This window comes from Bidens hawaiensis, unplaced genomic scaffold, assembly GCF_021521415.1.
Source record: "Bidens hawaiensis isolate Kalapana, Puna unplaced genomic scaffold, B.hawaiensis_p1.1 tig00014730_1, whole genome shotgun sequence".
Taxonomy (NCBI): domain Eukaryota; kingdom Viridiplantae; phylum Streptophyta; class Magnoliopsida; order Asterales; family Asteraceae; genus Bidens; species Bidens hawaiensis.
The window spans coordinates 162,806-234,894 of NW_027492295.1; the positions used below are offsets into that span (position 1 = coordinate 162,806).

Consider the following 72,089-nt stretch of genomic DNA (forward strand, 5'->3'; position numbering starts at 1 on the left):
TTTAGTTTATATCACTTCAACTGTTACGCATCATGGAAAGCTACCATACAAATCAATGACTGTTCTAGAGCCTTTTCAGCTTAATAACTTCACCCATTAGGCACACAAAAACAATTTATCTATTATTTTCCAAAGGTTGGATCAATTTTCATTTGAAAATATTTTGAAGCTTCTAAAAAGCTGTTAACTGAATAGTAATATCACTTCCCAGAAGACACAGAAGACACACATGTTAAGAACTCAGTCACCCCGGTCACTCTTCAATTTTCAGGTAAATGGCTAACCCATATGACCACTATTGGTTAACAGGACCAAAACACATATGAGAATACGTGCCCCTCCAACTTGGAATTACCGACATAATTTTAAGTGAAAGAACTCAAAACACAGAAACACATCACAAACGCCCCAAATGCTTTCAGTCTTTAGATAAATGGCTATCCTGTGAATCTACAAGTAGATCACCTGACCAAATATATACAAGTATATGTTCTTCAAACTTGAGCAACCGACAAAATTTTAAGCGAGAGTGAAGTTTGAAAGACATAGAATTTTTTTTATTAAACGCACACACACACTCTTTTTGAATTTATTTAATTTTCTCCCCCTAAATTTGTGCAAAAACTTTTATGTACAAATTTAACCTCAAAAAGACTCAATTGTCGAAACGTAATATTTAATAAAAACTTTTATGAAGTGTGATAGTCTGCCGACTGATGTACTATCATTTCTCATGCACGCTCAAGTTATTTTTATATTTTAAACTAAAACAAAATAAAAACTATACTTGAAAAACTAAACGTGAACATATTTTTGTATTTTTATAAAAAATTAAAATTTTAAAATCTATTTGACTGATCAATCTTTCATACCAAAGTGATACATTTACCTTTTATCTTCAAGACATCATCTTTCCATTTGTGAGAATCTCCCCTAGGAATAAGCTTGTTTTGAGATTCTGCATCCTTGCGAGTTGAATGTCTGGAACAAACGTTTTAATATACAATGTATTCCCTGATTTTTTCCTACACACTTAGAGAGCAGATTAAAAACGTCCTATCACCCTAAAATCCCATCCAGGCAACAAATAATCTATTTCATGGTTTAAAGATTTAAAAATAATGGATATTTGCCTTGTCATGTGCCTGGAACAACCCATTTAATAAACAATGAATTTGTGGTTGTTCCTACACGCATAGCGGGATCATTTAAACATAGGAACCCAAGTCATAAATGTCTTGGGGTTCCCTTGAGCATCAACATATGTGACCTCTTGCCAACTCATATCTTTCCCATCTTTAACAGAATCATTTGTCATTACAGGTTCTGTTTGCTGAATTTTAAGTTTCCAAATTTGTCTAGGTTTAGTGAAATTTGAAAAAACAGACTTTGGAGTGGAGAAATTCGAATTCGAACTCTTAAAACTCTCAACACTCTTTGAATTCTGAAAATTTATTTTTCTTTTAACAGTTTCTAAATCATTTGAGTGCAAACCTGTCATATTAGCTTTGAATCCTTGAGTATCTGTGACCCATTGTACAGATACTCGTGGTTTTCTAAAATAAGCATTTTGTTTAAGCACTGGATTCGGTTGAAACTTGTTACCTTTCACTTGAGGGGCTTGTCTATTAACAACACTGTAATGACACTCCTTTGCCAAATGTCGGTCGTTCCCGCAGACGAAATACGCTTTCATCCTTCTTCTAATGTCATCGTAAGCACTAACCTCATGTTGGAATTCCTTCTTATGAAAGGTTTTTCCATTCTTCTTGCCCCTTGGCACAGCCTTCTGATTTTGCTTGTAGTATGGAACATATAGACGATGAACACAATTTCTGGCTATATGTCCTGGCGTGCCACAGTGGTAACATGTTTGCCTCTTAATATAGATATCACCCACTGATTTATCAGCACATGGAGATCCGGAGGATCTATGAGGACGAGACTGTCTTTGTTGTGCTGATTTCTTATGTGACTTCCCTTTGTTGCCACAACTATGTGTATTATTATTAGTACAATTTTGTGTTATGGTGTTATTTGAGTTTGATGACACATTAGAATGAGATTCACTTTCACTAGCCTGAACTCCTTTACTATCAGAAGCAACATCATTTACTCTATCAGAAGCAACATCATTTACTGTATCTGAAGCAACATCATTTACTATATCTGCACATGAAGTAGAAGCATCAAAATTTTTCACACATTTAAAAACTGGCTTGATTTCCTCTAGGGAAACTGATCCAACAGTTTCAGATTGAGCCTGTTTACCATACTTCATGTCCTTTACCTTTTCTTCCTGTTCTTTGGTGACAGGGGTTGGAACATAATTATGGTTGTAAGGTGGGGGAACTTGACTGTATCCTATTCCCTCACCTTCATTTTCCTTCCACCACAATTGGTTTTCAATCATTGAGTTAACTAATTTACTGGAACCATCGAATTTTTTAAAATCAAGTTCAGCATTTTCAAACTTACTAGTTAGATTTAAAATCTCTAACTTGGAAGCTTCCAGTTGAGCAGTTAATACAGAAATTTCTTGTTTGGCATCAAGGTAATGACAACTTCTTTTTACTAAAATCAGATTTGAGCTTAGAAATGTCTTTCTTCTGTGCATCTATTTTGTCTAGAAAGCCCTTTTCATTTTTCTTAAGTTTAAAACTTTCTGATTTTATTCTCTCCATGTCTCTAGTTAGGTTATCGAAATGGAGCTTATACATTTCTATTTTTTCACCACAATTTAGAGAACATGGTTGAAACTTTAGCTCAGATGAATTTGCTACTTGTGAGGGAGCAGACTGATTAAGAGTAACTCCAAACATTGAGATGAGTTGAGGAGAATCTATTGAGTAGTTAAAAGGAATTGATCTGATTTTCCCGTCAAGATTTTTCGAAAAAATATGATCGCCAAAATTATCAAGAAAGATGTCCCACTCAAAAGAAGTGTCTAGGAAAAATTTCATTCAAGACAAATTTTTTCGATTTTTTCCCGCCAAAAATTCACCTAAAGTCACCCGAGAAAAATGTTTTTTTTTTTTTACTTCTTGACCGAGCACTAGGTAAACCGAAAACCCAGGTGTTGACCAAAAACCCCCTCTGGCCGAGAACAAAGAGCAGTTAGCGTTGACCGAAAACTTTCGTTGATCGAGAACACAAAATGTTGATCGAAAACTATGAAGACTGGCCGAAATCACTTGATTTTGGCCGAGAACTAGTGAAATGTAGCCGAGAACAATCAATAGTTGGTTGAAAACACTTGGTTTTGGCCAAAAACAAACAAACTGGTTGGTTGGGCCGAAAACACTGAACAGTTAACCGAAAACCCTTCTTTCTTGGCAGAGAACACCTTTTCTTGGCAGAGAACACTTGTTTGACCAGCTGATTTTGGTAACTAAATAAAATCTGAAATTTATGGGATTTGAATATAAATCCAAAATCAATCCAAATTCTTTCCAAATTATCTGATCTAAAGCCAAAAATATACTACTTCTTCTCCGATAACCTTCTCGCCGGAAAATTCACCACAAACACCAAAAATCAAGATCTTGAATATGTTAATATCACAATAACGAGCCTGAATTCGTCCAAGGCTCCGATACCAATTGTAAGTCCCAAATATGGATCACTACAATATGATATCAACCCGAACACGATGTTAGTGCGGAATCCTAACAACGTGGTGATTCAAGAACAAGATATGAAGTAATATAAATATGAAGAACACGATGTAATACTCCAAATGCACACGATTATATTATTAAACTGTCTGGTACATGAGATTACACAAAATCGGTATTTGCTCTCTTGATGGTGGCTTATGTTTCTGCTAACTGAACTAGCAACCCTAAACCTTATACATGTATTCTCTATATATAGGGAAGCTAACAATCAGGCCCAAAGTAAAGCCCAAAGCCCACCGAGATCTCTTAGTGATCTCGGTATACATACATAGCCCAACACTAAACCCAATAAACACATAACTAAGTACAAACCACCAAATATGGACCCAACACAAATAAATAAAATGAAAACGTTAATTAATAAAAATTTAAACAAATCGGTAAAAGAAACACCAACCACCAAGGAGATGGGGCCCATGGGTAAAACCGTTCCGTTTCCTCAGGCATTGGTGAATCCCGCAACATCATCACCAAAGAAGAGTGGCCCACAACAGGAGGAAATGTGGGAAGTCTTTAAACAAGTAAAAATTAATTTATCCCTCATTGATGCTATTAAACAAGTCCCTGCATATGCAAAGTATTTGAAGGACTTGTGTACTCAAAAACGAACTCACAAGATGCCCAAACAGGTTGATTTAACGGCTAATGTAAGTTCGGTTTTGACGGGAATCCTTCCACCTAAGTTGCAAGATCCGGGAACGCCAATAATACCCATTCAAGTGGGTGATTTTAAAATGAAAAGGGCGTTATTAGATCTTGGAGCAGGGGTGAGTATTCTCCCGGGAAGCTTATATGACCAATATGATTTTGGTCCTCTTCGAAAAGCCGACACCACCGTGGTGTTAGCTGATTTGACACTTAAGCTACCTAGGGGAATTGTTACTGATGTGATTTTTATGATCGAGGATTTTATTACCCGGTCGACTTCCTGGTTCTAGATTATGTTACAGTTGACCCAAAACGGCAACCGAACGTGATTCTCGGTAGGCCCTTTTTGGCAACAACTAATGCTTTAATAAACTGTTGAACCGGAGTAGTTGACATGGCTTTTAGGAAAATGTTTTTTCAAACGTGTCTAAACCTCTGGTGAGTGATGAATGCTTCTCGGCTAACATCATTGACGGGTTTAATCCTCATGAAAATGAGGAAGATGCCACAGAGGAGTGTGTTATTTGTTGCAGGACTGCATTTGAGCATTCACATCAGTTGGAGAAGGAAGATAAAGAGGTGGAAATCTATGCCGCAAGCATCTAAAAACCGCCATGGTCTCAACATGTAGAGAAATTACCGGACACTATCGACTCTAAATTGAGACCGTCACTTAAGAGTCCACCGGCAGTTGAATTGAAGGAACTCCCCAAACACCTCAAATATGTGTTTTTGGGAGACAACGATACTTTACCCGCCATCATAGCCTCAAACTTAGAAGAAACGCAAGAAAAGGCTTTGATGGAAGTATTGAAAGAGTAAGAAGCAGCAATTGGGTGGACGATTGCGGACTTGAAGGGAATTAGTCCGTCTATCGTGATGCATAAGATTATCACGAATCCCGAGGTGAAACCCGCACATGATGCACAAAGACGGTTAAATCTGAACATGCGGGAAATAGTGAAGAAAGAAGTCCTGAAGTGGTTGGATGCGGGAATCATTTTCCCTATCTCGGACAGTACTTGGGTAAGTCCAACGCAAACGGTTCCAAAGAAGGCGGGCATTCAGATAACCCGTAATGACAAAAGTGAAGAAATTGCTACTCGAACGGTGACCGGGTGGCGTATTTGTGTTGACTACCGAAAGTTAAACACCGCGACATCTAAAGACCATTTCCCTCTACCGTTCATTGACCAAATCATCGAAAGGTCAGAAATTTTATTGCTTTTTAGATGGCTACTCGGGGTACAATCAAATTGCCATCCACCTCGATGACCAACATAAGACCACTTTCACGTGTCCATACGGTACTTTGGCATTTAGGCGAATGCCTTTTGGTTTGTGTAATGCCCCGGCCACCTTTCAAAGGTGAATGATGAGTATCTTCTCAGATATGGTTGGGGAATCACTTGAAATTTTTATGGACGATTTTTCTATATTCGGCTCATCTTTTGATTCATCTTTAAACGAATTAACAAAGGTTTTAAAAAGACGTGTGGAAACGAATTTGGTCTTAAGTTGGGAAAAAAGCCATTTCATGGTTCAAGAGGGAACGGTTTTAGGACATGTCATCTCGAGTAGGGGGATTGAGGTTGACTGGGCAAAAATTAATGTCATATCTAATTTGCCAACTCCTACAAATGTTAAAGGAATCCGGTCATTTTTGGGACATGCCAGATTTTACCGACGGTTCATAAAAAATTTTAGTGTCATCACAAACCGTTGTGTAATTTGCTTTTAAAAGATGTGCCATTCGTTTTTGATGTAGATTGTTTAAATGCATTTAACGTTCTTAAAAACAAACTAGTTGAGGCCCCAATTTTGCAAACACCTGATTGGTCGCTTCCATTCTAAATTATGTGTGATGCAAGTGATTATGCGGTTGGGGCTGTTTTGGGTCAACGGGTGGATAAGAAGCCCGTTGCCATATACTATGCAAGCAAAACCCTTTCTGATGCTCAAATAAGCTATACAACTACAGAAAGGAGTTGCTCGCAGTAGTATATATGCTTTGGATAAGTTTAGATCTTATATTTGTGGGGAGCAAGGTTATTGTGTTTTCAGATCACAGTGCAGTCAAGTACCTGATGGAAAAGAAGGACGCAAAGCCGCTTTTAATTAGATAGATTTTGTTTATCCAAGAGTTTGACGTGGAGATCTGTGATAAGAAAGGAAGCGAGAATGTGGTTGCTGATCATCTATTGAGACTGACGGGTCAAGAGGAAGACAATACCAGGGCGATAAATGAATCATTCCCAGACGAACAGTTGTTTGCTATTTCTACATTAACATGGTATGCTGACATCATTAATTTTCTTGTTGTAGGTACCATCCCAGAATTCTGGCCCAAGAAAAAGAAACATCAATTCATGTCTAAGGTGAAGCAATACGTGTGTGAAGACCCAGATTTGTTCAAGATTGCGGCTGATCAAGTCTATCGAAGATGCATTCCAGATGAGGAGATTCGAAGTGTGGTGTAGCACGCACACTCACTCGCATGCGGTGGACATTTCAGCGGGCAGAAAATGGGTCATAAAATTTTAGCTTGTGGTTTTTACTGGCCTAGTTTATTTAAAGATGCAGCAGAATATGCTATGAACTGTGTGTGATGTCAACAGTTAGGTAGCATTTCCAGGAGGAACGAGATACCCATGCAACCAATCCTCATTGTGGACATCTTTGATGTTTGGGGATTGATTTTATGGGCCCATTCCCAAACTCCTTCGAGAATTACTATACTTTGGTGGCGGTTGATTATGTTTCAAAATGGGTTGAAGCAATCGCCACCAAAACAAATGACCATGCCGTTGTTTGTAAATTTGTCCAATCAAATATTTTCTCCAGATTTGGCATCCCTCGCATTATTATTAGTGACGGGGGTTCCCAATTTAAAAACTTTAATTTTGGCAAATTACTTAAACCGTATGGCGTAAACCACCGAATAGCCACACCATACCATCCTCAAACGAGTGGTTAGGTGGTGGTATCTAATAGACAAATTAAAGAAATTTTACAAAAAACGGTAAGACCCGATAGAAAATATTGGTCAACAAAACTAAACGATGCTTTATGGGCTTACCGTACTGCTTTTAAAACACCTATTGGTACCACCCCCTATCAGTTGGTTTACGGGAAAGGGTGTCATTTCCCTGTGGAACTTGCCCATCGTGCTTTATGGGCCGTGAAAAATGTTAATCTAGATTATGAGTGTGCAGGTAAAGAAAGAAAGTTGAATATATGTGAGCTAGAGGAGTTGCGGGATGAAGCGTATGAGTGCGCATCAGCAAATAAAGACCGGATGAAACAAGTGCATGATGCAAAGATTAAGAGGAAAACTTTTGAAGAAGGACAACGGGTTTGGTTATACAATTCGAGAGCAAAACTGTTCTCGGGCAAAACTGTTCCCGGCAAGTTGGGACCGTATCAGGTGAAGCGTGTCGGTCAGTTTGGCGAGGTCGAAATTGAAGATTTTGACGATCACCTAAGGAAGGTAGTGAATGGGCGTCGGTTGAAACCATATTTGGAAGATGCGGACTTGAATAAGAGCATACATGAGTCGGTGGTTAGCTTTATAGCCACTGCACATTCATATTCAGCCGAGTGATAAGGGCCAGGTAACGTCGGGCTGTAGACTTTAAATTCAGCGCTTCTCGGGAGGCAACCTGAGCATTTTTGTTTTTGTTTTTATTAATCTTTTTATTAGTTTAAAAACAAAACAAAAAATGGTTGACCGTTGATCGTAGCTTACGGTCTCCCGACCGTAGCTTACGGTCTGACCGTAAGCTACGGCTCCTCCTAACTGCTTTACGGTGACACTTGGTTCATGTAGATCGTAGCTTACGGTCGGGATTTTTCTGATTTTCGAAATAAAAAAAAAAGAATTTAATATTATTAATATTATTCTCTCTAACTTCCACCACAAGATTTACTTACCTCTTTCTCTCCTTATTCTTCTTATTCTTCATCTTCTTCTTCCTCTCTTCCACCCAAGAACACCAAAAACCCACAACCCTAACTCCTTCAATTCCTACCTAAATCTCTTGATTCCGGACTCTAAACTCATTATTTTTTCGAAAGGAACTCACCTGTGGTGTTGGTTTTCATTAATTGTTGCTCGATTTTTGCTGGATTCGTGAGGGTGTGAAGAACCCTAAAAATCAAGTTTGGGGATTTTCAAGTTTACGTGTTTTTTATTGAAATTGAAGCTTAGGACATCCACTTTCATCACTAAAAACGTATGTATTTCACTTAATTTTAATTTGATGAAGCCTAAGGTTTGTGATGAAGTTCAAGTTTTACTTTATGAATATTGATTGAGGTTAGGGATTGTTATGGTGATAATGTCCACACTTGTAAGATTAGATTTGTTAAGGGATTAGTTTATGGGTTATAATGATTTGGTTATGATGGCTTGTTGAAATTTTGAAAGATGACAATTGATAGTAAAGTGATTGATGTTTATATAATTAATGGAACATGTTGGATTAATGACATAGATCAACTTTTACAAGTTAGAGTTTGAAGTGGTTTTATAAACATTGAATCAACGAGTCTTACACCTATAACCAACAACAAGTGTGGGGACATTTGGAAGGTTTATCATGTTAATTGAGTTGCATTGTTTGCTTGATTGTGCTTGTGTAGGATGGGAAGGACCGGTGATACAAGAAAAACCCGCCAAGGAACAAAGGGAAGGCTGCCTCATCGTCAGCCGACCCACCGCCTTTGCCCAAAAGAAGACTAATTTTGCGGGATTATGAGGATGAGGATTAGCCCATGCAGGAGCCATATGAAGATGAGGGAGTGGCGCCTCCCCTTAAGCCAATATAGGGTGGGGGCCCATTATCGGGAATGGACCCGAATTGGCAAGCGGAATTATATAATGATGAGATAGCGAAACTGAAAAACAAAATAGATGTATTTATGTGTGAGAAGCGGGTTTCACAGAATTTATTGAGGCCATTTGGTATCATAACCACGTTTGAAAACTTGGGTTAGGAGGCAGCATTGAAGTGCTATGATAATGAAGATCAGAGAATTTACATGGATGTGATTCAAGAATGGGTTGCCTTATTGAGAGTTGATTGGGGAAATAATCCGTACAAAACTATGAGCTTCATTGGAATAGCAAATAACAAAGAGGTGATTATGTCGTTGGACACCTTGCGGAGGATAGCACCATTTGATTCTAAACCATCCGGAGAGTATGTGTATCCCTCGGAAGATGAATTGTATGTAAACCCGGATAAACAGCCTTTGTACGAGAGAATGAAGTTGGATCTTTTTAAATCGGGACGTGCCCATACGATGCTGCGAAACAATCTGAAGTTGCAAGCAAGATTGTTGTTGAGTGTGATGGTATTTAATGTAATGCCGAAGCGGGGTGACAAAACTCAGGTTAGAAAATGGGAAATTCCCGTGTTGCATGCATTGATGACGGGTGCACCAAAGATTTCGTACCGGTATTTGGTTAGATGAATATCTGGAGGGCAAGAGAGACGAAGTTAAAGTTAATTATCTCACACTGTCGGTTGATTACAACTTTGTTAAAGGCAAAGGGAGCGATTCGAGCGGATACACCAACGGTTGAGAAGTTTCTGCATCCTTTTGATAAAAGTTGCAGAAAGAGAGTTTGGTGTACCATGAGGAAAGTGGATACGTTTATCTCCAACACTTTGATACACAAGGGCAGCTGAGGGCATTGAAGAGTGGGCATGGTGAGGATATGGTTGAGGAACCGTATGTGTTGCTTCCGGGCAGTCGGGGTCATCAGACTCCAGAACGGGCAGTGTGAAGTGATCAGGGGGAGTTCCTCGAGGCAGCCACAACAAGCCCCGACTCAACTTCCACACGAGATGGTGCCAGATGATGCAAGAATGGTTGACTGGTTACAAGCTTCGAGGCCACCAGTATATGGTAGTTGGGGTAGTGAGTTTCAATACATATTTGACTAACAGAATCGAAATGCAGAGATGCAGCGGAGAGAGACCCGAAGATTGTACGACCGAATGGAGCTATGGAATCAAACTCACGTGTATAACCAGCAGCAAGAAATCAATGATCGCTATAAGGATGATCGCAAGAGTCGGGCACACACAGCGTGACATCGGGGTGAGCCGGTGGTTGATAATCCACCGATGATTGACTACTCCTCTTTGGGGCAGTTCGACGGGAGTACACACCATCCACCACCTCAGATTCACCATTCAAGGTGGTTGGATCCGCATGCGGATGCAGATCGGGATGCTGGTGCGGGAAGTTCGTCAGACACGTTTAACTTCTCTAGTGTCATGGACACTATGAGGTCTATCTTTGGTGACCCGTGTCACATCCTCAATTTTCGACTAACGGGGTTTTACCGTGAGGCGCGTGACATACCAGGATCTAGCCATGTGTCATAACGAACAACCAATTTATAATAGAAAATATTTTAATTTTATTGCTCATCATAAATGAGGCAAGTACATTTACAATAAAGTTTTACATTTGCGGAAGCGTATAATTTATGAAAAACACTTGAAAACCAGAGTGCGTGTCAAGATGCCCAGACATAACATTTCATTAAAGACTCCCAACATAATTCGATGCTTAGTGGGATCCATGCATCCTAGACTCATTTCAACTTCGCACGTGCACCTTAAACACCTGAGAAAGACATGCTAAAACGGGTCAACACGACGGTTGGTGAGTTCACAGGTTTGAGTTTGAAAACAAGCTTGTTAAACAAACCATTTAGTAAGTAAGCGTTGTAAGCAATAAAGCATGGATAATGTAAGCATTGGTAATACCGCTAGTTAATTACGCTAGCAATCATGTTACATTAGTGTGAGTTCCATTGTGATCGAGGCTGACTTGTTCGTTTGTTTGCCACCCACGGAGTCTAATATAAGACTAGTGCATATTGCGTTCCTAGTAAATGAAACGCCCAGCGACTCCCTCAACCGAGAGCCCCAAGGGGGTTCGTCAAACCCAGTAGTACCACCTTTCATTACCGAGCTAATGTAAAATTGTTAACGGTCCAATGTGCATGGGGACTTCAGTTTAAGTGCACTGTGTACATATGAGGTATTAAAAGTCTACAATTATCCAAAAAGTTTGTATGTTGCATGCTTCCCCCCCCCCCCCACACAAAGGAGTAAGTAAAAAGTGGGGTAGTGAAACTCACCTAGAAACGCTGTTCAAATTGAAAGTCAACTGCTTAAGTCAAGGTTGTTCTAGTGCCTAAATCACACAAGCACTATAAGTATTTGTTAAGCGATTCCTAGAACCCTTAGTATCCAAACAATTCCCTTGTTTATTTGAAGTTTGACCAAAGTTTGACTTTTTGTTCACTTTGACCAAAGTTTGACTTTTCGTTTGACTTTTGTCCAAAAAGTCCAAGTTGTTGACCGTTGACTAAAAAGTCCAAGTCTCGATGACCGAAGACTAAAAATTGAGTTTTGTTGGCCGTTGACCAAAATGTTGACCTTTGACCAACATGTTGACCGACGGTCCAAAATGTTGACCGACGGCCCGTTGATGACTTTTGACAAATATTCTAGACTTTAAATAATTACATGATGTTCCTAGTCACAATTTAATAATAATCAAGTAATGTGCACTTAGCCACTTTTCATACCATCATATTACTAAGTCTAACTTCTACCATTTTCAACACTTCATAAGTAAGACTAACCACTTAGTAAAATAGTTCTAAGTTGACCCATAAAGTCAAAACCCAATTTATCACAATCATTTTATTACAAACTACAATTATTTTTACTAACTAATATGTTACTCATCCATAACAAGTTTTCAATAATCAAAACTGATTTTTCCAACCAACCAAAACATGTTAGTAAATTACCAAATAATTCACACATATTGTTACAAGTATTAGGTGTAACATATATTTTTCTTATAATTTTCCAATTCACCAAAACATACAGAATATTCACACTCTACAACAACCTAATTTCAGTCTCTATTTTAACAAAGCAGTACACAAATATTTGCCAAAAATTCTATATTTATCCAATTGATGCAAGACCAATTGGATTAGATTCCTACTTCTTTTTGTAACATCTCAGAATTGGAATCACATCCATATATATTTTTAATATCAAGTTATGCAATTTATAACACAGCTCAGAAAATTCCCATTTCAATCAGAATTGCAACCCGATTTTGTAAATTAATAAAAACTAGTCAGACAAAGTCCAAAGATTATGATTATTAACTTTCTGTAAACCAGATTAAAATTAATTAATCATAGTATCAAAAATTAAGCAGAAAAACCACCATGTCATCAAGTTATACAATCTACAATATAAAACACAGAATCTGTCAACAAGCATATTCAAACCAAAAGTCACAAAAATCATGATTCTTAGATCCTTATGATATTTAATCATATAGGAACCATTTTCTATAATCAAATCTCATGTCTTTCATTATTTTACTGATTTATAAAATAACATTTAGTTACAAAAAGGTTTCCATATTTCTTTTATAACAAAACACAAAATTTCTTTTAACAATCAACCTTGATTATTCTTGGTTCATTTTCACAAATTCGATTATTTGGATACTAGGTTTTTATGACCCAAAATTAAAATATGAATAAGAATATGTAATAAACCATATTTACCTATTGCTTGGTCCAAGAACCCTACACCCTTGCTTCTAAAAATCACCAAGTTGTTTATGATATTTGAGAGAATTTTTAGAAAATACAAAGTGTGTGTGTGTGGGTGTGAAGTGGACGGCCAAAATAAGAAAAAGAAAAGTTTAATCCTTCATTGTTATTTACTCATCATAACACCTTCATTTTGCACCCTCATTAAGTCATCATTAATTTGATTCAACTTTAGATAACTTTATTTAATTTAATTTGTGACATGTTACATTTTATTAAAATATTTCCTAGTAACCATATGTTGTGCACTTCTATTTTGTTACTTACCATGTAATATATTATGTGCTATGTTATTTAATTGTTCAATCTCCTACAACATATAAGTATACAACAACTAATCATGTAGCATATTAAGCATGTAACATAACTACATCCATCACATATAATACATGCAACATATTATGTGTGACAAATTTATTATAACATATAGCATGTGTGACAAGTTTATTATTCTAGTTATCAATAACTATTCACCCTCACTTAGGTCACCAACGACACGACTAACTCAATCTATGCATACATGACACTACATGTATAAGAGTTCCTTAACTTAGTTAACAGAACTAACGGAGTTTACTGACGCAGTCAGCAGGATTTAACTGGGTTTAGTTAACGGAGTTAACCTAAAAATGCCGGGTGTCACATCATCCCATTGTTGAAAGAATTTTCATCCCGAAATTGATATGCTACTAAGTACACCAGTCGACTTTCGTCTATGTGTTTGGTCTTAGTTAATTCAGTAGACTTCTTGTCTATTTGTTTGTTCACTGTACAGTTAGTACGTCAGTAGACTTTTAGTCTATATGTTTGTGCCACTAATATTTGGGCAGTGTTACTCGTATTTAAGCAAAATTTTCCATTTATCACATCATCCCCTTGTTGAAAGAAATTTCGTACTCGAAATTTAATTATGATATACGGAAACTATAACCATAGTTTCTTGATAGTGAAAGCGTCTGAACGCTTGACAGTATAAGTAAATAGGAAGTGCTAAGATTAACGATTTTTAATGTTATTTGGAACCAAATAAGATTCAAGTATTCACTTGATTAGAGATATTAAGATAAAATAAACCGAGAGGTTTGTCATAAGAATATCCGATCAATGTTTGTAAAAGTCGATGCATTCAACTACGAATTTTTAAGAGTTTAGGGAAACCATTTTGATATAAACATCCATTTGTAAAGGAGTTGAGTCTCAATAGTTCAATCTCATTTCCAGATAAGCTTAGTAACAGGTACTGCTACCATTGCGAAAGCGATAAAAATGTTAAGGATTTCCAGAAAGGCTTATATAGCTCAAGGAGATGGTGGTTCATAAAGATAAATTTGTGTATAAGAGCTTCATTTACCGATCAAGTCAGGTTATCGAGCGAAGAACACTAATACCTCTCGTTTCCTATTTTGGTCCATATGGTAATTTGCGTTCATGGAACTCAATAATGAGGAAGTTTGTAATAGGTTACAACATCTCAAAGATGTTGTTCATAAGATTCGGATCACTATAATGTTGATTAGCCAAGGTTGAGTTTCCTCTATTCCACATTAGGAACCATTAAGAAAATATACTACGTGCCCAATTGAACAATGATTTAGAAGTCCTTTGACTTTTGCTTAAACTATGGCAGCTAGCGCTCTTTTAATCTGGGAGATATGGTTTATCGGATTGGATCGTTACTCAACATAGTTAAGGTAGTAAATTTTCGTGAAACGATTGTGTTCAACATAAATTTTGAGGTTCATGGCGTGGGCACGAAGGACAGGTGTCCCGAAACAAAATGTTGATGAAACTGCTCATACCAGATTTTCCATCAAAATAATTTGGTTCAAGTCAAAATTTCTCCACTTCTAAGATCACGTGATTTAGAGATACCAAAGGAGTTACTTTAATTTATTGAAGTGAAAAAAAAAAACAAATCCATGGTGAGTGTCAAATGCATTCGTTGATAATTCATGCTTTATCAAGGTTCAAAAACAGGTTGGGCTCTTCCACTCCTAAACAGTGGAATTAACCTTCCGGAAGGGATAAAATGTCATTTGAACCAAACAAGTCGGTGTTATAATTATTTTAAATGAATAAAGTCCAAAATAAGGCATCGTTTTGAATATTCAGGAAATATCAAAGACTTACCATATTTGAAATTGAAAGAAATGGTCAAAGGTTTGTTTCTTTCCTCTTTATTGTTAATACCCATGATTACAGAGGATTGTGCGTTTCCAGTCAAACGAATTATGATTACCCCAAATGGTGTTGCATCTGATAGGAGTTCGGGATAAATTAATAATGGAGATCCTGGAAAATAGCTCCCATCTTCAATGAGGTTTTCTTATTGTTTGAAACAAGTCAGACATCTTCTTATGTTTGTATTTGTCTAGCCTCAAAGGGCATGATATGGTTTTAGCCTAAGAGATTGTCGCTATCACTGAGAATGAGAGACGTTGTTCAACGTTAACGATGTTTAACCAAATGTAGAATGCATATCCAATGGGTTATTTAATTGAGACTAGCCTTACTAGTTCCAGGTATCGAAAGAAAAAACCTCATCAACTAGCTCGGTCAGCAGGCTTAGTCATTAGGTCGGATGGGCATCTAATGTATCTTATGTAGGAATAATAACCATCAGTCACATTGAAACGATTTCCCCTATCCTCCGCTCTAGCGGGCATTGTGTTTCAAGTCCAACATCGAACAAGGCATATTTAGAAAATATCTCTCCTAACGTGAGCGGATCGTTTCTTGGTCGTAAGGTAGCTCTTGTCTCCATCACTTTGGTGCAAATACCGATTCTGGTTAAAGCGAATATATGCTCAAGGTTGGAAAGTCGGTTAGTGATGTCCCCAACATCAACATACCGTTAGCGTTTATATATAGGGTGTACCGCAGCTAACTCACCACACTAATAGCACATCTTCGGTGGTTCTTATTACCAATCCTAACCAACTGTATCTTCCCAGTGTCAAGTGTAACTGTAAATTTCTGTTCTGCACTTTATGCAAGAAAAGATGAGTATATGTTTTCCATATAAGATAGACCAATATGAATCCAAATGAATACTTGGATGGATGGTTACTCGTCGTTCCTTGTGAGTTACGAATCTGAGGAGGGTTTTGATGATGAATGGTCGTTCACAAACTGACATGACTTATTCACGTTTACTATTTGGTCCTTATTCGTGCGGTATAGGGTACCCTGGAAATAGAAATGCGTTGTTTCTTAAACTTTGTTCCTATGACAAATATAAGTCATAATGAGGACACGGTTATTCAGGTTTCACTCACATTAAGGCTTGTCACGGTCGAAGTTATTATCGGAGGTTGTTCGGCTATTGGAGAGTATGTCCATCACCCTGCGCCTTGTTTACTTGAAGAAAAGTTCATCCATATGTCTCGTTAGGGTCATACTCGTTGATGTATTGAAGTTTAGGTTTGAGATTTACCACTTCATTATTTGCGTGCAAGTTGTTGGCGATAGTGGGTTCAAGCATGAACTAATGGCAAATTGTAAAATCAAATTAGGTTCCTTTATGAGGGCTTTCAATAATACTTAGGCTATTCGAGGCTTGACTCAAACTAAGGTGAGTTCGTGTTGGAGGTTTTGTAAGGCAACTGATTCGTTGTTACTATAGGCACATGAGATGAGTTACATTATCAACTTTTGCAACCGATCAAGGCGTTACTTCAGACGATTAAGAATTGTTGCTCCGAGACCAAAAATTTCTAGATAAGGGATCATAGGGAATTACTCAATCACTAGGGAGATACCATTAGATATATGGGTCCAGATGAAGATTCAACGCTTTATGAAAGGTTACATAACTAAATTACCTTTTTCCATGAGAGTTGAGGTAGGACCATACTAGTAGCTAGTTCACGGGGTCAAGATGAGGCGAGTGATTAAAATTGTTTTTGAAAATGTTAGCCAATGAGGGGTGTTAAAGAAGATATTTCTGAAAGAGTTTTGTTATAGGGTTACGGTTCCATCCGTGCATAAGTTATTCCAATTCAACGCATTCTAGTGAAGGTTCGATGGTTTAATTTATGTTTTCCAATGTACTTGAGAAAATGGGATTATCTTATGGAATGGTCTTATTATAGAGTTTGTCATGGTCGGAAAAAAAAATTCAAGCTAAAATGGGAGTTAACAATTGGTCAGGGTAAGTATATCATCAGGAACTTTTATCTTGGTCGCACAAACATGGTGTTGGTTTACAAGAAGTTCTTAAAACTTAGCATATACATTAGGTTTAGAGGTCTTGCTGCGAAAAGCTATAGAGGTTTTGAATTCTGATTATTTTCATAACAAGGTTTGGAAAAGATATCTTAAGCTATCCAAAACAACTTGCATATTGGTAACTAAAACATCAAATTTTATCAGGATCCATCTTCAATCAGCTATTCGCTTCCACCAGTTATAGAACATATTATACAATTTCTACTAGTGTTGGACGAGTTATGAGAGCTTCCATCAACGGTGGGAACTTAGGTTTGAGATTCACGGACTATGACCACACTATAGGATTCACATGCACCATAAATTATTATTAAGTGTGCACCCAAAATAATAATTCGGTTTACATGATCAGCCCAATTCCTCCCACCATGCGTCAAGTTGTCCCTTAGTTTGGATTGCCGAGTACAAAATGATACTAATAAAAAGGTGAGCAAAAAGACTTTTTAAAAATCGTACATAGATTAGTTCAAAGTTTCACCCAAAAGTTTGGTTGGGAATAGATTATCCGAGTATTCACTCGAGTCGAACATACTAAGAGTTCAGCTTTACAGATGGCAGAAGAATACATGTTCATGAAGAAAACATGCAATCGAAGTATGACTTAGACATAAGCTAGAAATAAAGTGAAGGAAGCATTTTTTTTCCTCTAAGTCAGAATAGACTTTGAGTGTACCATAAGCAAGATGTTTTCAGTTGCGCAGTTAATCTACTCTTCCAGCAGCATCGACTAATGAAATGAGCATGCGGCTCAGGAATAAAAATTATGGCATCTCAATGCCGATGAATATCTATAAAAAATGCCTTCAAGGGGTCTGCCTCAAAGAGGTGTGTCTCACCCGAGACTCATGTTTGGAGTTTGGAGTGGAGTATGGCTAGCAAGTTTAGGACACTCAGGATGGTAGATAGATAAGAGGCTCACTTCCGACATACCCAACTCTTGAAGAGGTTATACTCGTTTGGCGTTGCTCGTGCAAGGGCCTGAGAAGACTCATCATTCTAGACGATGTCGTTGCTATATTCAAGCCAGTATTTCCACGGCTCCAATGATGAGAGAATGGGTGAAGGTTCTGATGTGACAATAAGAGTGGCGTGCTCCTTATCCAAGGATAATGTTGTGGATGATGTCGACATACCCGCATGGCATTGTAGAGTTAAGTGGTTATGTACTAACATACTACGTACCACAAGTACATAATAAATATGTATGCAAATGCATGATTAATATTCTTGTCATAAATGAGTGTAGGAGCTAACTGCGAAATCAATGCGGTGCGAATACTACGCGTACACATATGCAGTGCATGCATGAATGAAATGTATGTCTGGGTTTGTAAGTATTAAGACTGACACAAAGCTTTGAAAACGGTTATAGACTGGTTTTTGAAAACAAACCTAGTTCACTATAACCAATGGCTCTGATACCAATCTGTCACACCCTTAATTTTCGACTAACGGGGTTTTACCGTGAGGCGCGTGACATACCAGGATCTAGCCATGTGTCATAACGAACAACCAATTTATAATAGAAAATATTTTAATTTTATTGCTCATCAATGAGGTAAGTACATTTACGATAAAGTTGTTACATTTGCGGAAGCGTATAATTTATGAAAAACACTTAAAAACCAGAGTGCGAGTCAAGATGCCCAGACATAACATTTCATTAAAGACTCCCAGCATAATTCAATGCTTAGTGGGATCCATGCATCCTAGACTCATTTCAACTTCGCACGTGCACCTTAAACACCTGAGAAAGACATGCTAAAACGGGTCAACACAACGGTTGGTGAGTTCACAGGTTTGAGTTTGAAAACAAGCTTGTTAAACAAACCATTTAGTAAGTAAGCATTGTAAGCAATAAAGCATGGATAATGTATGCATTAGTAATACCGCTAGTTAATTACGCTAGCAATCATGTTACATTAGTGTGAGTTCCATTGTGACCGAGGCTGACTTGTTCGTTTGTTTGCCACCCACGGAGTCTAATATAAGACTAGTGCATATTGCGTTCCTAGTAAATGATACGCCCGGCGACTCCCTCAACCGAGAGCCCCGAGGAGTTCGTTAAACCCAGTAGTACTACCTTTCATTCCCGAGCCAATGTAAAATTGTTAACGGTCCAATGTGCATGGGGGACTTTAGTTTAAGTGCACTATGTACACATGAGGTATTAAAAGTCTACAATTATCCAAAAAGCTTTTATGTTGCATGCTTTCCCCCCCAAAAGGAGTAAGTAAAAAGTGGGGTAGTGAAACTCACCTCGAATGCGGTTCAAATTGAAAGTCAATTGTTTAAGTCAAGGTTGTTCTAGTGCCTAAATCACACAAGCACTATAAGTATTTGCTAAGCGATTCCTAGAATCCTTAGTATCCAAACAATTCCCTTGTTTATTTGAAGTTTGACTTTTTGTTGACTTTGACCAAAGTTTGACTTTTGACCAAAAGGTCCAAGTTGTTGACCGTTGACTAAAAAGTCCAAGTCTCGATGACCGAAGACTAAAAATTGAGTTTTGTTGGCCGTTGACCAAAATGTTGACCTTTGACCAACATGTTGACCGGCGGTCCAAAATGTTGACCGACGGCCCGTTGACGACTTTTGACAAATATTCTAGACTTTGAATGATTACATGATGTTCCTAGTCACAATTTAACAATAATCAAATAATATGCACTTAGCCACTTTTCATACCATCCTATGACTAAGTCTAACTTCTATATTTTCAACACTTCACAAGTAAGACTAACCACTTAGTCAAATAGTTCTAAGTTGACCCATAAAGTCAAAATCCAATTTATCACAATCATTTTATTACAAACTACAATTATTTTTACTAACCAATATGTTACTCATCCTTAACAAGTTTTCAATAATCAAAACTGATTTTTCCAACCAACCAAAACATGTTATTAAATTACCAAATAATTCACACATATTCTTAGAAGTATTAGGTATAACATATATTTTTCTTATAATTTTCCAATTCACCAAAACATACAGAATATTCACACTCTACAACAACCTAATTTCAGTCTCTATTTTAACAAAGCAGTACACAAATATTTGCCAAAAATTCTATATTTATCCAATTGATGCAAGACCAATTGGATTAGATTCCTACTTCTTTTTGTAACATCTCAGAATTGGAATCACATCCATATATATTTTTAATATCAAGTTATGCAATTTATAACACAGCTCAGAAAATTCCCATTTCAATCAGAATTGCAACCCGATTTTGTAAATTAATAAAAACTAGTCAGACAAAGTCCAAAGATTATGATTATTAACTTTCTGTAAACCAGATTAAAATTAATTAATCATAGTATCAAAAATTAAGCAGAAAAACCAACATGTCATCAAGTTATACAATCTACAATATAAAACACAGAATCTGTCAACAAGCATATTCAAACCAAAAGTCACAAAAATCATGATTCTTAGATCCTTATGATATTTAATCATATAGGAACCATTTTCTATAATCAAATCTCATTTCTTTCATTATTTTACTGATTTATAAAATAACATTTAGTTACAAAAAGGTTTCCATATTTCTTTTATAACAAAACACAAAATTTCTTTTAACAATCAACCTTGATTATTCTTGGTTCATTTTCACAAATTGGATTATTTGGATACTAGGTTTTTATGACCCAAAATTAAAATATGAATAAGAATATGTAATAAACCATATTTACCTATTGCTTGGTCCAAGAACCCTACACCCTTGCTTCTAAAAATCACCAAGTTGTTTATGATATTTGAGAGAATTTTTAGAAAATACAAAGTGTGTGTGTGTGGGTGTGAAGTGGACGGCCAAAATAAGAAAAAGAAAAGTTTAATCCTTCATTGTTATTTACTCATCATAACACCTTCATTTTGCACCCTCATTAAGTCATCATTAATTTGATTCAACTTTAGATAACTTTATTTAATTTAATTTGTGACATGTTACATTTTATTAAAATATTTCCTAGTAACCATATGTTGTGCACTTCTATTTTGTTACTTACCATGTAATATATTATGTGCTATGTTATTTAATTGTTCAATCTCCTACAACATATAAGTATACAACAACTAATCATGTAGCATATTAAGCATGTAACATAACTACATCCATCACATATAATACATGCAACATATTATGTGTGACAAATTTATTATAACATATAGCATGTGTGACAAGTTTATTATTCTAGTTATCAATAACTATTCACCCTCACTTAGGTCACCAACGACACGACTAACTCAATCTATGCATACATGACACTACATGTATAAGAGTTCCTTAACTTAGTTAACAGAACTAACGGAGTTTACTGACGCAGTCAGCAGGATTTAACTGGGTTTAGTTAACGGAGTTAACCTAAAAATGCCTGGTGTCACATCATCCCCTTGTTGAAAGAATTTTCATCCCGAAAATTGATATGCTACTAAGTACACCAGTCGACTTTCGTCTATGTGTTTGGTCTTAGTTAATTCAGTAGACTTCTTGTCTATATGTTTGTTCACTGTACAGTTAGTACGTCAGTAGACTTTCAGTCTATATGTTTGTGCCACTAATATTTGGGCAGTGTTACTCGTATTTAAGCAAAATTTTCCATTTATCACATCATCCCCTTGTTGAAAGAAATTTCGTACTCGAAATTTAATTATGATATACGGAAACTATAACCATAGTTTCTTGATAGTGAAAGCGTCTGAACGCTTGACAGTATAAGTAAATAGGAAGTGCTAAGATTAACGATTTTTAATGTTATTTGGAACCAAATAAGATTCAAGTATTCACTTGATTAGAGATATTAAGATAAAATAAACCGAGAGGTTTGTCATAAGAATATCCGATCAATGTTTGTAAAAGTCGATGCATTCAACTACGAATTTTTAAGAGTTTAGGGAAACCATTTTGATATAAACATCCATTTGTAAAGGAGTTGAGTCTCAATAGTTCAATCTCATTTCCAGATAAGCTTAGTAATAGGTACTGCTACCATTGCGAAAGCGATAAAAATGTTAAGGATTTCCAGAAAGGCTTATATAGCTCAAGGAGATGATGGTTCATAAAGATGAATTTGTGTATAAGAGCTTCATTTACCGATCAAGTCAGGCTATCGAGCGAAGAACACTAATACCTCTCGTTTCCTATTTTGGTCCATATGGTAATTTGCGTTCATGGAACTCAATAATGAGGAAGTTTGTAATAGGTTACAACATCTCAAAGATGTTGTTCATAAGATTCGGATCACTATAATGTTGATTAGCCAAGGTTGAGTTTCCTCTATTCCACATTAGGAACCATTAAGAAAATATACTACGTGCCCAATTGAACAATGATTTAGAAGTCCTTTGACTTTTGCTTAAACTATGGCAGCTAGCGCTCTTTTAATCTGGGAGATATGGTTTATCGGATTGGATCGTTACTCAACATAGTTAAGGTAGTAAATTTTCGTGAAACGATTGTGTTCAACATAAATTTTGAGGTTCATGGCATGGACACGAAGGACAGGTGTCCCGAAACAAAGTGTTGATGAAACTGCTCATACCAGATTTTCCATCAAAGTAATTTTGTTCAAGTCAAAATTTCTCCACTTCTAAGATCACGTGATTTAGAGATACCAAAGGAGTTACTTTAATTTATTGAAGTGAAAAAAAAAACAAATCCATGGTGAGTGTCAAATGCATTCGTTGATAATTCATGCTTTATCAAGGTTCAAAAACAGGTTGGGCTCTTCCACTCCTAAACAGTGGAATTAACCTTCCGAAAGGGATAAAATGTCATTTGAACTAAACAAGTCGGTGTTATAATCATTTTAAATGAATAAAGTCCAAAATTAGGTATCGTTTTGAATATTCAGGAAATATCAAAGACTTACCATATTTGAAATTGAAAGAAATGGTCAAAGGTTTGTTTCTTTCCTCTTTATTGTTAATACCCATGATTACAGAGGATTGTGCGTTTCCAGACAAACGAATTATGATTACCCCAAATGGTGTTGCATCTGATAGGAGTTCGGGATAAATTAATAATGGAGATCCTGGAAAATAGCTCCCATCTTCAATGAGGTTTTCTTATTGTTTGAAACAAGTCAGACATCTTCTTATGTTTGTATTTGTCTAGCCTCAAAGGGCATAATATTGTTTTAGCCTAAGAGATTGTCGCTATCACTGAGAATGAGAGACGTTGTTCAACGTTAACGATGTTTAACCAAATGTAGAATGCATATCCAATGGGTTATTTAATTGAGACTAGCCTTACTAGTTCCAGGTATCGAAAGAAAAAACCTCATCAACTAGCTCGGTCAGCAGGCTTAGTCATTAGGTCGGATGGGCATCTAATGTATCTTATGTAGGAATAATAACCATCAGTCACATTGAAACGATTTCCCCTATCCTCCGCTCTAGCGGGCATTGTGTTTCAAGTCCAACATCGAACAAGGCATATTTAGAAAATATCTCTCCTAACGTGAGCGGATCGTTTCTTGGTCGTAAGGTAGCTCTTGTCTCCACCACTTTGGTGCAAATACCGATTCTGGTTAAAGCGAATATATGCTCAAGGTTGGAAAGTCGGTTAGTGATGTCCCCAACATCAACATACCGTTAGCGTTTATATATAGGGTGTACCGCAGCTAACTCACCACACTAATAGCACATCTTCGGTGGTTCTTATTACCAATCCTAACCAAACTGTATCTTCCCAGTGTCAAGTGTAACTGGTAAATTTCTGTTCTGCACTTTAGGCAAGAAAAGATGAGTATATGTTTTCCATATAAGATAGACCAATATGAATCCATATGAATACTTGGATGGATGGTTACTCGTCGTTCCTTGTGAGTTACTGTAACGATTCCGGCAAATTCAGGTATACCCTAGCTGGAATATACTATTTACGTGTTATTCAATACTGAATATATGAATTATAATATGTTTATACGAGTATATAAGATTCACAGTACGAATTATACTCAAATGTACAACTAGTCGTATCGGAATTACGATTAATCGATGAACGGTTATTGAAACCCGAACGAATCGGGAATTACATTATAGACGAAATATATAATGTTTAGTGATGTTTACGAAGTATTAAAGCTTCGGGATAAGTGAATTATAGCACAGAAAAAGGATTTCGATTTATTAGTACGTTGGTACGATAAACGAAACCTTTAACATCAAACCAAGCAAGAGACGATCGATCAAGCCGAAAAAGATGCACAATTACCGACAATATGATGTGTTAAGTCAATAAACGTCATGGTTTAAGTTTTTAAATCAGTTTTATATAAATTTCATTTTTAAGCCGAAAAACTACCGTTTTGGCCTCGTTTTGAGCGGAATTAAACGTTTAACCGAAAAACGAACTGAACCAGATTATCCACAACGTTATCCGGATTACGCAATCCAAATGTGTGGCCAATACTTGAGATGTGGGCCCCACCCCCACCATATCTTAGACCGATCGGTCCTTGCACACACACTAACAGCTTCATTTTTCTTTTTTCCACAATCTTTCTCCCAAAATCCTCTCAACCTCTTCATCATCCATCCAAAACCTAAGTTTCTAAGCAAGAACACAAGGTAAAAACCGAGTTATAATCGTGTTTATCTTCTTTTCTTTGTTCATTTACAAGGAAATGAGGTTTCAAATGAAAAATGGGTGAAAACTTGAGATGAAACCGATTCTTGGAGGATCAAGTGATGTATACAAGTTATACAAAGGATCTTGGTCCAAGAAAGTAGTTAAAAGAGTCAAAAACGAATTTTTACGGTCAAAATCTTTGTTTTGATGTTTTAATCGAAACCATGAAAGAAATGGCTTGATTGTGGGTATAACTTGCTTGGTGTGGTGTTGTTGTGTTTGTAAGTGTTGTATCTAGTGGCTAGCAAAGGCTAGAAACCAAGATCTTTGCGATCTAACGCTAGAAAACACAAGATAGTTCGGTTTTCGTGTGATTTAGTTATTTTGGACAGATTGTGATAGACCTAGAGTTGGGTCACGAAATTTCACAGAGATGATCTACACATGAAAATATGAGATCTGTGAATTTTTGGTAATTTTTGGATAAAGGATAAATATTTGGTGAATTTAATGCTCGGTTTTGGCCAAAAATGGTGAAAAATAGCTAAACATCATGAAAAATTCTGGAAAATTTAAGATAAGCTTTTTATAAAATATAAAAGTCACACAAAAAATTTCAGATTCATTGGAGAAGTCTAAGTAGGCTTTTCGGTAAAACGAGTTCTAGGGATTTCTAGCTCGGTTTTGGTAAAAATGGCATGTAAAGTGAGTTTTTGGTTCTGGAAAAATTACAAGGAACTATGTGGGTGACAGGGGTCACCCCAGAAAAATTTGGGATTTTTCGAAGGTCGTTTGGTATTTTCGACATATTGGTGTTCAAATGACGTTTAAAAATGGTTAAATAAATCTTAGATATAAAACTTTATTCTGGAAAAATTTTATAAAATTCCTTACTGTCAAAATATGGTTTGTACAAAATTTCAAGGTCCGAGACTAAACGGATATTTATTTGTGCTAAATGGAACTTAAAAACAAACTTTTAAAGCTTAAAACGTGTAAACCGGCAAAGTTCGCCTAAGCGAGCTGACTGGTGCATAAAAACCTTAAAAATGGACTATTTTCATGAAACCAAGTTAATCAAGTAAAAATAAATTATCCGAAAATAATTCGGATGATTTGGGTAATTTTACCCGATTTAACCGTTACCGGTGTATTAAAGACGGAAACGGGCCCCGCGGCCAAACGGGGTGTCTAACCGAGCTCTAATTTCACCATTTTAATGAAAATATCAATAATAACTATTTTCGGGTCGTGTGTGGTCAAACTTATTTTTGTAAACATAAAGACGGATAACCGTGCTAGGCACGCAAAACGAGAAAACAAACTAACGGTAGTTTTGACTAAGAACTCTAGGCGATATCACAATCTAAGTCCTGAAAAGTATTTCGGGGTTAACATTGTCCCCGGATCGTGTACGGTACTGGGTTAACAGTGTCCCCAGACGTACCGGTTAACACGAATTTAAGTTATATTGATAGAAATTGTGTAGTAACGATTTGGGGATCGTATTACAGATCTGTACCAGTAGCCGTGTGTGACACCCGGTAATTTTCCATATACTTTAATCTTTATAATTGATCAAAATTACGTGTTATTTATATAATTTATATGAGGTATAAACCATAGTATACTTGAAATGTGGACGAGAACAGTCGTTATGCCTATAGGATTGTATAAAATGCCGATGAGAACGGCTATATGATGAAGATAGCCCAGTAATAGTTTAGAGGTGACAAATATATCAAGCTAAATATATATCTATGATCCAATATAAGGGGTAATGGTAAGACCATGCCCAGTAATGTCCTAATTCCCTAATTAGGACCAAAACGCCATAAACATTTAAATAATGGAATATAGTCGCCGAACAGGCCAAATCAATGATACATTATACAGTGAGACGATCAAGATATGAAACTATGAAGGAATTAAAGGTATACTAGTCAAAATAATATGAAGTTAATAATTTAAACAATCCATGAAGGATTACAATATGGAGCACTATTTAACCGAATATAACTCTGGGCTAAATTTAAATATACATCATACCGGGAACCGAAATAAATACCGGGTTCCATACCATCTATAATACTTTATAGGTGACCAAATAAATTAAGAGAAGCTCATAATACCCAAGTCCAATATAAATTCCATAACTTGTTTACTCGATGATCAACTCGTCCTAACGACTATCCACTTAAGACCCGAACCAAGATTGAACTTAGCACTACATTTGGACAACCAATATATTTATTAAATGACCATAATACCTTCCCTTTTGCAGCCCAAAGCCGAACCCCAACCTCTTCCCATTCAGTTTTAATGTACAAGGAACAAACACCACATTAAATCTTATAAACCATTATCCATGCACCCATATGTATCATGATCATGTATCATCATCATCACCAACATCATCATAATCTTGGTTACTTGCAAGATCAACCAAAGTCCCTAAAAGCCTTCACAAAATCTGCCCACATTATAATATTACAAAGACCATACCTTTGACCATTTCACTTGACAATATCTTGAGGAGTTAGCAAGATTTCAATCCCTAAACTTAAGGGATGATGTCCCCTACACTATTATTAATATACACCATCAGATCTTCAGCTGAAATTCACCACAAACATTCAAGAACACAATCCAAATCTCCCTTGTTCCTCTCTCGGCCGAAGAACAGCAGCAGGCCACCAAACAGCCGCCTCTTTGCAACCCGTTTTCTCTATAATGCTGCTCTGAACATCTTGAACCCTATATATCGTTGGAAAGCTAGAAGAAATCCTTAAACCGTGGTAGAAAGCCTTGAACGGATCTCTGCCCGGAAGACTCGGTAAGAAGCTTTGAACCTTCAAAGGTCACTACTGGAAACTGCATTTTCCAGCAGTACCCCCCTCTCTTCTTTTGTTCATATCTCACAAACCACTTGGTATTTTTGGGTGATTCTTGTTTAGGAATCCAAGGAAACTCGCAAGGATCACGAACCACCTTTTGAACATCCATTTCCGGCTTCATTTCAGCATTAGGTAAGCCGAAAACTCGAGTTGTAACAGTTTATGGTGGCTGGAAAAACACAGATTCTGTCCAGCCACGGTCTCATCATTTTACTTGACCCTAATCCACCTATTTCATGTTATTTGAACATAATGTAGACTCTTAACATCGTGGTTAACGTCAAGGAACTTGGATCTCGTCTTAAATCGCTCAAAAACCGACATTCCCAAGGTACTAATGCCATATAATGTTTAGTAGAAAAACATGGACTAAGCCTAAGATACATATACATAATGAGGTGATTAGACATAAACATAAACTTGAAGTGTGTTGAAATGACATATAATTAAGGATAAATCATGTTAAGTAAAAGATATAAAGGATTTAAAGGGTGTTTAAGGAAGGTTAAGGTTAATAGAACACCTAGTCAAGGTAAAAATGATCTTGAGTAGTAAAACCCACTTATAAATAAACAAGATGATATAAATGTAAAGATGGAATTTTGGTTATGTTAAACTTTAAAAAGGGTATAACTAACGTATTAAAAACCGTATCGGGTTTGTCATAAAAGTAAAAATAATAATAGTAATAATAATAGTAATAATAATAATAATGATAAAATATGAGTACTAGTAATAAAGATAAAATTATAAATAAAAGTGCACATTAAACATAAGGTGCAATCCTTGCATCAAGTCTTGGAAATAAAAATAACGATGATTGTACGGGTAAAATACAAGGTACACGTATATTCCTATATACGCAAATGAAAATATAAATACCCATGTATAATGTTATAAAAACAAAGGATGTGATAACTATATGTTACGAAGACGAAAATACTAATAATACTTATCGTATACATGAGGAAATGATATATACAATTAATACACATATATTCCTATATATGTGCCATACGTATAAATATAAAATACGGGTTTTTGTGATGGACATTGCGAGTAACTGGAAGGGTGGAGGTGCCGGTAGTCGGGACGTCCTGTCTAGGCTGGTAACTGAATATATCATAGATGGGCCCGTTACCTACCTGGGGACTAACGATGAGAGCTCCAAAACCTATTAGGCTAAAGCATGTCACGAACGTCATGATTACCGACGAATAATTTGTATCGAGCATTCCCTAATGCTCGGAGGATATATATATATAAAGAGGATATAACGGAAATACATAACAAGTATAAGACGTTGTCTAACGTCAGTATCGCTAATGTATAAAAAGTATACATATATACCGTCACCTCATAAGTATGTATCGGGCTAAGTATTAATAGTTATATATTATGTACTGAAGTGCATACGTATACGATATAATACAGGAAACTCACCAAGTATAACGGAACATTATTCCTCATTTAAGGTGAGTCTCACAGCCCCTATTTTCACTATTTTCACTATGTTTTAAACTGTTTTCGGGGCGAGGGACACGTGTTTAAATATGTTTTATCATGGTGTATATCTTGATTTACAATGTGCGTGTACATGAGATATTTGGCGCGCTCATGGTACATAAAGTCCCCGGTATATATTGTAACCATAAACTATAGGCAACTATAGCCGAGGAACTCTACGGGTAGTACTACTGGTCTGACCAACCCACTCGTAAGTGGTCGCGCCACTTTATAAGACGGGTGCTTAGTTTTCCGATTTATTTATTCCCTCGTGGACTCGTGGGATGTTATGTGGGGCTTTATGGTGTATATATATAGTCAAGGAATGATTACGAACTCATGTATTCACGTTACACTGCAAGTCATGGATACTGCATTCATGACGTTATGAGAATCATATTATAAAGCATTTTATCGAGTCACAAAACTTGTGAACTCACTCAGTTTATACTTATTAAATTATTTTACGTGTCTTTCAGGTATTTAGCAACGTGGAGAGGTCACGGTGTCTCACTACGGTTTTATGTTTAACTATGGAAATTTCATATATGAGGATTTTATATTTTGGAGTTTTCACGGTTATATCTCCCTTCGGCAGGACATAACTGTGAAATCTCAATATGTTATATGTAAACCTTTTTATGGATATTTTTGTAAAACTTATATTATGAATGAAATCCTCATGTATTTTATCATATAGTTGTTGCTTAACCGCGCTCTCGAAAACCTTTCATGAGTCGCACACCGGTTGTTTCCGCCTATGGACCGGGTGTGACACCGTGCACCGTAGTACATCTTGCTCTCAAGAAGGTGAGTTTTCACGAGCCCCTTTTACTGAACTGTTTTAAATATTTTCCTGGGGCGGAAAGCATGTTTTTATCAAAGTGTTTAAGTACATGCCGATCGCATGGAAATGAATGTATTTATATAATGTTTATTGTACGGAAATCGTACGGTAATGTATTAAGATGGTAATTAACTGAGTTGCTAATATTGTAAGGCCCGAAACAGTGTTCTGGGTTAACAGTGTCCCCAGAGGTTATTAAATGTATTTCTGGGTTAACAGTGTCCCCAGAGGATATTGGAAATGTTCTGGGTTAACAGTGCCCCCAGAGGTTATTAAATATGTTTCTGGGTTAACAGTGACCCCAGAGGTTATTAGATATGTTTCTGGGTTAACAGTGTCCCCAGGGGTAATTTGATGTGTTTCGGGGTTAACAGAGTTTTCACTTGTGAACTCAGTATAATTACATCGCTTATTTATGAATTTTATAATGATTTGTCATGGTTTATTTAAATTAGTGAAACTCACCAACTATTCGTAGTTGACCCGTTTTCTTTACATGCTTTCTAGGTACACTCAAATTGGAATGAGTGATATGTGTTCGATGCTGTGTGCTATTTTGTGGAAGTCTAGAGATCTATATTTTGCATTAATTATGTTAATGTACTATCGGTAACACTTATGTGATAACGCTTAGATGGTTATGAAACTCAGAACAATGTAATACGTTTAAATTAATGTAGTGGTGTTTTCTTTATAAACAATGATGTTGATATCAGATGTGTCTGTTGCATCCCGTGTACGTTTCCGCTGCGGTTACGGGGTGTTACAGTTACGAATCTGAGGAGGGTTTTGATGATGAATGGTCGTTCACAAACTGACATGACTTATTCACATTTACTGTTTGGTCCTTATTCGTGCGGTATAGGGTACCCTGGAAATAGAAATACGTTGTTTCTTAAACTTTGTTCCTATGACAAATATAAGTCATAATGAGGACACGGTTATTCAGGTTTCACTCACATTAAGGCTTGTCACGGTCGAAGTTATTATCGGAGGTTGTTCGGCTATTGGAGAGTATGTCCATCACCCTGCGCCTTGTTTACTTGAAGAAAAGTTCATCCATATGTCTCGTTAGGGTCATACTCGTTGATGTATTGAAGTTTAGGTTTGAGATTTACCACTTCATTATTTGCGTGCAAGTTGTTGGCGATAGTGGGTTCAAGCATGAACTAATGGCAAATTGTAAAATCAAATTAGGTTCCTTTATGAGGGCTTACAATAATACTTAGGCTATTCGAGGCTTGACTCAAACTAGGGTGAGTTCGTGTTGGAGGTTTTGTAAGGCAACTGATTCGTTGTTACTATAGGCACATGAGATGAGTTAAATTATCAACTTTTGCAACCGATCAAGGCGTTACTTCAGACGATTAAGAATTGTTGCTCCGAGACCAAAAATTTCTAGATAAGGGATCATAGGGAATTACTCAATCACTAGGGAGATACCATTAGAGATATGGGTCCAGATGAAGATTCAACGCTTTATGAAAGGTTACATAACTAAATTACCTTTTTCCATGAGAGTTGAGGTAGGACCATACTAGTAGCTAGTTCATGGGGTCAAGATGAGGCGAGTGATTAAAATTGTTTTTGAAAATGTTAGCCAATGAGGGGTGTTAAAGAAGATATTTCTCAAAGAGTTTTGTTATAGGGTTACGGTTCCATCCGTGCATAAGTTATTCCAATTCAACGCATTCTAGTGAAGGTGCGATGGTTTAATTTATGTTTTCTTTACATGCTTTCTAGGTACACTCAAATTGGAATGAGTGATATGTGTTCGATGTTGTGTGCTATTTTGTGGAAGTCTAGAGATCTATATTTTGCATTAATTATGTTAATGTACTATCGGTAACACTTATGTGATAACGCTTAGATGGTTATGAAACTCATAACAATGTAATACGTTTAAATTAATGTAGTGGTGTTTTCTTTATAAACAATGTTGTTGATATCAGATGTGTCTGTTGCATCACGTGTACGTTTCCGCTGCGGTTACGGGGTGTTACAGAACTTGGTATCAGAGCCATTGGTTATAAAGAATTAGGATGTCTTTAAAAGATACCTAAAATATAACCAGTAGCTTAAGTATTATAGGATCTGAATATCAACTAATAATATATTGTGACGAGATCGGGATGAACTTGGATGGACAAGTGGGTTATTATGGTCCGGAACATAATAACAGACTTGTCTGCACGAGGGAATTCAGGGAAAGTCACGGGGGACTTTAATAGGTAAAATTGGCAACATACGTGCAAATATGTGATAATATTGTTATGTGGTCAAGTTGTATAAGTAAGTGTATATTAATTTGATTATGATTTACACTATGGAAAGAACTATATGTTTGTTAACTTGTGTGCAGGTAAAATGTCAAGAACCCCCAGTTTGTCGATTGAGGAGGACCCGGAGGAGGTCAGCTCCGGGGACTCTGGGAGCCTACTCGTAGCATCTAGCACAGAGCCTAGCGAGGCTAGCCTTAGGAGTTCCGGCCAGTCCTCCCCAGCTAGGATTGCCAGATCCCCGACCCCACCCGCACCACAGGCCGCCCCTGCACCCCCCGGATTCGGACCCCGCCTCACGGCGCGGATCAGTATCCCACATGTCCGACCTATCTCGCCCCCACCCAGACCTGCTACTCGTAGGGGCGAGTCCTCCAGCTCTCGGCCCGAGCCTGCGACTCCACCTGTGTGGGGTCTTCCGAGACAGGAACGGGGCGCGGCGGCCTGGCTCCGAGTGCTCACCGAACAGGTGAACGAGCACTCCGCCGCCCTGACAGTGGGAGTCCAGAGGAGGATGTACTTAGGTGATTGCATACTGGACCATCAGTATGCGATTGCCCAGCTAAAGAGGGAGTGCTCATACTCCCAATGGATGCTCAGTCGGATGGAGATGCGGGTCCGGGTTATGATGGCTGTGTTGGTGGTGTTGGTGGCGATATTGGTGGGGTTGGTTTACCACCGTGTTTAGTTGTGTTGGGTTGGGGATAGACAGGGACCATTTTTTTGATACTCTGTGTAAGCAGTTAGTGGTGATGCTAACATGGAGTGAATCTTGTTTAGTTATAATACAACCACTGGCCCTTAGGGTGGGTCTCTTTTGGGGCATATCAGTATAGATACTTTTGGGTATCATTCAAGCACTGACCCGTTGCGGGTTATGTCGAGATGATGCCTACATAGGCCGTATGTAGGCAAACTTATCTAATGTGATAGTGACAGGAAAGTAATATGAACGGATGTTTGTGTAATATGTATTAACGTTTATTAATGAATGGAATGTTTGTTGTGTTTTATGATTGGAACTTGTATTGATTATATATATTTTCTTGATGTTGTGTAGAATGGCACCAAAATGTTCAGCCAAATTGTCGGAAGTGGACATGAGTCGTTTGATTGCTCAACAGTTAGAGGCGGCGATACCGGATATAGTATCGCGCATCGCCGCCAGTATTAACAATTCGGCCAATCCAAACCCTCCGAGCAATCAAACGACCACCAATAATGATGGGGAACGAAATACTAATCCTCCGCAGAATGATAACACGATTCCGAGTAATGACGCACCGCCTAGGGTGGTCGTTACAGACAGTAATGGCCCTATACCTACGGTAGAGACGAACCGTACGGAACCGATTCGGGCATCCAGGGGATGTTCGATCAAGGACTTTATGTTGTGCAAACCTCTAGAGTTTAGCGGGTCTGAAGGACCAAATGGATTAGTTAAATGGATCGAGAAAATAGAATCCGTGGTGAATATCAGCAACTGCCCTGAGGATTGTGTTGTTAAGTATGCTGCCTGCACATTCACGGACCATGCCTTGGCATGGTGGAACACGATAGTGCAGACCCGGGGCCAGGCGGCGACAAACCGCATGACCTGGATGGAGCTCAAGGCTCTTGTACTGGAACATTTTTGCCCGAAAAACGAATTGCAAAAATTAGAAAATGAATTGTGGAACCTGGAGATGCATGGGGCAGACCATTTGGGTTATACGAACCGGTTTAATGAGTTGTCGCGATTGGTACCATGGTTGGTCACCCCAGAGTCGAAGAGGGTGGAGCGTTATATTTGGGGGCTAACTCCAGTTGTAAGGAGTATAGTCAATTCTGGGGGACACCAGACGTATGAGGGTGCGGTGACGCAAGCTGGTATCGTCACGTATGATTTCGTAAGGAGCGGGTCACTGAAGGTGGTAGGAGAGTCCGCTGGGGGGAAGCGGAGTTCACATGACCATAGGGCCCAGGAAATGCAGCAAGGTAAACGTGCTAGACCCACTGCCCAGAACTACGCCATGACTAGTTCGGGCGGAAGACAAGAACCGCAGAAGGGAACGTTTCCTAAGTGTGGGAAATGTGGTTACCACCATGGTGGCGTGTGCAAAGAGGTGGTGTGCCACCGGTGCGGCAGGATTGGGCACTACGCACCGAGCTGTAGGACAAACTTGAACAACTTGAACCGGCAACCGCAACCTATCCGTGCGCAGCCATTTAGGACCCAATCAGCCCGACAACAAAACCCACAAGGAAATCAAGTAATGACCACCAGTCTTGCTTGCTTTGAATGCGGTAGCACAGATCACTTCAAGAAAAACTGTCCGAAGCTGAACCAGGGAGGAAATGGGCGGCAAACCGCGGGTCAGGCATCGTCGTCCAATCCGGCGCGAGGCCGAGCATTCGTGATGGGGGCGAACGAGGAACGCCAGGACCCCAGCGTAGTGACAGGTACATTCCTCGTCTCTGATCATTACGCTTCTGTATTATTTGATACAGGCGCCGATAGAAGTTTGTCTCCGTTAGATTCCTTTCGATAGCAAACCTTCCTATTGGTGAAACCATAGAACCTTACACCGTAGAAGTCGCTAACGGTAAAACCATGATAGTTAATCAGATAGTTCGGAATTGCCCTTTTATTCTGAACGAACAATTCTTTCTGGTTGACTTGTTAACGGTAGAATTGGGTAGTTTTGACGTGATAGTGGGAATGGATTGGTTAGCACGTAACAAAGTAGAAATAAACTGTGAAAAGAAAATCGTCAAAATCCGGGTGTCGGATGACGAGGAGGTATTAGTGCAAGGAGAAAAATCCGGCACCATGATACCATTTATATCCCACCTCAAGGTGTTAAAATATATACGTCAGGGATGTGTGGCGTATCTAGCGAGCCTGACGGCCACTGATTCTGAGGAAAAACGGGTGGACGATATTCCCGTGGTACGCGAATTTCCACAAGTTTTCCAAGAGGAACTTCCTGGATTACCGCCAACCCGACAGGTCGAATTCAGAATCGATCTGTTACCTCAAGCTGGCCCTGTTGCTAAGGCACCTTACCGACTTGCACCATCTGAGATGCAAGAATTATCCAACCAATTGCAAGAATTGTTGGATAAAGGATTTATACGTCCTAGTTATTCCCCGTGGGGTGCACCGGTACTATTCGTGAAAAAGAAGGACGGGAGTCTTAGAATGTGCATTGATTACAGGGAGTTGAACAAGTTGACAATCAAAAATAGGTATCCTCTCCCCCGAATCGATGATCTGTTCGACCAACTACAAGGTGCGAGCTACTTCTCAAAAATAGATCTTAGATCGGGATACCATCAGGTTAGAATTCAGGAGGAGGATATCCCAAAAACCGCATTCCGGACTCGCTACGGCCATTACGAATTCTTAGTTATGCCTTTCGGGCTAACAAATGCGCCAGCAGTATTCATGGATCTCATTAATCGAGTCTGTAAACCCTACCTCGATAAATTCGTCATCGTGTTTATTGACGATATTTTGATATACTCAAAGAGTAAAGTAGAGCATGAGCAACACTTGAGATTAATTTTAGAGCTTCTAAATCAGGAGAAGTTGTTTGCAAAATTCTCCAAGTGTAACTTCTGGTTACAAGAAGTGCAATTCCTTGGTCACGTTATAAACCATCAAGGAATACACGTTGATCCAAGTAAGGTTGAAGCAGTTAAGAATTGGCAAGCGCCTAAATCGCCAAAGGAAATCCGCCAATTTTTAGGCTTAGCTGGATATTATTGTCGATTTATAGAGAACTTTTCCAGCATCGCCCAACCTTTAACCCTTCTGACCCAAAAAGATCGAAAGTATGAATGGGGTGAAGAGCAGGAAACGGCGTTTCAAACGCTAAAACAAAGATTGTGCCAAGCGCCGATCTTAAGTCTCCCCGACGGAGACGATGGTTTTGTCGTGTATTGTGACGCATCCCGGAAAGGGTTAGGATGCGTGTTGATGCAAAATAATAAAGTCATAGCCTATGCTTCCCGACAGTTAAAAGTACACGAGAAAAATTATACTACTCATGACTTAGAACTGGGAGCAGTTATCTTCGCACTTAAAATCTGGAGACATTATCTCTATGGAACAAAGTGCACCATCTTCACCGATCATAAAAGTTTGCAACACATATTCGATCAGAAAGAACTGAATATGAGACAACGAAGATGGGTCGAATTATTAAGCGACTATGACTGTGACATCCGTTATCACCCCGGCAAGGCTAACGTCGTAGCCGATGCCTTGAGTAGGAAGGATCGGGTTAAGCCATTGCGAGTGCGAGCGCTGGGGATGATAGTCCAGTCGAACCTTTCGGATTTGATTCGAGTCGCTCAACGCGAGGCGTTGGAAGAGGAACACTTGGAAAATGAGGGACTTTTTGGTAACGAGAAGAATTTCGAACAGCGCAAGGACGAAATTCTCTACTTCAAAAATCGGATTTGGATCCCAACCCTCCATGACCTTCGTGAATTGATCATGAACGAAGCGCATAAATAGAAATATTCCATACATCCGGGTTCGGATAAGATGTACAAGGATGTGAAGGAGTTCTACTGGTGGCCGGGTATAAAAAAGGATATAGCCACATACGTCGGCAAGTGTACGACGTGTGCGAGGGTTAAGGCGGAGCACCAGAAACCTTCGGGATGTTACAACAACCGGAAATTCCCGAATGGAAGTGGGAGCAGATCACGATGGATTTTGTGACACATCTCCCCAAGACGTCCCGAGGACATGACGCAATTTGGGTAGTCGTGGATCGATTAACCAAATCGGCACATTTTATCCCGATTAGAAATAATTATAACACCGAGAGACTTGCGCAGATTTATATAAATGAAATTGTGTCTCGTCATGGGATACCCATCTCGATCATCTCCGATCGGGATAGCCATTTCACCTCCAAACTTTGGCAAGCTGTCCAAGAAGCGCTGGGAACGCGTATTGATCTAAGCACAGCTTACCACCCTCAGACCGACGGTCAGTCTGAGATGACCATCCAAACACTGGAGGATTTGCTTCGTGCATGCGTACTGGATTTTAAAGGAAATTGGGATCAACATCTCCCACTCGTTGAATTTTCCTATAATAATAGTTACCATAGCAGTATAAAGGCAGCGCCTTACGAAGCATTGTATGGACGGAAATGCCGATCGCCACTCTGCTGGACTGAAGTGGGCGACACACAGGTTATTAGATCAGATCTGGTCCAGGAAACGACCAGCAAAATTCTTGAAATTAAGAACAATCTGAAGGCCGCGCGGGATCGGCGGAAGAGTTATGCTGATACCCGTAGGAAACCGTTGTCATTCGAGAAAGGTGATAAAGTGTATTTGAAAGTATCAACGTGGAAGGGTGTGGTTAGATTTGGAAAGGCGTGGAAGTTAGCCCCTAGATACATTGGACCATTCGACATTACTGCAAAAATCGGTCCAGTAGCATACCGATTAGAACTGCCTGATGAACTGAGTGCAGTTCACAATGTGTTTCACGTGTCGAACTTGAAAAGATGTCTGTCGAATGAGACATCGGCGTTACCCTTAGAGGGTGTCCAAATAAGTGATAAACTCAACATTGTAGAGGAACCCATAGAAATAGTGGATGGGAAAATCAAGCAACTTAGACACAATAAGATCTCGTTGGTCAAAGTTAGATGGAACTCGCAACGAGGCCCAGAATATACATGGGAACGAAAGGACGAATTTCGGAAGAAATACCCCCACCTATTTCCTCAAAAGGAAGTAGTTGACGCGCAAAAATTTCGAGGACGAAATTTTATAACGGGGGGAGAATGTAACGATTCCGGCAAATTCAGGTATACCCTAGCCGGAATATACTATTTACGTGTTATTCAATACTGAATATATGAATTATAATATGTTTATACGAGTATATAAGATTCACAGTACGAATTATACTCAAATGTACAACTAGTCGTATCGGAATTACGATTAATCGATGAACGGTTATTGAAACCCGAACGAATCGGGAATTACATTATAGACGAAATATATAATGTTTAGTGATGTTTACGAAGTATTAAAGCTTCGGGATAAGTGAATTATAGCACAGAAAAAGGATTTCGATTTATTAGTACGTCGGTACGATAAACGAAACCTTTAACATCAAACCAAGCAAGAGACGATCGATCAAGCCGAAAAAGATGCACAATTACTGACAATATGATGTGTTAAGTCAATAAACGTCATGGTTTAAGTTTTTAAAGTTTTTAAATCAGTTTTATATAAATTTCATTTTTAAGCCGAAAAACGACCGTTTTGGCCTCGTTTTGAGCGGAATTAAACGTTTAACCGAAAAAAGAACTGAACCAGATTATCCACAACGTTATCCGGATTACGCAATCCAAATGTGTGGCCAATACTTGAGATGTGGGCCCCACCCCCACCATATCTTGGACCGATCGGTCCTTGCACACACACTAACACCTTCATTTTTCTTTTTTCCACAATATTTCTCCCAAAATCCTCTCAACCTCTTCATCATCCATCCAAAACCTAAGTTTCTAAGCAAGAACACAAGGTAAAAACCGAGTTATAATCGTGTTTATCTTCTTTTCTTTGTTCATTTACAAGGAAATGAGGTTTCAAATGAAAAATGGGTGAAAACCCGAGATGAAACCGATTCTTGGAGGATCAAGTGATGTATACAAGTTATACAAAGGATCTTGGTCCAAGAAAGTAGTTAAAAGAGTCAAAAACGAATTTTTACGGTCAAAATCTTTGTTTTGATGTTTTAATCGAAACCATGAAAGAAATGGCTTGATTGTGGGTATAACTTGCTTGGTGTGGTGTTGTTGTGTTTGTAAGTGTTGTATCTAGTGGCTATCAAAGGCTAGAAACCAAGATCTTTGCGATCTAACGCTAGAAAACACAAGATAGTTCGGTTTTCGTGTGATTTAGTTATTTTGGACAGATTGTGATAGACCTAGAGTTGGGTCACGAAATTTCACAGAGATGATCTACACATGAAAATATGAGATCTGTGAATTTTTGGTAATTTTTGGATAAAGGATGAATATTTGGTGAATTTAATGCTCGGTTTTGGCCAAAAATGGTGAAAAATAGCTAAACATCATGAACAATTCTGGAAAATTTAAGATAAGGTTTTTATAACATATAAAAGTCACACACAAAATTTCAGATTCATTGGAGAAGTCTAAGTAGGCTTTTCGGTAAAACGAGTTCTAGGGATTTCTAGCTCGGTTTTGGTAAAAATGGCATGTAAAGTGAGTTTTTGGTTCTGGAAAAATTACAGGAAACTATGTGGGTGACAGGGGTCATCCCAGAAAAATTTGGGATTTTTCGAAGGTCGTTTGGTATTTTCGACATATTTGGTGTTTAAATGACGTTTAAAAATGGTTAAATAAATCTTAGATATAAAACTTTATTCTGGAAAAATTTTATAAAATTCCTTACTGTCAAAATATGGTTTGTACAAAATTTCAAGGTCCGAGACTAAACGGATATTTATTTGTGCTAAATGGAACTTAAAAACAAACTTTTAAAGCTTAAAACGTGTAAACCGGCAAAGTTCGCCTAAGCGAGCTGACTGGTGCATAAAAACCTTAAAAATGGACTATTTTCATGAAACCAAGTTAATCAAGTAAAAATAAATCATCCGAAAATAATTCGGATGATTTGGGTAATTTTACCCGATTTAACCGTTTCCGGTGTATTAAAGACGGAAACGGGCCCCGCGGCCAAATGGGGTGTCTAACCGAGCTCTAATTTCACCATTTTAATGAAAATATCAATAATAACTATTTTCGGGTCGTGTGTGGTCAAACTTATTTTTGTAAACATAAAGACGGATAACCGTGCTAGGCACGCAAAACGAGAAAACAAACTAACGGTAGTTTTGACTAAGAACTCTAGGTGATATCACAATCTAAGTCCTGAAAAGTATTTCCGGGTTAACATTGTCCCCGGATCGTGTACGGTACTGGGTTAACAGTGTCCCCAGACGTACCGGTTAACACGAATTTAAGTTATATTGATAGAAATTGTGTAGTAACGATTTGGGGATCGTATTACAGATCTGTACCAGTAGCAGTGCACCGTAGTACATCTTGCTCACAAGTAGGTGAGTTTTCACGAGCCCCTTTTACTGAACTGTTTTAAATATTTTCTCGGGGCGGAAAGCATGTTTTTATCAAAGTGTTTAAGTACATGCCGATCGCATGGAAATGAATGTATTTATATATTGTTTATTGTACGGAAATCGTACGGTAATGTATTAAGATGGTAATTAACTGAGTTGCTAATATTGTAATGCCCGAAACAGTGTTCTGGGTTAACAGTGTCCCCAGAGGTTATTAAATGTATTTCTGGGTTAACAGTGTCCCCAGAGGATATTGGAAATGTTCTGGGTTAACAGTGCCCCCAGAGGTTATTAAATATGTTTCTGGGTTAACAGTGACCCCAGAGGTTATTAGATATGTTTCTGGGTTAACAGTGTCCCCAGGGGTAATTCGATGTGTTTCGGGGTTAACAGAGTTTTCACTTGTGAACTCAGTATAATTACATCGCTTATTTATGAATTTTATAATGATTTGTCATGGTTTATTTAAATTAGTGAAACTCACCAACTATTCGTAGTTGACCCGTTTTCTTTACATGCTTTCTAGGTACACTCAAATTGGAATGAGTGATATGTGTTCGATGCTGTGTGCTATTTTGTGGAAGTCTAGAGATCTATATTTTGCATTAATTATGTTAATGTACTATCGGTAACACTTATGTGATAACGCTTAGATGGTTATGAAACTCAGAACAATGTAATACGTTTAAATTAATGTAGTGGTGTTTTCTTTATAAACAATGATGTTGATATCAGATGTGTCTGTTGCATCCCGTGTACGTTTCCGCTGCGGTTACGGGGTGTTACAGTTACGAATCTGAGGAGGGTTTTGATGATGAATGGTCGTTCACAAACTGACATGACTTATTCACATTTACTGTTTGGTCCTTATTCGTGCGGTATAGGGTACCCTGGAAATAGAAATACGTTGTTTCTTAAACTTTGTTCCTATGACAAATATAAGTCATAATGAGGACACGGTTATTCAGGTTTCACTCACATTAAGGCTTGTCACGGTCGAAGTTATTATCGGAGGTTGTTCGGCTATTGGAGAGTATGTCCATCACCCTGCGCCTTGTTTACTTGAAGAAAAGTTCATCCATATTTCTCGTTAGGGTCATACTCGTTGATGTATTGAAGTTTAGGTTTGAGATTTACCACTTCATTATTTGCGTGCAAGTTGTTGGCGATAGTGGGTTCAAGCATGAACTAATGGCAAATTGTAAAATCAAATTAGGTTCCTTTATGAGGGCTTACAATAATACTTAGGCTATTCGAGGCTTGACTCAAACTAGGGTGAGTTCGTGTTGGAGGTTTTGTAAGGCAACTGATTCGTTGTTACTATAGGCACATGAGATGAGTTACATTATCAACTTTTGCAACCGATCAAGGCGTTACTTCAGACGATTAAGAATTGTTGCTCCGAGACCAAAAATTTCTAGATAAGGGATCATAGGGAATTACTCAATCACTAGGGAGATACCATTAGAGATATGGGTCCACATGAAGATTCAACGCTTTATGAAAGGTTACATAACTAAATTACCTTTTTCCATGAGAGTTGAGGTAGGACCATACTAGTAGCTAGTTCACGGGGTCAAGATAAGGCGAGTGATTAAAATTGTTTTTGAAAATGTTAGCCAATGAGGGGTGTTAAAGAAGATATTTCTCAAAGAGTTTTGTTATAGGGTTACGGTTCCATCCGTGCATAAGTTATTCCAATTCAACGCATTCTAGTGAAGGTGCGATGGTTTAATTTATGTTTTCCAATGTACTTGAGAAAATGGGATTATCTTATGGAATGGTCTTATTATAGAGTTTGTCATGGTCGGAAAAAAAAATTCAAGCTAAAATGGGAGTTAACAATTGGTCAGGGTAAGTATATCATCAGGAACTTTTATCTTGGTCGCACAAACATGGTGTTGGTTTACAAGAAGTTCTTAAAACTTCGCATATACATTAGGTTTAGAGGTCTTGCCGCGAAAAGCTATAGAGGTTTTGAATTCTGATTATTTTCATAACAAGGTTTGGAAAAGATATCTTAAGCTATCCAAAACAACTTGCATATTGGTAACTAAAACATCAAATTTTATCAGGATCCATCTTCAATCAGCTATTCGCTTCCACCAGTTATAGAACATATTATACAATTTCTACTAGTGTTGGACGAGTTATGAGAGCTTCCATCAACGGTGGGAACTTAGGTTTGAGATTCACGGACTATGACCACACTATAGGATTCACATGCACCATAAATTATTATTAAGTGTGCACCCAAAATAATAATTCGGTTTACATGATCAGCCCAATTCCTCCCACCATGCGTCAAGTTGTCCCTTAGTTTGGATTGCCGAGTACAAAATGATAATAATAAAAAGGTGAGTAGACTTTTTAAAAATCGTACATAGATTAGTTCAAAGTTTCACCCAAAAGTTTGGTTGGGAATAGATTATCCGAGTATTCACTCGAGTCGAACATACTAAGAGTTCAGCTTTACAGATGGCAGAAGAATACATGTTCATGAAGAAAACATGCAATCGAAGTATGACTTAGACATAAGCTAGAAATAAAGTGAAGGAAGCATTTTTTTTCCTCTAAGTCAGAATAGACTTTGAGTGTACGATAAGCAAGATGTTTTCAGTTGCGCAGTCAATCTACTCTTCCAGCAACATCGACTAATGAAATGAGCATGCGGCTCAGGAATAAAAATTATGGCATCTCAATGCCGATGAATATCTATAAAAAATGCCTTCAAGGGGTCTGCCTCAAAGAGGTGTGTCTCACCCGAGACTCATGTTGGAGTTTGGAGTGGAGTATGGCTAGCAAGTTTAGGACACTCAGGATGGTAGATAGATAAGAGACTCACTTCCGACATACCCAACTCTTGAAGAGGTTATACTCGTTTGGCGTTGCTCGTGCAAGGGCCTGAGAAGACTCATCATTCTAGACGATGTCGTTGCTATATTCAAGCCAGTATTTCCACGGCTCCAATGATGAGAGAATGGGTGAAGGTTCTGATGTGACAATAAAAGTGGCGTGCTCCTTATCCGAGGATAATGTTGTGGATGATGTCGACATACCCGCATGGCATTGTAGAGTTAAGTGGTTATGTACTAACATACTACGTACCACAAGTACATAATAAATATGTATGCAAATGCATGATTAATATTCTTGTCATAAATGAGTGTAGGAGCTAACTGCGAAATCAATGCGGTGCGAATACTACGCGTACACATATGCAGTGCATGCATGAATGAAATGTATGTCTGGGTTTGTAAGTATTAAGACTGACACAAAGCTTTGAAACGGTTATAGACTGGTTTTTGAAAACAAACCTAGTTCACTATAACCAATGGCTCTGATACCAATCTGTCACACCCTCAATTTTCGACTAACGGGGTTTTACCGTGAGGCGCGTGACATACCAGGATCTAGCCATGTGTCATAACGAACAACCAATTTATAATAGAAAATATTTTAATTTTATTGCTCATCAATGAGGTAAGTACATTTACAATAAAGTTGTTACATTTGCGGAAGCGTATAATTTATGAAAAACACTTAAAAACCAGAGTGCGAGTCAAGATGCCCAGACATAACATTTCATTAAAGACTCCCAGCATAATTCAATGCTTAGTGGGATCCATGCATCCTAGACTCATTTCAACTTCGCACGTGCACCTTAAACACCTGAGAAAGACATGCTAAAACGGGTCAACACAACGGTTGGTGAGTTCACAGGTTTGAGTTTGAAAACAAGCTTGTTAAACAAACCATTTAGTAAGTAAGCATTGTAAGCAATAAAGCATGGATAATGTATGCATTAGTAATACCGCTAGTTAATTACGCTAGCAATCATGTTACATTAGTGTGAGTTCCATTGTGACCGAGGCTGACTTGTTCGTTTGTTTGCCACCCACGGAGTCTAATATAAGACTAGTGCATATTGCGTTCCTAGTAAATGATACGCCCGGCGACTCCCTCAACCGAGAGCCCCGAGGAGTTCGTCAAACCCAGTAGTACTACCTTTCATTCCCGAGCCAATGTAAAATTGTTAACGGTCCAATGTGCATGGGGGACTTTAGTTTAAGTGCACTATGTACACATGAGGTATTAAAAGTCTACAATTATCCAAAAAGCTTTTATGTTGCATGCTTTCCCCCCCAAAAGGAGTAAGTAAAAAGTGGGGTAGTGAAACTCACCTCGAATGCGGTTCAAATTGAAAGTCAATTGTTTAAGTCAAGGTTGTTCTAGTGCCTAAATCACACAAGCACTATAAGTATTTGCTAAGCGATTCCTAGAATCCTTAGTATCCAAACAATTCCCTTGTTTATTTGAAGTTTGACTTTTTGTTGACTTTGACCAAAGTTTGACTTTTGACCAAAAGGTCCAAGTTGTTGACCGTTGACTAAAAAGTCCAAGTCTCGATGACCGAAGACTAAAAATTGAGTTTTGTTGGCCGTTGACCAAAATGTTGACCTTTGACCAACATGTTGACCGGCGGTCCAAAATGTTGACCGACGGCCCGTTGACGACTTTTGACAAATATTCTAGACTTTGAATGATTACATGATGTTCCTAGTCACAATTTAACAATAATCAAGTAATATGCACTTAGCCACTTTTCATACCATCCTATGACTAAGTCTAACTTCTATATTTTCAACACTTCACAAGTAAGACTAACCACTTAGTCAAATAGTTCTAAGTTGACCCATAAAGTCAAAATCCAATTTATCACAATCATTTTATTACAAACTACAATTATTTTTACTAACCAATATGTTACTCATCCTTAACAAGTTTTCAATAATCAAAATTGATTTTTCCAACCAACCAAAACATGTTATTAAATTACCAAATAATTCACACATATTCTTAGAAGTATTAGGTATAACATATATTTTTCTTATAATTTTCCAATTCACCAAAACATACAGAATATTCTCACTCTACAACAACCTAATTTCAGTCTCTATTTTAACACAACAGTACACAAATATTTGCCAAATATTCTATATTTGTCAAATTGACGCAAGACCAATTGGGTTAGATTCCTACTTCAATTTATAACATTTCAGAATTGAAATCACACCCATATCTAATTTTAATATCAAGTTATGCAATTTATAACACAGCTCAGAAAATTCCCCTTTCAATCAGGATTGCAACCCGATTTTGTAAATTAATAAAAACTAGTCAAACAAAGTCCAAATATTATAATTCTCAACTTTCTGAAAACTAAATTCAAAGTACTTAATCATAGTATCAAACATAAATCAGAAACACCAACGTGTCATCAAGTTATACAATCTACAATATAAAACACATAATCTGTCAACAAGCAGATTCAAACCAAAAGTCACAAAAATCATGATTCTTAGATCCTTGTGATCTTTATCATAAAGGAACCATTTTCTATAATCAAATCTCATGTCTTTCATTATTTTACTGATTTATAAAATAACATTTAGTTACAAAAAGGTTTCCATCATTTCTTTTATAACAAAACACAAAATTTCTTTTAACAATCAACCTTGATTATTCTTGGTTCATTTTAACACATTCGATTATTTGGATACTAGGTTTTTATGATCCAAAATCAAAATATGAATAAGAATATGTAATAAACCATATTTACCTATTGCTTGGTCCAAGAACCCTACACCCTTGCTTCTAAAAATCACCAAGTTGTTTATGATATTTGAGAGAAGTTTTAGAAAATACAAAGTGTGTGTGTGTGGGTGTGAAGTGGACGGACAAAAGAAGAAAAAGAAAAGTTTAATCCTTCATTGTTATTTACTCATCATTACACCTTCATTTACACCCTCATTAAGTCATCATTAATTTGATTAAACTTTACATAACTTTATTTAATTTAATTTGTGACATGTTACATTTTATTAAAATATTTCCTAGTAACCATATGTTGTGCACTTCTATTTTGTTACTTACCATGTAATATATTATGTGCTATGTTATTTAATTGTTCAATCTCTTACAACATATAAGTATACAACAACTAATCATGTAGCATATTAAGCATGTAACATAACTACATCCATCACATATAATACATGCAACATATTATGTGTGACAAATTTATTATAACATATAGCATGTGTGACAAGTTTATTATTCTAGTTATCAATAACTAGTCACCCTCACTTAGGTCACCAACGACACGACTAACTCAATGTATGCATACATGACACTACATGTGTAAGAGTTACTTAACTTAGTTAACAGAACTAACGGAGTTTACTGACACAGTCAGCAGGATTTAACTGGGTTTAATTAATGGAGTTAACCTAAAAATGCTGGGTGTCACAACCCGCAACCACAGTATTATTGAGCACTCGCTGATCCGCTGATCAGGTCCATGTGTCTCCCCTTATCTTTTATTTTTTGTTGAATACTTAATAATTGTGTTTATGGGTAGTTGGGTGGCGTGATGAACTTTTTTTGGTCGTGTGGGTGGTGTTTATGTTTATGTTTGCTTAAAACTTTATGTGCTTATTTTATGGTATGCAACTTTATTTAAATCCAGAGATAGGTAATTGGTTGTCCCTTGAATTGAAATTGGTATAATATCCCGTGTTCGCATATGTGCTTGAAAATCTGAGTTACATTGAGGGCAATGTAAATCTCAAGTGTGGGGATGGAGAAATTAAAATTTTTAGCCTTAAGAGTAGCTTGATTGTGCGCAAAAGCCGGAATTTTAAATTGTTAAATGTTAGTATTAATGCCAAGTAGAGGTCTTTGGTCATGGTCAATTTTTAAGCTTCTCGAAAGTCTTCCCATGCAAATGTTTTTCAAAAATAGAAAATTAAAATGAACCGTTTAGATGGGGATAACGAGTCATGGGGACATATACACATGTTTATATCGTCAACCCTATTCCTCCGGTACGTGTGTGAGTTGACCCTAATATATATAATACACAAATAATATATAGTACACACATGTCATTTGAGTGCTTTCATTGATGTTCATGGATTACGGGATCGTAATTGGCAAAATGCAAAAGTGATAGAGGCAATTAGGTTAAGCCTCGTCTGGATGAGCCAGAGTGTGGGTACTGGAGGGTTGGGGCCTCATAAATTATACATATGAGGATGGTTAATGTGAGGGGCGGGGGTTTGGGTCCCTTTGAAACCCTTTCTTGGACTTATTTTTCATTTGGTTAACCCCGACATTATGTTACGAGACGATCCGGCTTACTAGGTTTATTTGTAATTGTATTTGTTTTTGATTTTGTATTTGTATTTTTTCCAGTTTAAGCATTACGTTATTATGCTTTAAAAAAATGAGGAAAAAGCCAAAAATATGTCTGCGTATATTCAGTTATGTATTCAGTAGTTCGTTTATGTAAAAAAAAAAAGAAGTCAAAGAAAACCTCAAAAAGACTCAATGTTCTAGTCAGTATTGGTTGTAAATGAAAGTCAGTGAGTTTTTTTAGTTGTTTTGTCGTTGGAAAAAAAAATTAAGTCGTTGTTTATTTAGTTGTTTTGTAATAAGCCGGATCGGATCGTCTGAGCTACTTCAAAAATTCTTTTCCATACCCTTACACTTGGCCCCGTTACGACCCTTTTAAGACCTCTTGATTTGCATTTGTGTCAAAGCAGCTTTATGGATGAATATTTGCTTATGAGTGATACTGAGAGCAGAGTGATACTAGCACATCTGTTGCTATTCCAGATATTAAACTGAGAGGAGAGATATTATATTATGAGGGGTATGACCATGTGTGCCTTAACCGGAAACAAAGTACACTCGTTTGGGCGGTTTCAAAAGTTTTAAAATGTATCATTAAATTATTTGGTGGGTTATCAACCTTGACAGTGTCAGTTCATGGGAATCGGGTATGACCTTATACCTCACTAGTATTAATACTGATAATTGATGAACCGTCGATCGAGGTGTATGTGTTGCATGAGAGTTTGCTTGAGGGCAAGCAAATGATAAGTGTGGGGATGTGATGTGTGGGTAGAAATATGTGTATTAAGTGTGTAAAGTCGTGTGTTCTGATTAGTTATTTGTTGTGAACACGATTACTTTGAGTGTGTTTGTAGTTACAGGTGTGCGGAGCTTAACGGAGCTTAAAGAAGCTAATTTGGAGCATTCATGATGGATTGGAAATGAAGGTGATGATCTATTAGATGATAGAGAATTGAAATACGAAGACGTGGCCGCAAACGGGGAGGAAAACGGAGTTGAAACGAAGATTTTATGAAGAAAACAGTTTTGGCTCAGCAGGATTGTAAAGCAGAGCTGTTTGACCGTAAGCTACGGTCTGACCGTAAGCTACGATGGTCAGACCGTAGCTTACGGTCTGGTCTGACGAAAAAAGTGATTTTGGGTTATTTTCTTCCATATTTAAGGCCCAAAAACCCTAATATCGAAGATCATTCAATATTATTCAGTTTTGGAACTTCTTGGAGGCCATCATACACCATCCTAACACCTACCAATCACCACAATCATCCATGTTATCATTATCTCAATCAAGAATCAAGATCTTCAAGATGCATATGCTAGGCTAAAGCTTTTGTGACCATCTCCGGGCTTAGGGTTGTGTTTGCGGATAGACTCTTTGGTATTTTGAACCTTAATATTGGATTTGGATTTGGTTAATCATTCGGTTAGTTGAATCTTTACATTTGTTCATGCATTTAACAGATTTTCGTAATTGAATGTTTTGTGTTTTTATCAGTGTATTGATTTGTGGTCATCAACTTTTAGGATTAAGTTCTTTGAGTCATTGGCTCGTTTATCATTAACCATTAAATCACTTACATTTATCAAACCCTAAAACTGGTAATCAGTTTGATTATTATTCAACAGTGCCAATTGTTCGGATTATGTTTTGACAATCAGCAGAGCCAAATATTTAGTCTTTTGCTTATTAATTCAAACAAATAGATTTCCAAATAAGTTTAATTACTTGTCCAACTTGCTTCACAACCTGAAACCTGGAGATTGGTTATTTTCTCATAACTGTTTACAAATCAAAGTAACATTGTGTTTGCTTAATAAATCTTTTAAACCGCTTGACATCGTTTGTCCACTTAATTTAATATTTTATAAAGATAAGTTATGGATGTTTGTAACGAATGGTTGATTTTATATTATTCCGTGAAAGTTTTAATTAACTCTGATATTTAGAAATGTGTGTAATGAGTAAATCCAACTTCCAAAGTAGGGCACAGGTAACGGGGCCTTACAATATTTGTCCAATAATAAGCATGGTAGACCAAAATAAATAACAGTGCTCAAGAAGGTGTTATAATGAAATTAGAGATAGGGTTATTGACGGCGATGCTATGAGGATCGTGTATGAAGTTTTATTGAATTATAAAGATTATTATATGATATATCATTAAACGAGTTATGTCGGTTGTTCATATAAGCAATACGTATCGTATCTGATTTCGTTTTCCAAATTGAAAGTGTCGGCAGACCAGATTAGGCATGCGGTATAATAATCCAATATCAATTCCTTAATTACGACGAGAATTATGGAACAAGCCATAATCTGGATCATGGTAAACGGGTCGGATATGGGGTCTGGATACATGAGTTACGGGTTAGGATAACAGATTTAGCATAATTGCAGTTTGGTCCTTATAGTATAAAGATGGGAACAAGAATGGGTTAAAGTTTTGTTTAGGGTTAAAATTGTATATAGTTCAAAGTTGTTTTATATATATTAAACAAATATTCATAAAATAATAACACTCAATAGACGCAATATTTTATGGATAAAAATTTCCCGATCATCGAAACGGGTCGGGTAACGATAAGAATATTAATTCGAAAAAATCCGAGTTGTTACTTCAAATCGGATTAATTGGAAGTTGTTTGAAGAAATTTATTTGGGGTTATCGTTTATTAGTTAAAAACGAACTAGAACCATATTTTAATTACCAGAAACGATCATGAATTGATGGTGAACGAAGAACACATGCGGCCAACTTGGAATCTAAAAACGGTCTTGGAAGTGTAATATGATGAAATGGGGTTAGGGTTTAGTGTCGCTTGGTTGCATAGAAGGTGAGTACTCGTTTAATTGAATTATGATAAAGTCTATATAGTGAATTATTAAATTGATTAGGAAGGTTCACAATTTTTAAGAAACGAATCACTTAGGTGCTAATCACTGAACAATTACCAAGTTTGTAGTGTCGATGGGACTCGTTTAAGGTAAGTAAATAATTTGGCAAGATCAAATTTGCAAATAGTACGAGAATTGAGGAACGAGAAAAGGGGGGGTATACGGCAACAGGAAGGAGGTGATGATGATAATATATATATATATATATATATATATATATATATATATATATATATATATATATATCTTCTTTTGCTAGCTGGTCCCTGAGATTTTAGCTTGGATACATAATGAGATTAAAGTTAATTAAGGGGTTGATCTTGCATATAATGCATAGTTATATTAAATAAATATACAGAGAAAAGAAAAAAAATATACTTAAACGGTGCTAGACTTCATTAATTGAATTACCCAAATACGGAGCGGGATGAGTAACAATTAAAAATATAAGAAACGAAAAGTCCGAAATGTTACGGTATCCCCTACTTTTGGGAATTTCGTCCCGAAATTAAAGAATTAACTGTAGCGAAGAGATGAGGGTACCTCAGTTTCTTTTGATCTTCACGCTCCCAAGTAAATTATGCACCTTGTTTAGATTCCCAACGAACTTTAACCAAGGGTATGCGGCTTCGTTTGGTGACTTTGTCCATGTGGTCCATAATTTCAAAGGATTTTTCAACAAAATGCATGGTCTTATAGATACGAAATTCATCAAGGGGTATTTGGATATTACCCTCGGCAAGACACTTCTTGAGGTTCGACACATGAAACACCGGATCAACATTTGAGAGTTTGAGAGGGAGCTTGAGTTTATAAGCAACAGGACCAACTCTAACGAGACTTTCAAAAGGGCCAACAAATCGTGGATCTAGCTTTCCTTTCTTTTCGAATCTAACCACACCCTTTCACGGGGACACTTTGAGAAGAACTCGATCACCAATATTGAATTCAAGAGGCTTCCTTCTCTTATCTTCATAACTCTTTTGGCGGCTACGAGCGCAGAAAGATTTTGACAAATTTAAGCGATACGGTCGGTCTTTTCTTTAACTAATTCCGGACCAGTGATTTGAGATTCTCCGACTTCTTTCCAACAAATTGGGAAACGAAATTTACGACCATAAAGGGCTTGAAAATGTGTCATACCAATGCTTGAATGAAAACTATTGTTATACGGGAATTTGATGCGCGGTAAATGAGTATCCCATTTGCCCCCAAAATCAAGGACACAAGAGTGAAGCATGTCGTATAGAGTTTGAATATTACGCTCGGACTAACCATCAGATTACACATGATAGTCAGTACTAAGATCCAAACGAGTTCCCAAAGCCGATTGGAGAGATTTTCAAAAGCGAGAAGTAAAATGACCATATCGATCGGAAATAATGATTAACAGAGTTCCATGATGATAAAAAATATTCTCCACATAAACTCGCGCTAAGTGATCAACATAATACGTTTCTTTGATGGGTTTGAAATGAGAAGATTTAGTCAAATGATCGATGATCACCCAAATCCTATCATGTTGTTTACGAGTCGAATGGAGCTTAGTAATATAGTCCGTAGCAATATCTTCCCCCTTCCACTCGGGAACAGGGGGTTACTCGAGTAAAATAAAGGGTCGATCATGCTTGGCTTTTATTTTAGAGCACGTGAGATATTTCAAGACATAAAGAGCGATTTATTTCTTTATTCCGAGCCACCAATAGATGGAACAAAGATCAGAATACATCTTATCCGCACAAGGATGAATTATTATCGTGAATTATGAGCTTTGTCCATAATGAATGTACGAAGATTGTCACGATCGGGAATCCACAAACGATTAAGGAAGTAGAGTAAACCATTAGGCTTAGTCTCTGCACACACGACATCTCATCGTACATATTGCCTTCTGTGATGGATTCGTGTTGGGCGTTAAGAATACGCTTTTCGAGATCACTTTGAACAAGAACACAAGTAAGAAGAATGGATTTGACTTGTTTCTTTCGATTGAGAGCGTCGGCCACGACATTCACTTTACAGCGATGGTAACGAATTTCGGATTCATAGTCGCTAAGCAACTCGGCCGATCGGCGTTGGCTCATGTTGAGTTATTTTTTATCAAAGATGTGTTGGACTCTTATGGTTAGTAAACGCTACACATTTGGTACCATAGAGATAGTGCCTCCAAATATTCAAGGCAAATACAACGGCACCAAGTTTGATATTGTGCGTCGTATAATTCTTTTTGTGAACCTTAGTTGTCTCAAGGCATATGCGATAACCTTGCCTCGTTGCATGAGGACACAACCGAGGCCTTGGTTAGAAGCATCACAGAAGATGATGAAGTCTTCATTTCCTTCGGAAAGAGCAACAATAAGAGCATTGCAAAGCATGTCCTTTAGATTTTGAAAGGCTTCTTCTTGCTTTGACCCCCACATATATGGTTTACCCTTGTGTGTTAAGGCGGTGAGGGGCAATACAATCTTTGAAAAGTTCTAAGTAAAAAGACGGTAATATCCCACCAACCCGAGAAAAGATCAGACTTCGGTGGGAGAAGTCGGTGTTTTGCAATTTTTGACAGCTCCAATCTTTGCGGGATCGATATGGATACCTTTGTCGTTGACAATATGACCCAAGAATTGAACTTCTTTAAGCCAAAAATCGCACTTAGGTAACTTGGCGTACAACTGTTCCTTCCGAAAGAGGTCAAGAATGGCATGAAGGTGCTCTTTGTGATCGTTTCGGATTTTGAGTAAATCAAAATATCATCTATGAAAATAATTACGAACTTGTCCAGGAAGGGCTTAGACACACGGTTTATAAGGTCCATGAAACCTGCGGGTGCATTGGTTAGCCCAAAAGACATAACACAAAATTAGTAATGTCCATAACGAGTATAGAAGGAGGTCTTAGGGATATCATCTTCACTAACACAAAGTTGATGATAGCCCGAACGGAGATCAATCTTCGAGAAGCATGCGGATCCTTGATGTAGATCGAAAAGATCATCGATGCAAGGAAGTGGATAACGGTTCTTGACGGTAAGCTTGTTGAGTTCTAGATAATCAATGCACATGCAGAAAGATCCATCTTTCTTCTTCAAAAACAGAACAGGTGCCCCCCAAGGGGACGAACTTGGGCGAATAAAACCCTTGTCCAAGAGTTCTTTTAGTTGGCTCGATAGTGCTTGCTTTAGCAACGGGGTTGGCTCCAGGTACAAGATCACTACGGAATTCGACTTGGCGAATAGGAGGAAGTCTGGAGACGTCATCGGGAAAGAGTTCGGGAAAATCACGCACAATCGGGATATCATATAGCTTCTTTTCTTTACGCCCTTTCTCCATCACGAGAGATATTAGTGCAACATACTTCTTACGCAAATAACGTTAAGCTTGGGAACACGGCATGAGGTTAAGCTTAGAAGTAGGCGCCTTACCGAAAACATTAAGGGTATGTTTGGTTTGATGTAATGGAATGAAGGAGAAATGAAATGGGAGAAGGAATGGAATAAATATGGGAATGAAATTGATCATTACCATTCCTTTGTCTTGTTTGGTTAACCTAAGGGAATGGAATGAATTATTAGTTAATGTTGTTTGGTGTCTAAAAAATTGTAGGAATTAAATAGAAATAATAAAAACACTCTAATCTAAAAGTAAATTTTTTTACCAAAAAAAAAAAGCTGCAATGGCGACGGTGGTGGTGGTAGCTCCGACGACGAAAATGGTGTTGGCGACGGTGGTGGTAGTGGCGGTCAGGAGGCAAGGGAGGTGGTTGTGGTGGTGGGAGGGGTAGAGGCGGTCAAGCGATCATAGCATTGGTAGTGATGGCGATGGTAGGGTGGCTGTGATGGTGGTGGAGGTCAGGTGGTGGTGGTCAGGCAGCGACAATGGTAGTGGCGGTGATGGCCAGGCGGCGACAGCGGAAATGATTGCGGTGAAAATGGTTGCGGTGGCTATGGTGACAATGGTGGCAGTGGCGGTGGCGGTGGCGGTGGTGGTGGTGGCGGAAATGCCGACAATGGTGGCGGAGGTGGCGATGGAGACGACGAAGGTGGTGGTGGTGGTTTATACAATTAGGTGGTGATGGTGGTGGTGGTGTTGAGAAAGTAAGGTGAAGGATGAATGGAATGAAACAAAAAGAAGGGGGGTTGGAAGGAATGATTTTGATGGAATGAGATTCCTTGTGTAATGGATGATTCCATTCCATTGAGTAACCAAACACCACTTTTTTTCATTCCCAAGCAATGAATCATTTCATTCCCTCTATGATTACTGCATAACAAACGCTACCTAAGAGTACGACCATCTTTGAGAGTATACGAAGAAATTTCTCGAAACATACAACCTCGGCATGATTTAAAGTGAGCCAATCTATTCAAACAATGACGTCGAAACTACCCATTTGCATAGGAATAAGATTGATACGAAACTTAAATTTATTAAGAGTTATGACACAATCCCGAATAACCGAATCAATAATAATGAAGTTCCCATTTGCTCCTTCTATGGAAAAAAAGTTGGATAACTTATCCCAAGGCTTACCAATAACATACGCAAAATCCAAGGAAATAAAACTCTTATAGGCACCCGTATCAAATAACACCAAAGCAAAATGATCATTAATAAGGAACATACCATTCACCACATCGTTGGAGCTTTGAGCTTGCTTAACATTCATCATAAGAGAACGTCCATTAGAACCTTGAGGTGCTTGGGAAACTTGATTCAATGGAGAGGCTTGGATAGCAGCGGCTTGAGTTGATACAGATGGAGGAGCCATGAGTTGAGGCACTTGAGGAACATAGGCTTGTGGTGCAAAAACTTGAGGAACTTGTGGTTGATAGGTTTGAACTTGATAAGCTTGTGTGGGGATAACTTGGGCTTGGTGAGCATGGGTGGCATAGTAGGGTGTAGGCACAACTTGGGCTTGACGAGCATGGGAAAGCTGCGGACACATATTGCGGAGATGGTTAGGATCTCCACAGTAGTAGAAATCATGGGTCGTAGGTATACCGGGTTGAGCATATGGTGTGGTGGCAGGTCTAGGAACAGGCGGCACATACCATTGTGGGACGGTTTGTGCAACCAGCGGCACACTACAAGTGTTAGCAAGTTGACCGTAACGATTGTATTGGGTGCAAAGACGGCGTGGGGATTGGGCAGGATGATGGCGGTTACACTTAGCGCTTAATGGGTGAGATCCGGTGTAGGGTCTCTTGTTGGGGGCATTTTGGTTTTGTTGAGGTTGGTGATTGGATTAGTTAACGGTATAGTTTTTATGGTTGGGTTTACACTTGTTGTTGTTTTTGTTGTAAAGGTGAACGGTATTGTTTTTTTGAGTGGGTTTAGGTTCGGCTTTAGCATCAGTTGAGGATTTGGTTTGCTCTTGTCAGGGGTAGTCTTGGAGTCCTTTTGAGACAAGGTTCCATCCCTAACATGATCATCGGTGAGGGAAGCAACTAGGTCCATAGCCTCACCGATGGAGAGAGGGTCGCGACTAACCACCGCATCACGAAATATCGTTGGTAGGCCGCGAATGTATTTTCGAATGCCGCGGGACATGGGGGTTACAAGGTGAGGTACTATCCGGCTGGCCTGGAAACGGTTGGAGTAGGTAGAGTTATCACCACCAATTTGCTTGACTTCCCAAAACTCGGTCTCAAGTATTTGCCATTAATGTTCAGGGAAACATTCTTTCTTCATGGCCTCCCTAAGTTCGTCCCAGGGCTTGGTCACAACCAACTCGGTTCATTGGTTAGCTTTGAAATAATTCCATCAAGTGAGAGCTCGATCTTCGAAGACGCTTGATGTGAACTTAGTCCGTATGGCGTCCGGACATTTGCAATGGATGAATATGTTCTCTATTTTTTCGAACCATTAAAGGAATTTAGTGGCATTCTGCTCACCATAAAACTGGGTAGGTTAAGCACTCAAGAACTTCTTGAAGTCAATGTTGTTTGGAGCAGCAGATTTAGCATAACCATTCGAGTTGAGGCTCTGAGTCACGATGGTAGGCATAGCAGCCGTAAATTCTTTGGTGATCCTAGCAGCTACTCGGCGATCATGAGAACCAGAACGACGTTGATGACGACAATGGTTTCTTAGAGAAGACATTCTACGAGGAACAAAGGTAAATGTTTGTAAGATAAAGGGTAAGTTATGCAAATGTTTATGAGTTGACGTAAATAATGTGATCAATGTGAGACACCTAGATGGGGAGATGAGGTTTGTCTAAAAGTTAAAATTTATTTAAATAAATTAAATTTATAATCAACTGAGCGCCCTGATTGCGGTGCGTGCATATAATGTATATATGTGTGAACCCTCAGGTGGGCAAAAGTGAAATTGCACTAATTTTGACGTTATTTTACTAATCTCATGAAAATAACGTTAAAAGTGATGGAAGGTTTATAAGGCATCATGTGGTGGCATTGATAGCCGAAAGACAAGGGTACATGCACCAATCGGCGGCATCCCGATGGTTGAGTGTTATGTGCCTTATGTCCAAGGCTTGATACAAAACTACTATCGAGCTGGGCTTCTCACCGGAAGCAGCCTCTTTATTCCTAAAGGGTAGAGGTAATGTTGTCTACATCTTACCCTCCTCAGACCCTACCATAGCTTTGCTATTGGTGGGATATACTGAGTACGATGATGATGATGATGATGATGATGATGATGATGATGATGATGATGATGATGATGAACTTTATAATCAACTAACGAAACATATTTTGTGTGTTGGCCTCCTATGAGCTTTCCATGGCAGTTTGAATGGCCCAACGAATTAACGAATCATAAAAGTAATTGAGTTGATGGCCCATGAACGTTCCATGGCATTTTAACTGTATCGACTAAATAAAGAATTATTAAAGCGAAAGAGTTGGACGACCCATGAGCGTTCATTGTCATTTTCACTGTACCAACTAAATAACGAATTAACGAGATAAAAGTATGAGTAGTTGGAGCATCTCGTGAACCACCATGAATGATAATTCTCCAACAAAATTTATAAAAATAAAATAAAATATAAACATTTGGAATTTTCCCGAATTTAGCCACGAACTACCGTGCATTTAGTTTTTAAATAAGGAATGTAACCCTTTAGCCGGCTACGTTGATCGATTAAAGTTCCAGTTGTATGAAAATTGTCCCGCTTTGGCCTATAAGCTCGAGTACTGTGGCTGGGTTATCCTCCAGGTAAGGAATAGCATCTTACCTTGGGTTCTCGGAACCGTTTTGCCAAGGCCCAACTCACAATACTCTTCCCCTTCTAGTTACTACATGAACTTTTCATACTCCCATTGTTTAAGGTGTGGGAGTAAAAAAAACAAGAGAATTCTTAAGGAATTTCCCAAAATAAAAACTATTTACTAAATTTAAATAAATCTTTTGAGAATGAAGCATAATCTCGGATTTTGTGTGCGTGCGTGCATGATAATATAAATAAATAAGTAATTTAATCATTATACGGGTAAGCTGTAAACATATAAATAGAACACATAAGGTAAAGCACGTATGGGGTCCTAAGCATGTTACTAGGACACCTCTAAAGACTTATCTTAAACATTCGGCTTGATACCAATTTGTCACACCCCATTCTACAACGGAAATGTCCAGGCGCGAACTATTGGTTCACATGTCACAAAGTAATATCATGAAATTTAAAATGTGACAATATCTAATTAATTATTTGAAATAACTAAATATCATTCAAGTACATCAAATTCAAAGAATTTCCAAACAACCCCAAAATAAAAACAAATAGTCTTAAAATAAATTTTAAATCCTAAAGGTATCTTTACGTGTTCTTTACATTGACTTCAAACCAACTGATAACCTACAAATGCGTGCAAAGTAACATATATTTTTCAACACAAGGTTAAGTGAGAAAGTCACAAGTTTTTAATACAATATATATATATATATATATAAATGCAAAACTGTTATTGTGATTATAAACAATCAAACCATGAGCAATAAAGGGTGTCAGTTAACCATTGCCTAGCGAATCGGGCTTTGGCTACTACGAAAATCCTATGATCATACTATAATGTGATTATGATGGACCTCTCCGAATGCGATAAAATAAAACAAATAACCAAGTAGAATATAGTCATTTAATTGATACATGCACAATGATTCATAGTTTGCGATTATACTATATAATATGTAAATAATCGTAGGTACACATAAGCCCCCAAAAGATTAAATTAATAAAAATAGGTAAAATTAACAAGGATGAGATGATGATAAAAAGTCAGGATAACAATAAGACGAATCATCCCAAGTCAGCAATGGAACTGCACTACCAAAAATCAGGTGATTTCGTTTCATGCTTTGTTTTGTTATTTTTGTTTACATGCTAAAGGTATATAATAATTGTTGTTTAGTTTTAAATGATCATTGCATCCCGGGTTTAAAATTGCTAAACATTCAATTGTAACCTCATCCTCCAACATACGATTTAGCAGCTAAAATATATAACATTAAGGACAATGTTTAACTCAAGTGTGAAAATGGTGGAATCTTTGAATAATTAAAAGATTTCATAAACGTCCATTAAATTAAGAATATTTGCAAAATACTGGAAAATTATAGAAAAATTGGGATTGGTTTTCAAAACTAGCATTATATATAAGATATTAAAAAAAGAGAAACACACTTAACTTACGATGTGTCTGTTGCAGCTATGGCAAATCGATTTTACGGCCACCCCCTTTAACGATATGGTGTTTCAGTTAGCTGCAAAACGGTTCAAAATGATTTTCCAGCCACCACCCTTCACAACGGCGACAAAGCTTATGATTTTGGAGCTGCTAAAAACTAGGGTTTAGATATGGGATGGGGAGGTTCTGGTAAGCAATGGTGAAGGTGTGGTGGTAAACAATGATGAAGGTGTGGTGGTGAACCAATGGCCTAACAGGTGGGGGAGGTGGTGCGTGGTTGAGGCGGTGGTGGTAAATATTAAGATGTGGGAAAGGGAGATTGAGAGGGGGAGAGGGGAGATAGGTGAGGGTTGGGTGGGTATAGAGGGAGGGGGAGGGGGAATAAAAAGGGGGTGAAAATACTATTATGCCCATACGTTAGTAGCACATGACCCAACTTAATGAAAAATTTAACGGGTTTATGTCGAAAGACAAACACTGTTGAATTCTGAAACGTAAAAAGGACAAAAAGAATCAATTTAAAAGATAAAAGTACAATGAGTGAAATTGAGGCTAAAGATAAAGGACAACATCTGTAATTATGTTCAAAATAAACAAACCGAACCACTTTTTTTAACAAAAATAAATGAACCAAACTTCTTTTCTAACAAAAGTAAACAAACCAACCCACCTTTTTTTAATAAAAATAAACGAACCGAACCTCTTTTTTTAACAAATATATTCAACCCAAACTACATTTTTCTACAAAAATAAACAAACCAAATTATCTTTTTAACAAAAATAAATGAACCGAACCACTTTTTTTTATCAGAAAAAAATGAATCAAACCACAACCACCGTTCTTACATGAACCACTTCCGACGCAAAAACATTCTGACCCGAACTCTCTCGATATTAGTTTATCTTTATAAAAAAAGTAGTTCGATTCACTGATTTTTGTTAAAAAAAACATTTGTTTGGTTCGCTGATTTATGTTAAAAAAGCAGTTTAGTTCGTTGATTTTTGTTTAACAAAAAAAGTGGTTCCGCTCGTTTAGTTCTGTCAAAAAAAAGTGATTTGGTTTGTTTATTTTGTTAAAAAAAGTGGTTCGGTTCGTTTAGTTATTATTAAAAAGTTCGTTAGGTTCGTTTACTTTAGTTAAAAAAAAGTGATTCGGTTCGTTTATTTATTGTTAAAAAATTGTTCGGTACGTTTATTTTAGTAAAAAAAAAGTGGTTCAGTTCGTTTAATTTTGGTATAAAATAATTTGGTTCCGTTACTTTTGTTAAAAAAAATTAGATCGGTTCGATTATTTTTGTTATAAAAGTAGTTCGTTTCATTTATTTTTGTAAAAGAAGTTGTTCGGTTCATTTATTTTGGTTAGAGAATTTTAATTTAAACATATTTTCTTACCACATAAACAATCCACATCATTATTTTCGTCAAATCATCTACACGTCATCATCCACATCATCAAAAACTAATGAAAGATCTAACCATGTTAGTGAAAAGCTCGTTGGCGGCCAATAAGTCGAAATTTGAGGCTGTTATGGTACATTTTTAAAGTTTAACTTAGTGTCTACCATTAGCACAATGTTTAAATTATTAGAATTCAATATCCCTATTTTAAATTTATTATTAGAACTAAAAATACTGGACAACCAACTATTAGTCGGTGAATGCCCGCTGGCGATTCGTCGATAAAAGTAACAACACAAAATGTTGGTGATATGGATGTAGATCATCCAAGAGAAAGAATAGTAGCGAACTTGACATTCAATTGCTCCAGGCTTTTTCCTTTAGTTTAAAGGTCAAGCATGTGTCATGACTCATGTACTCTGGCAATGTCAACTTTATTCCATTAATTTGTAATTTGGAACTCTTGAGATCTCATGTCACTGTAATCTAACTTTGCCAAAATTGGCATAAACATTTAGAGATAACAAGCAACAACCGAACATCAAGTTAAGATTTACTCTTTCTGCTAACAACTGTTCAAATTCGTTATTTCTTTAGAATTTGTTGTCAAATAAATGATAACTAAACTAAGTTTATATGTTTGGTAGGCAATACTAAAAACTACAATTAATAGAACTTTCTCTCTATGTATTTATGGACACAGTAAAAACGCACAAATATTTCATACAAAATATCGTTATTTCTTTGCTATTGTCACCTCCCGATCACTTCTGTAACTGTAACATCATTCGAAGAGACGGTGATTTCTCTACCTTCCATGGTCATATCGACTTCAGATGAGTTTAGTGACATATCCCCAACTTCTGTTGGTAGAGGAAGACTTGTGCTTTCACTCTCCAACATATACACCACTGATGACATAGTTGGTCTATGAACAGCTGAAAATTGTACACATAACATCCCTACATGGATGCATTTTAATGCTTCTTTCATGTTACATGAATCTAGAATCGATGGATCAATTAGTTCTTCGGGTTTCCCATCCTTCCATAGATTCCAAGCCTGCAATAAGTTGCTAACTATCAATATGATTGAAAGAAATAAAATGTTGAACACTTTATTTAATTATAATTAATATTGAGGGAAACTGCAATATAAAGTAATGTACTTTAAGGTATTTTTTTAGTATAAATAATGAACTTTGTTTTAATCTATATAAATGCAACTTACTTTTGACAAATTCTAGAGTGATTGTATCAGCTAGGAGCAAACCAAGTCATACTTTTGATAACAGGGGAATCTTACATAGCTAAAACTATTAGAAGCTTGTTTTTTATTAAACATAATTTTAAAGGTCCTGTCACCATTTTTTTAGTAGAAAAAAGGTTTCTAATCTTAGACAGTTCTACTTTAATCGCATTAAGTTTCTATGTTAAAAGTAGTTATCGTTTTTTTTAACTCACTTTTAGTACACATATGAAGGAAAATGAAGATGACTACTTACGTGTTTTATTAGATTTGTTGCATCATGTGAGCGAAAACTTGTGTTTCTTTTGCCACCAACGATTTCTAGCAGCAAAACCCCGAAGCTGTAAACATCTGATTTCACCGAAAAGAGACCTTCCATTGCATACTCTGGAGACATGTAACCACTACAGGAAATGGAAAAGTTAGTTAATAAGTCTAATTTTTAGATTTAATCTGTATAGTAGATTCAATATTTTATTTTAATTTAATGAGTTGCTCTTTCATGGAATGCAGAACCATAAATGAAGACAGTGAATAAAAAATAACGGGACTTGTTAGATGATTATCAACTTACTATGTGCCTATGACTCGTACTGTATTTGCCTCGTTCTGATTCCCTCCAAATATTCTAGCCATGCCAAAATCTGAAATCTTAGGGATCATCTCCACATCAAGCAAAATGTTGCTAGCTTTGAGATCGCGATGAATTATACGGAGCCTAGAATCTCGGTGGAGATAAAGAATGCCTCTAGCAATCCCTTCAATGATCATAAACCGTGTTTTCCAATCCAGATACATAAATCTATCATCACAAATACATATCATCAATTGTATGTAACGGACAAAAGTGAAACGGCGTATGTAAGTATGACTATAGATTTAGGACTTTTGGAGTGTATATTAATTTTTTAAAATTAAAAATCGAAATAGGTTACTAACAGGTTTACCTATTATGGCGCGAATTTAAACAGTTCTTAAACATGTTGACCTGTTTTAAGACACGAAACTTGTTAAGCTCAAACCCAAACATGTTAAAATCTGTGTCAAGTTGCTTCGTGTCGTATCATGTTGTATTAACAAGTCCGTATCAGAAATTGACAGCCCTATTATTTTGGTGTAGCTAGAAATAGCTGTAACTAGAAAAGGGGACAAAGATGTACCGAAAAGAAATGTATCAAGGCTTTTGTTAGGCAGGTATTCATATACTAGCATATTTTCTTCTCCTTCAATGCAATACCCCAGAAATCTAACAAGATTTCTGTGTTGTAACTTAGCAATCAGAATCATCTCATTCTTGAATTCCATCAAGCCTTGTCCAGACCACTTTGATAGCCTTTTCACAGCAATTTCTTGCCCCCCAGGCAGGATTCCCTGAAAAAACAAGCATATAAATGTTTCTTAAGTCTTCATTGATCTTCTATACCAAAATTTCTAGAAACTCTACTAACATGTCTTACTAGAGATCCAAAATGGATCAACTTATTTGTTGACCTGTGTTTTCAAAATAAAACTCAAGCAATCATGCATAACCATGAAATGAAACGGCTTACGCCTACGTGCCCCGGTACTAATTTACAAAGTTGGAGCAAAAAACAGTTGCTCAAAAAGAAAGGCTAACCTTGTGTACGGGGCCAAATCCACCCTCACCGAGCTTATTTTTGTTAGCAAACCCATCTGTAGCAGATTCTAATGATATTAGACTGTACAATGTTCCTTCAAATGATTTTCCTTCAGCTGAAAGATCGACTGGTATTGCGGCACCTGCAGGAATGTCTACGCAGTTTGGCCTTAGAAAAAGTTGTGACGAATTCTCCTGTTGCCTCCATATATTTGAGATGCCTGTTCATCACAGTAAATAAAGAATGTTCAATTACATGACAACCAATTCATCAACAAAAATACCATCCATCCAAGGGTATAAGTTGGACTTAAATAACTAGCTAAACTCAGAAACTTAATGCTGCACGTTGTCATAAATTTAAGATCAAATGAAGCGTACCTTTGATGTTTCCCCTGTATCGCCAGATTAGCCACAAAATTAGACCGAACACAATTACTCCGGTTACTGATACAGCTATAATTGCAGTCATGGATGCTTTTCCGCCACCTAAGAACCAAAAAGTTGCTCAAATTAGTTTATACTTTGATGAAATCTAGTAAACAAATATTTTGTCACATCCAAAGAATGATAATTAGAGTTGAAATTTAAAGGAATTGAAAAATATGCAAGGAAAGGGCGAAAAAGGGGGAAAGTATAGATAGAAGTTACCTAATTCTGAATCTGCAAGGCGAACGAAAATTGTTTCTCCGCCTTCTTCAAATTCTTCGATATCGACCAAATCACCACCCCATGTTAAACACCCAATTCCATCAACGAAGGCGTATGCATTGCATGAGCAATTATCAGAGCATGCATCTATACAATTTTCTCGAGTTTGTGCATCAAAGTTATTGGTGGCAATATCAGGCAATTTAACTCCATCTATTCTTAGGAATCCATCATTTCTACTAGAATTTGATCCACATTCTAGAGGAGTTCTTCTAACACATTCACCACTGGAATTGCGTTCAAATCCTCGCATACAAGAACATATAGAACGGGTATTCCTTTCGTTACAGATTCCGTAACTACCACACCTATTATACCGTTGGCAGTCAGTCGAAGGCAGTGTCAACGACACATCCCATTCCAACCTTCCTTCATCCCAGGTCAACTGCTGTATTTCACCATTCCAAGTTACCATAAACCGCGTCAAGCGTGTCATATTCGGATTGTTAAATACGAAGTACATGACATCACCATCATCTCCAGGAACTAGTCAAAAACCAGACACAGGTATCGATCTCATCTGCGGCAGCCCGGTGAATATCTGCCGATTCCACGGACCAGATCTCCAAACCCGACGACATGATCCATCCCTCAAGATGATCTGCGGCCAACCACGTGTGTCAACTTCCATGGAGTAATTCCCTCTTGATGGGTCATTACTAGACCTCCATGAATCAAATGAAAATATACTATCTCCCCCTGTGATATTCATATAAACTCTCATGTTTGGTAAGTGTCGGTCGGATTCCCACAACTTTGCCATAGTGCATTTTCGTCATCTCCAGCATTCGCAACGGTCGAAAGCATAAAGTTTCCGGTGTCCACAAACACAGCTGTAAGATTACCTAGAAAACTACCAGTTGTCCAGTACTCCCTACCATTCCCATCAGAAAGACTCAGACTCCCATTATTTTGAATGCCAAAAACACCAGAATTGTCGGGCAGTGGAGCATCTCTATTAGCTACCCATATGACTGTTGGATCACCAGGTAATCCGTAATACCATATACCAACATATCGTAAACTCGAATTCGCTGGACTGAAGAACCCGAGCGCGAAAACTTGTCTAGGGGAGATAATAATGTCTCCATCCCTTATCATGTTTCCATGGCTAATACTGTTGTTGTTTGACTGAGAAAACACATGGAGCATGAACCGGAGAATAAACAAAGAAACAAGGTGAAAATTGTTTGGCATTTTGTAATTACCCATGTTCACAAATGGTGGCTAGAATAATATCTTGATTTTAGGTACCAGAAGAAGTTATAAGGATGAAAATGTTAAGGAAAGAGAGGGGACAATGGGAAAGAGATGAATTTTCTAGGAAGGAGAATTTGTCTCTATGAATTTATTTTGACTACTGATTTGGGGTTTGGGTAGGCTGATGATATTTACTTTGACTAATATATGGATACACGTGGTCAAATTATGGATTTATCAATTGTCTCCATTGACTGAGTTGAGAAAATTCCTTCCAAAGCATCCTACTACTTATAAACTATTAAAACAATATTAGTTATGAAATTTAGAATAATAATAGTTAATTAGATGATCAAAGGAAAACTTCCAGTTTCTAGAATTTGAAAAGGCTTAACCTAGCCACTCAATTAATATTTTTTAACTCTATATATAATAGAAAGAGTATTTTTTTTAAACGTCAACAAACATAAAATGCTTAACTAATCTGTACGCGATAATTCATGGCAAAAAGTCAACGCCAGTTGGTCCAACTCAATTGTACAAAGTTCTTAAGCGCCTCCAAGTTTTTTTAAGTTCCAAGGAAAACTCATCTGCCCGAAGGCCCACTGGGGGTAAAACCCAGAAGCCCTCAGGATCATATTAGAGATCACAAAAATCTCAGTCTTCCTTCATTGAGCCACACATGTCGTTCAAATTATTATAAGTGGGGAGTGAAATTGGGTCTCCATTAAGAAATATGTTTCCTACCATTACAGTTTACACCACATTGGAAAGGATAACTGAACGAGTATTAGGTGAAACTAGGTTTTCACCCGGCGCGATGCACCAATGCAATTGACAAAACCTTAACGTTGAAACGTGGGTGCTGGTAAAAACTTGAGCGTTGGTAAATCCCGAGTGTCGTGTCGGTGAGTTGACGTGAATTCAGTTAGTATCATTTACGTTCTTTATGTTATAGACATCATCGGTAAAACCTTAGCGTCCAAAAAAATATATTCGTCAAATAAAGATATAAAAATAAATTATTAAAAACGTTTATTTGGTGTGTAAACTCTGGCAGTGATAAGTGTCGTTCTCGAGCACTGAGGCAGTAACTGAACATGAATTCGGACGTTTTCGACTAAGTTTGTTACGTCATCGGAGCTAAAAAAGGAACAAATATAAAGATTGAGTGGACCAATGGGGTGATGTCGGTCGGTAAACTAGGACATTGGTAAAACTGAAGATTGTCGGTCCCGAGCGTTGAGACGTTGAGTATATGCGAATTCGACATGTTTCGTCACGTTCGTTATGATATCGAAAATAAAACAAACAAAAGAAGAAACAAAATTGTCATTCGTTAGCTTCCATTTTAAGGTAGTAAAAAACACAAAATGATATAAGCAAGTAAGGTGTTGACAAGTCCCCCAATGACGTCTTAGCGGCACCAAACTTTTCATTTATATATTAGATAATTGGTAGCCTCTTATTTTGTTAATTATCTACTTTTATTTGAGTTCTAATTTATTTTCTCCTTAACTTTGGTGTTATATACATTCAAGTCAACGATCCTTAAAACGAATTTTCTAATACATCCTCTCCAACGATTTCATCCAATCCACAATTAAAATATTTTTTTTTTCTTAATTTTTACAAATTTTGTCAATCTTTAAAACTTCTTTTTTAATGTTAAACTATTTAAAAAAAACCCTACAAAATCTAATATCTAGGTAAAATATATGAGATTAGAATCAAAATGAAACTTTAATAACATGATTGAAACAAAAATATTATGAGTGACCTAATTGAAACAATTTTAAAACTTAGAACTTTTCTATATAGTAAACACAAAATAAAAATTGTATTGCATAAAAAAACTATTGTAATATATTAATAGAAGTGATTGCAAATATCAAGTGGCATAAAAATATTTTTAAACAAGGAGACAATTCTGAACAAACTTCTCTTCAAAGAAATCATGGACATTATAGATATTTAAAAATTTTAATCCAAGATTTTAATCCTTTAAAATCCCCACTTGAGCACCAGAAGGTGGAATGCCAAAAGGTGAAAAAAGCCCGACGAATTTTTTTGTCAAAATTAAAAAGGGTGTTTGAATTGGGGTTAAATAGAAAGGACAAAAATCATGAAAAAAAAGTTACATGTTAGTTTTTAATATACTCTAATCCTTTGTTCGAGCCGCTTGATCTTGAAATCCCGTTCAGGGTCTCATATCCTCTGTTGGAGTCGTTAGATCTTGAATTCCCATAGGGTGAAAGTAACTCAATCGGTGATCAAGGAGTAGGGTGTTGATTTCTTTCACGGGCAACCATTTGATACAACCAAAAAACTCTAATACTAAATGATGCAAAACAAATAAAACAATCAAATAATCATGTTAATTTAAGATTCAATAGCTTAAAACCCTCAAAGGTCGCTAACATAAATGAGTGTAATGATAAACTCCTATTCATATACAATGAGATTGTTTTAAGAGTCGCTAACATAAATAGAACTATTACAATCATTTATGAGAATAAAATAGAAAAGGATATACATAAAATAATTGTAATAAAAAAGATTCACATAAAATAAATTAAACAATAGAAAAGGGATAAAAAAAGATAAAAAAAACTCCAATTTAAATTTGGAGATAATTGTGTATCATATATAATGGAGATGTTATATTCAGACAAATATTAGACCATGAGTAGTCATTAAGCCCGTGCTCCAGCCATTATGCGTCATGTAGCGGCCAGTCAGAGTTATAGCTTTTAACAAAAATAAGGTGTAGTCAAAAAGTCCGTGTCCCAGACATTATGCGCCATGTGGCGCCCAGTCACTATTAATTTTATTTGTTTTTTAAAATAATAATTCATTTAAATAATTAAATATAAAATAAAAAAACTACATTAAAATTAAAAAAACACATTAAACTCACAAATAAAAACTAAATTAAAATAAAAAATACATTAAATTAAAAAAAACATAAATAATAATAATTAGATTACTACATGTATTTTTCAAAAATTTTCTTTTGCCACATTGCCTTTAGGGATTGGACTCTCGGGTCGTCTTCAGAGAACTCTTTTGTTAGGACCTCGATGTTGTTGTCCAATTCATTCATTTTAAGTGCTTCGACGACGTCTAAATTTACTTGAAGATGTTGGGCTCCAAGTTCTTGTATACTTTTGAGTCGAATGTTCATTTCCTTAAAATGACTTTCCATTTCGGCATTCGAACCCGTTGCCGACGACGATGCGTGTAACACCCTGTAACCGCAGCGGAAACGTAAACGGGATGCAACAGACACCTCTGATATCAACCACATTGTTTATAAAGAAAACTGAATACATTAATATACTTCAAATTACATTATCTTGTATTTCATTACCGTCTAGGTGATACACACATCATACAATATGATACACAATTCTATTTGTTATAATGTATCCTAATATCTTGCAGGCAAATCTTACAAACATCAAGCACTTAGCACGTAAGCAATCACTTCATCTTAATTGTACCTGAAAAGCATGTGAGAAAACGGATCAACTACGAATAGTTGGTAAGTTTCACAATTTGAGTAAACCATGATAAATCCATATCAAAATATAATATTATCTGGGGACACTGTTAACCCAGTACTGTACTCATTCCGGGGGCAATGTTAACCCAGAATTACGATGTAATTATGCTGAGCCCACAAGTGAAACCTCTGACTATCACACACAACCCCCGTGGCATATCCCCCGCCCACGGAACTGCCCCAAACCGCTATGTCTAACATTACATAGCAAAATAAATAACCACAAAATAGACATGTGCAACTGGCTGGGAAACATCAGCAAATCCATGCCAGACCAGTTGGGTTTGTCAAACCAATAGTACTATCCACACTCTACCGGCTTTCAGTTAATCACTCGTGTTCCGGGGCCTTAGAATGTTAGCAACTCAGACAATTACCATCTTAGTACATTTCTGTACGATTCCCGTACAATAAAATATATATAAATCCACGCAAATCCATGCGTTCAGTATGTACTTAAACATTTCAGTAGTAACATGCTTCCGCCCCGAGAAAATATTCGAAAACAGTTCAGAAAAAGGGGCTCGTGAAACTCACCTTAGCACATGCAAGCAGGTAACAACAATCATTATCAATTAAAACGTCCAATCTGTAATATGATCCCTACGATCGTTATTATACACTTATTGTTTATATAATCTTTTAACCGTATCAACCGGTACATCTGGGGACACTGTTAACCCAGTACTGTACCCGAAATACTTCTCCGGACTCAGATTGTGATATCGTTTAGAGTTCCATTGTCACAATTACTATTAGTCGTTTTTCTCGTTTTGCGTGCCTAGCACGGTTATCCGTTTTTATGTTTCAAAAATGAGTTTGGTCACACACGACCCGAAAATAGTGGTTGACTGATAATTTAGTTTAAGTTGTGAAATTAGAGCTCGGTTTAGACGCCCCGATTGGCCGCAGGACCCGTTTCCGTATTTGGCGTACCGGAAACTGTTAAATCGGTTAAAAATACCCAAATCATCCGAATTATTTTCGGATGATTCATTTTTACTTGTTTAACTCAATTATATGAAAATAGTTCATTTTTACGGTTTTTATACACCAGTCAGCTCGCTTAAGCGAACTTCACCGGTTTACGCGTTTTAACTTTAAAAGTTTGATAATTAGCACAAATAATTATCCGTTTACTCTCGGATCTTGAAATTTTGCACAAATCACTTTTTAACAGTGGGGAATTTAATAAAAATATTTCCAGAATTAATTCTTATATTTAAAATTTATTTATCTATTTTTAAACACCATTTAAACACTAAATATGTCGTAAATACCAAACGATCTTAGAAAAATCCCAAATTTCTCCTGGATGTCCCCTGCCATCCACATAGTCCCCTGTAATTTTTCCAGAACCAAAATCTTCTTTTACATGCCATTTTCACTAAAACCGAGCTAGAAAACCCTAGAACTCGTTTAACCGAAAAGCCTACTTAGACTTCTCCAACTGACCTAAAATTTTGTGTGTGACTTATACATGATATAAAAAGCTTATCTGCAATTTTCCAGAATTTTTCATGATACTTAACTATTTTTCACCATTTTTAGCCAAAACCGAGCATTAAATTCACCAAATATTCATCCTTTGTCCAAAAATTACCAAATATTCACAGAACTCTTATTTTCATATGTAGAACATCTCTGTAAAATTTCATGACCTAACTCTAAACCATCAACAATCTGTCCCAAAACACATACACCGAACATAAACCGAATATACCTTTCGTTTTCCGCCACTACAAGCTACAAACTCGTCTTTCCGCCTTATCTACCACTAAACACAGAGCCTACAAACAACATACCACAATACCAAGCAAATTACACTCACGATCAAGCCATTTCTTTCATGGTTTCGGTTATGATTCCAAAAACAAAGATTTAACCGTAAAAATTCGTTTTTGATTCGTTTAACTCCTTTCTTGGACCAAGATCCCTTGTATAACCCGTATACATCACTTGATCATGCAAGAATCGGTTTTCATCTTTGAAACCTCATTTTCTTGCAAACAAACTCAAGAAACGAAGATGGAAACGTGATTAACTCGGTTTTTACCTCGGTTTTCTTGCTCCAAATATCGGTTTTTAGGTCATGAACTTGAGAGAGAATGAAGATCTTGAAGGTTGGATGTGAAAAAAAGAATGAAAGAATGCGGAAGACCCTTTGGGGTCCGTCGGAACTAAGGAGGGGTGGGGTGGGACCCACTTCTCCATTCTAGGCCACACAATTGGATTCCCGTAATCCGGATAATGTTTTGGATAATTTGGTTTAGTTCGTTTTTCGGTTAAATGTCTAATTCGGCTTAAAACGAGGCTAAAACGGTCGTTTTTCGGCTTAAAAATGAAATTTATATAAAACCGATTTAAAAACTTTAAAAACTTAAACCATGACATTTATTAACTTAAAACAACATATCATTAGTTATCGCGCATCTTTTTCGGCTTGATCGATCATCTCTTGCTCGGTTTGGTATTAAAGGTTTCGTTTAACGTACCGACGTACATTAAATCGAATTTCTTTTTCTGTGCCGTACTTTACTTATCCCGAAGCATTAATGCTTCGTAAAATCACTACATATCATATATCTCGTCTATAATTGAACCCTAGATTCGTTCGGGTTTCAATAACTATCGATCGATTGATCGCATATTCAATACGATGAATTATATATTCACGTACAATCCATACAGTGAACCCTGTATTCTCGTATAATTACTATGGTAATTCATGTATCCGACATTAAATATGACGTAACTATTATCTACCGGTTAGGGTATACCGGGTTTCGTCGGAATCGTTACATTCTCCCCCGTTAAGAAATTTCGTCCTCGAAATTTTACACGCTCACTATCCCTTTCCGAGGGAAAGGTGGGGTCCTTCAGAATACACCCTCGCGTTACCAGGTATAATCTGGTCCTCGCTGTGAATTCCACTTAATCTTAATCAATAAAGCTTGGTGTGTCCAAACTGTTTAGTTTTCCCGTCTACTATCTCTACGGAATTATTTATGATATCAAGTATGACTTCTACGAGTACCTCCATTACTAGTACTTTCGTTGCCTCATCGCTTAGGTACTTTTCAATCCGTATACATGGCAAAACATCATGTATAGTACTTA

General features: G+C 37.2%; 1 long non-coding RNA gene and 1 pseudogene across 2 annotated transcripts; one reads left to right on the forward strand and one right to left on the reverse strand.

Moving 5' to 3' along the window:
• The first annotated feature begins 15,982 nt into the window (after nucleotides 1-15,982).
• On the forward strand, nucleotides 15,983-43,932 carry LOC143547562 (uncharacterized). The gene is made up of 2 exons (XR_013137790.1): nucleotides 15,983-18,133; nucleotides 43,286-43,932. It is a non-coding gene; the product is annotated as an uncharacterized LOC143547562 (long non-coding RNA).
• A 17,294-nt stretch (nucleotides 43,933-61,226) lies between these two features.
• Nucleotides 61,227-65,413, reverse strand: LOC143547563 (G-type lectin S-receptor-like serine/threonine-protein kinase B120; annotated as a pseudogene). The gene is made up of 7 exons (XR_013137791.1): nucleotides 64,142-65,413; nucleotides 63,872-63,979; nucleotides 63,491-63,711; nucleotides 63,023-63,243; nucleotides 62,447-62,674; nucleotides 62,129-62,276; nucleotides 61,227-61,686 (listed from the first exon to the last, which is right to left on the reverse strand). The product of XR_013137791.1 is annotated as a G-type lectin S-receptor-like serine/threonine-protein kinase B120 (transcript).
• Between the last annotated feature and the right edge of the window lie 6,676 nt (nucleotides 65,414-72,089).